General features: G+C 34.1%; 3 protein-coding genes across 13 annotated transcripts in view; 2 read left to right on the forward strand and 1 right to left on the reverse strand.

The window, feature by feature from the left end:
* The first annotated feature begins 4,607 nt into the window (after nucleotides 1-4,607).
* On the forward strand, nucleotides 4,608-58,408 carry LOC119635656. 10 transcript variants are annotated; one of them, XM_038030564.1, is made up of 11 exons: nucleotides 4,608-4,741; nucleotides 4,843-5,553; nucleotides 5,636-5,710; nucleotides 22,245-22,284; nucleotides 24,007-25,006; nucleotides 31,958-32,143; nucleotides 32,229-33,859; nucleotides 35,435-35,573; nucleotides 43,127-43,378; nucleotides 57,901-58,025; nucleotides 58,088-58,408. In XM_038030564.1, exons 5-11 carry the CDS (start codon nucleotides 24,136-24,138, stop codon nucleotides 58,220-58,222), a joined length of 3,339 nt encoding a protein of 1,112 aa, XP_037886492.1. In that variant the 5' UTR covers nucleotides 4,608-4,741; nucleotides 4,843-5,553; nucleotides 5,636-5,710; nucleotides 22,245-22,284; nucleotides 24,007-24,135; the 3' UTR covers nucleotides 58,223-58,408. The 10 variants fall into 10 exon arrangements, with proteins under 10 accessions (XP_037886492.1, XP_037886491.1, XP_037886493.1 ...); XM_038030563.1 differs by lacking the exon at nucleotides 22,245-22,284; XM_038030565.1 differs by lacking the exon at nucleotides 22,245-22,284 and having other exon boundaries at nucleotides 4,843-5,489.
* A 5,841-nt stretch (nucleotides 58,409-64,249) lies between these two features.
* Nucleotides 64,250-68,057, reverse strand: LOC119635720 (angiogenic factor with G patch and FHA domains 1). 2 transcript variants are annotated; one of them, XM_038030698.1, is made up of 11 exons: nucleotides 67,839-68,057; nucleotides 67,619-67,787; nucleotides 66,310-66,446; nucleotides 66,135-66,245; nucleotides 66,050-66,070; nucleotides 65,573-65,930; nucleotides 65,288-65,448; nucleotides 64,896-65,223; nucleotides 64,704-64,821; nucleotides 64,543-64,642; nucleotides 64,250-64,474 (listed from the first exon to the last, which is right to left on the reverse strand). In XM_038030698.1, the coding sequence occupies exons 1-11, from the start codon at nucleotides 68,031-68,033 to the stop codon at nucleotides 64,310-64,312; spliced, it is 1,863 nt and encodes a 620-aa protein (XP_037886626.1). In that variant the 5' UTR covers nucleotides 68,034-68,057; the 3' UTR covers nucleotides 64,250-64,309. The 2 variants fall into 2 exon arrangements, with proteins under 2 accessions (XP_037886626.1, XP_037886627.1); XM_038030699.1 differs by lacking the exon at nucleotides 65,573-65,930 and having other exon boundaries at nucleotides 65,983-66,070.
* Nucleotides 68,058-71,953: 3,896 nt separating this feature from the next.
* LOC119635741 (nuclear pore membrane glycoprotein 210) overlaps nucleotides 71,954-72,089 on the forward strand; it is a 48,151-nt gene continuing 48,015 nt past the window's right edge. The window contains exon 1 of the mRNA XM_038030734.1: nucleotides 71,954-72,089. This exon is cut by the window's right edge and continues 25 nt beyond it. Within this exon, the coding sequence (XP_037886662.1) occupies nucleotides 71,954-72,089 (136 nt within the window).

Consider the following 72,089-nt stretch of genomic DNA (forward strand, 5'->3'; position numbering starts at 1 on the left):
GACTTCCCATTAGCATTGGAGGTGGCAACCATATCACCATTCACATATTTGTCTTACCAACACAGCGTCGTAACATCGATTTGCTATTATACCAAGGCGCCAAAGACGAACTGGAATAACCATTGGAAGAAAGGATAAAGAATTGAAGCAAAGCAATTTTATCTTTTCTGGGAGAAGAGACGTGCAACTTCAAATGTTAGGAATGAAACTTTTTCAAAATAAGTTTTTAGTGTTAAACCGTGTTTCAAAAGATAAAATAATTACATGTTTTCCACAGAAACTGGGAATCTTACCAATTAAACTAAAGTATAAAGAAAAGTAAAGTCATTCATATAGATTGAGAAGAGCAACGGATCTAGGCCATTGCAATACTCTATAACTCACTGAACAAACAAAGCCCTGCCTTTATCGAAGTCTTTGAAAATCAAAAAAATTTACCAGCAACACACTAAAGCCTTCATTTAAGCTATTATAAATAAATCTGATTACATTTGAGAGCGCATCTTCGGAGCAGCACCTTCTTTTAAAGCGGAACCGAAAACTATTTTATGTACTTTTCCTGCGACCAAAGAGTTGGGTATGAATGAGAATAAGAAAATCAATTCTGGCCAGCTGAACAACGCTTGTTCTCCTTGGCTTAGAGGAGTGTATCTATCAATTACACGCCCTCGACCAAAATATAATGTTATAAAATTCGCTTTTCTGAGATACAGTTCGTATCATTGGATCGAGGATATTTTGGTCAAGAGAAATACACTTCAAAGTTTTTTTATTTACAATTATATACCTTGACAGTAGGATCATTTATTTACAATTATGTTCCTTAAATGTAGGATTATTCGCAATTTATTTTGGCCGTACTCTCAACGACTTTGTTCTTGCTCGACTAACTCTCCGTTCCACAAATATTCTAATTATATACAATTTTACAAGCATGTCACTGTACCCAAATTCTGGACTCTGGTGTTGTTTAGGTCCCTACTCTGTGGGGATTGTCAAACTCGCCAGGGGGCGTTGTACGCTTAAAGTGGCTTGGGCCACCGTGGGGTTAAGCCTTTCAGGCAGGAACCCACCTTAAACCCTTGCTACAAATTCTGTACCCAAATTCATTCTTTTTATACTTAGTCCCTGTTTGTTTTTCCCGCTAATCGTTTTCATCGGCCTGCAGCTGTATGACGCGCCTTCGAATGTGCATGTGTGTTTTTCCTTCTTTAGGAATTTATGATTAGAGAAAATTACTTAGCTGAGATTAACTGGATTTGGGATTTTCGTAACTACAGCATATGTAATATGTAATGTGTTCTTAGGTTAGGTTTAGGCTCCAAGCACAGCTTGAAAGCGCTAAAATCCGTTTTCAGCTTCTACATGCGTAGCAACCAGAGAAACATATTTTTTTCGATATTTCGCATATTTATTCATGAGCAATAAAATTTTCGTGAAAGATCCGTAAAATACCAAATATTAATTTTGTGCGAACGTATGCAATATCTAGAAGGACTCAGAATGGGTCAATCTGTTATCATAACGATAGAAGATGGGTCTGTCCGTCTGACATCTTTCGCTTTTGAAAATGGTTTGGATCGAACCAAATTTTCGACCACTGCCCCGCGTAATGCAAAACTCGTCATATAAAAAACGAAGTGAAGTACCGTATGGTATTTCATGGTACGCCATGGCTCGGTATAAAGTTTTTACTTGCTTGCTTCTCGTTTATAAATTTTCCTAAATTGATTCTTATGAGTTATGAGCTTTGGATAATGGTATCAAATCAATTCTGCTTAGATTACAAATAAATCGAGTTCGAGTTAGTTATAAATGTGAATCGTAACAAACGCAGCAAACAAACTTCTAGCAGATGAACACGAAATTTTATTAACCAAAGACAAGCAACCGAAAGGTACAAGTAACCACAAATTATAAGCACACCTACATAAATGTGCAAATTGGCCAATGAACACGTCTGTAACATAGCTTCGTGCATGTTTGCTTGCGCATTTACACCGAATGTAACGCACGTGTACGTTTACGTCTGCTATAAACGACAATAAAAAAAATTATTGCAAATATGTTGAATTGGTTCAAAAAAAAAAAACGCTAACACATTATTGAAACTTGGACGAAAATAATCACAAATTCAAGATTTTTATAGTAGCGATGACGTAACGTAATTTGATTTTCTTCAAAACACAAAGTGCATGATGAGAATTGAAGTAAATTTTCTAATTCTTCATCTGATTCTTGATATCGCGCCAATGATTTCAGATCAATACTGCTTGTTCATAGCAATAGTTTTAATTCGTGCAACGTCATTCAATGTAGTCCGATTAACGCAGTTGCAAGGCTTTGCCCATCTTTTAGCAGAAAGCAATCATAAGAGGTTTGTGATCTGAATAAATGCCAAATGTGCGGCCTTCCAAGATTTACTGGAAGTGCTTAAGGCCGGAATGTATTGCTTGTTGCGCGATCGTAAGTGCTCTAACGGCGTGCTGTCTCCAAGCGTTTCCCAACAATCACTAACGTATTGCTGTAAAACTGTTCCCATCCACTAAAATCTAAAACGTCAATCCTACATGATAGATTTCATCTTTTAATCGGGTAAGCTAGAAGCGAAACGTCGGTAAGTTGTTTTTAGAAATAAATGTTTCTTTAGCGCAATTTGCCCAAACAATTTTTCGTTTATCGTTTCTCTTTTGACCTTTTTTCTAGTCGTGGTGGACGGATGCTTTGAGAATTGACTTTCGATAGAAATTAATAAACCCAAGACAATGGCTTAGATCATGAACGTTTTCTCCATGTCGTAATTTTTTGTCGTTTTCACATACTCTGGATATGGTAATAAGCGAAATAGTTCACTTCACCCAAATTCGCACTTTGGAACATTTGTAGTCAAATCTTAGAACCTTAATCGGTTTTCAAGCTTGTGGTAGGAGTATCCTTAATGTGAACACAACAAACTTCGAGGTCTTTTAGGACGTCGTACATAAACCTTTGAAATCCCATTCGGCGTTACACCACACCAAAACCCATTCTTGTGACTTCGACAATTCCTATTGATGCGATAATGTTGACTCGACCATCGACAAATGGACTAAAACTGTTTTTTCGTCAATGTTTAGCTACGCAACGATACAAAGTCTGCCAAATTTTATAAACTTCCTCTGCGATTCGCTAACTAGCGTGTGGAGTAACTTACTATCGAAATTTCCAGACTGAAAACGGGCAAATTATTCGCGCGCTGCTGGTTTTGATAAAGCATGTTCACTATAGGCGCCGCGAAGTTTTGACGAACTTACGAAAGCTGGACTTCTTCTTCAGCATTATATTGTAAACAATATCAGAATTGTAGAGTTTGTGCACTTGCGCAAACTTGTGTAATAAGCGTCACAATATTTTCTTTTTATATATCTATTACCTTCCACGTACTGTGTAATATTGTTTAATATGATAATTGTTACTAAGATCAAAATCCATCTACAAAAAAAAATGTCAAAAACTTTTTTTTTTTTATTATACGCGTACATAACTAGTACCTAATTAATATCTAAATTCAACTGTTTATTAAATGGTATTATTATCAAATAAATTTTCCAAAATAAACATTCAGTTTTGCTAATTGTCTTCAATCAAAATCGTGTGAAAAGAATCGAATAAAAATAAAATTGTTTTGGGCAACATGTATCATCAACACAATGTCTTCAAAAAAATGGAAGAAAAGAAAATAAATAAAACAGGAAGTACATTTCCCGCCATCCAACCGTAACAACATTTACAAAGAAATGTTCCTAACAGTTGCAAAACCTTGCTCGACAACATGTACCCAATAACTTGCTTACGTTTTTCTTACATAAATAAGAATTTTTGTTTTTTTTGAAAACTTAGTTTGTTATTGTAATTTTGTTTACTCTGAGAGAAATTTCTTTACTTACTTTGAGTGTTGCTGGCATTGCTTTGCAAAGTCTTGTTTGCGCTCAGAGAAATTTCTTTGATTACTTGGGTGCATCGTAGTATTGCTGGTATTGTTATTGTAGTTTTGTTTACTCTGAGAGGAGATTTCTTTCCATATAACCAGTGTTTTTGTTTTATTTCTTTGGTTCAGCAAAGTAAATTTTACTCTCAGAAATTGAATTTTATTATTCTCAGCACTTTTTTAGGGCCTCGATAAGAAGTGTACACCAAAGTAAATTTTACTCTCAGAAATTGCATTTTACTATTCTCAGCATCTTTTTGGGGCCTCGTTAAGAAATATACGGCAAAGTAAATTTTACTCTCAGTCAAAAGCAAAAGAAAATGTTACTCTGAGAGGAGATAATTTTACGATTGTTTTACTTGAGTCTGAAAGAGAGAGAAAGAAATAGAGCTACTATATAAATCCAAACATTTCTATTTCAATGTGTGTGAATTTCAAGAAATCAAGAAATCAAGAAAGGCAGAGATATGGTTTTTTTAACTTTAAATTAAAGTTAAAATATAGTAGATAATGTGTAAAAAAAATTAGTTAATTAAAGCGTGAAACCACAAGAAAAATCTACCAAAAAAAAAAATAATAATAATAAATAAATAAATAAACTTTAATTAATATAATATAATAAATTTTTTTTCTTCTTAAAGTTATCGTGATTGAAACGCAAATTTAAAAAATAATTTAAATATTTTGTAAACATCGTTAAAACAGTGCGCGTCAAAAAGACTTTTTCTAATAACAACATACATTACACACAAAATAAACATGATAATTGTGGGGGTAATGACTGTCGCATTCCTAAAAATTTTATTATAATTCTATTGTTGATTTCAATTATTTATTGGTTAAAATCACGTTTTTTTTTTTTTTTTTTTTTTTAGTGTTTTGAATGGGAAGGAAGTGCGAATTTCTTAACGCGAATGCTTTTGCGAAATAATACGCGTAAATACATGTATTATAGTGAAAAAGGAAACTATTAAAAAACAGTAAATACTCTTATATATAGAATTAATTAATAAATGTTTTTTATATTATAAATAATAAAATTATGAAAAAAAAATTAAAACAGTGTTAATATTAATATATTTAATTACATTAAAAATTAGGTAAAGCAAGACAACGCGTTTCGAACAACAATTGCAATAGCGGTTAAAGTGGACAGATACATAATTCGTTGAAGCATGCAACCAAAAAAAAAAACAAAATAATAATAATAATAATAATAATAAAATAAAGAAAATAAATTAAAATAGAAAGCAAAGCGAGCGTTAAACTATGAAACACATTCATCAAAAAACAAAATACACGTCTGTCTTCCACAAACGAATAAATTCAGTTTGCATTGCTTGTTAAGCGTCATAATTAGTTTGAATTATTTGAGTTTATAAACATAGAAAGCAAGCGAATAATTAAACGCCAAGTGAATCAAATAAATTTATATGCGTTTTATGGGTGACTAGGCGATCTGTTGTAGTTGTTAACTTGTTACCAACAATGTGCATGCAAATGTTTGCATGTTTGTAAAAAGGTGTGTGTACGTTGTGTAAAAAATTTAACAATTTTTTGCTGTTCATTTAATTTTTTTCAAAAGTGTGAGTGTTTAATACTGTGGGTGTTTGTTGATTTTGATAAAAAGAAATGTCTTTTGCTTTTTATCTTTTAATTTCGATACAGAAACATAAATACCGAGCAAAGACAACTGCACCATTAACAGGCCGTCACATCATCTTTCCTAATTTGATTTATAAGGTATTTCTGTAACACGAAAAAAATTTTTTGATGTTAGGTGGTGTTCTCCTCGAATTCTCACGTGCTATGTTTGCATTTGCATTTTATTATATTTAAGATTTTGCTAAAGTTTAAATTAAAATATTTTAATTGCTTCTCTTAGCTCTTTCGGGGAGCTTATGGTTTCTTCTTTTTGTATAAGCTCGTGGAGTGCATTATTAAAGTGCAGGCATGATCCGCCTGACTAAGTTTTAAAAACTTGACAGTCCAGTAGTTAAGTTAAGGCAGTAGTTACTGCCACTTTTTCGAATTTTCCGGTAGCATCAGCACGTTTATTATACATTTGTTATTCCATTTTTCATAAACCAATTTGAATATGGTTACGGTCATCCGCGTAGTAAACCGCTTGCAATTGTTCTTATCTACACAAAAATATATTTTCAAGTTGCTCGCTTCATTTTACAATTAAATTTTTTATAACGTCAGTCAATGTTTTACACATTTACAAGCATTTCTAATAAGATTGAATTGATATTTTCAATTTTTATGCTATCGTTGGCCAGAGTACAACCGACATCAATGTATAACTCAACTATGAGAAACTATGAAAAGAAGAAAACAACAACAAGAAAATAAAAATGAACGCAAAGGATCAACAAGTAATAGAAACTCGTCACGCTACCGGATGTATTTTGTCCTATCGTTGACAAAGCTAGTCCATTCATCTAAACGATCCATAAAAATTCATTTTTTTTTTTTTTTTTTTTTGTGTATTCTGAGTTTGCATTAGTTTCACACGACACCATTTTTATTATGAAAAATATTTACGAATTGTCGACTTCCAGTCACTACTTTCCTTCTCCTTTAAAGTGTCAAAAAAAAAGTGCGTAAAAGGTCGTCTTTAGACGCTCGTCGAGCATTCATCCAATGAAACAGTTGATAATTAAAGGGAGTAAGTTTGCCAAGCTTCATTCAGGTTTTTTTTTTTCTTCTCCCAGAGTACGTCTCGTAGTACGTCCATTTTCTATGATCGACGAAAATCGATTGCTTTCAACAACGCTTCCTTCCAAATTGAACAGTAAAATAACAAGCACTTCGTATAAGCAAATGCTGTTTGTAAATAATTCGATAAAGCTGAAAACGAGCACGTTGTGCACATTTCACCCAAATCACAGATAGTGTGGTGTAAAGCTCAAACAAAGATAGCCCTTAGATTTAGAGTTGAGCTGCGATATTTATTTTTTAGTTTACATATGAAATTAAATAAAAAATCTTAAATTAAACAAAACAAAAGAAAAAAAAAAATTGTCAATAGAAAAGAACAAACAAAGAGAAGAGATCGATTAAGAATATCAGGTTAAAATGTCGGCGAGATCTACCTGCAAACACCCCGACAAAGTAACTAAAACTACCTCGCAACAATATTTTTCACATTTCCTTCTGTAACTTGCATTCGATCCCATGGCGATATTTTCGGAAACTTATGACACAGATGTTCAGTTCAGACTGCACTTTCATGCTCAATAGCAAAAATGTTTCTAAACAGTTTACTAACACATTCACAATGAACGATAAAATCCAATCCAATATGCGTTAGACGGGAATGGGAAATACATTGGAAGTCATTTGGAATTAAAATTTTCTCGTTATTTGTAGACGTATTAATAAAGAAATCGGTACAATTTTTGAACCAAAAATACTTGGGTGACAGCTTTTCAGATCTATATTGACTTGATCGAAAGTTGTAGACAAAAATGCAAAAGATATGTGAGTGTTCCCTGGTAGTGTTAAAGTATTATAAGAAATAAGAGTTCAAGAAGAGTTCAATAATGACATTATAAACATAATTTAGAATTTTGCGAAAAGTGTCAAACAGGTTGAACAGCTCGTTTACATCGTCCGAGCTTTATGAATGGCTAGTTCCTATAAAAGAACTATGATAAGTTTATTTTATATATTAAAGTTAAAGAAGTCTATAGTGAACTTTATGCACATCAGTAAGAAAGCGTTACCTTAGCTGAGCCTGCTCTGATCTCGTAAAGGTAGAGTTATAGAGTAGTGATAGTCTAAGAAAGTAACGAGATTCCTACAACCATAAAGCGAGAATTGTTTCTAAACAGACTCTACTGATTCAACATGACAACGCTAGTAAGGAGGGATGGCATTACTCATTCCATTGTTAGTTTAATCCAGAACATACATTATATAATTTTTTTTTAACGTAAACTTATGTTTAATAAGGTCTTTACCATTTTTGAAACTCAAGCTTTAAATATTATCGCGGAAATGGACACAGTCACTGCGACCAAACCAAGTTCTGAGCAAAAATGAAACTAATATCAGGTAAATCTTTGATCCGATGAATCTTTCGAACTGTGTATCATATTTATAAAGTGTCCTTGGAAAAATTTTCTTCGATATCCTCAAAATTTGTTCTATATATATATATATATATATATATATGTCACTTTTTTCTCTGAACTACATATATACATAGATATATTTGCGTGAAACAGAAAGTGTAGGAAAGTTATAAAGTTCCCATAATACTTGTGTATTTATCAGTTATGCTAAACATAGCTATGCTATATAAAATTAGAAAGCGATTCATATCTTTAAAAAGCTGGTGTTGAATGCGTTAAGAAAAACGTGAAACATACCTTTTCAAAAATATGTTTAATTTGAAAAAAATTTTTCAACAATTTCTACAGTATTTTTTGACCCGGAAAAAACCTTATAAAAAATTCTAATTTTATTAATTTCCTTAAAAAAAAATCAAATCGTTTAAAAAAAAATTCAAAAGAGAAAGATATATTTAAGAAAGTACTTCACAGGATTTTTATGAATTTTTTTTGAGAAAAATGAAGAGTTTTTGTAAGTTGTAAACCTTTCAAAAATATATTTTTCTTATTTACGAGACACTTCGTTAATGTAAAATGTTTTAAAAATCCTGAAGTGTCTTCGACCAGAATCCAGATGAGGAACCCTCAGACGATTTGTCCATTTTCGTCTTTATAGATTCTTTGAGGAAAGTCGCTCTGTCGCGGAAATTGATATGAAAAATTTAATGTTAAATACAATTTCCTACGCACACATTAAAGTACATACAACATGGTCATTATGTACGCATATAGTACGTAACAAAAAAAAAAATTAAAAAAAAAAAAAACGAGAATTTCGGGATATTCCTCTCTCATAACTCTCATAGCACTCTCGTAGCACATATGATTACTAATGTTTGATGAAAATACTTAAACCTGATGACCGATCACCTAACAGCCCGCAAATAACAAAATACTTTAAAACCTTTTACTAAGTTATTTGAGCAAAATTCACTTTTTTACTTGATTGTCGTGTAGCTCAGGCTTGAAATCAAACGACTATGTATACATTACATGCGCTGACTCTCGTGAACGGATTAGTACAAATTGTCATAGTATACATTGCCAGAGGCCATTAGTCAACTGCAAATAACATAAACATAACTAATATAAACCATGGCGAAAAAATAATAAATGAAATGCCACAAAATTTTAGAACTAAACTGTAAAGTAAATAAGAAAATATTGAAAACTTACTTAAGCGGTCAACAATTATCGCCACGTGGATATGCACATAAATATATGAAATAAACCATCGAAGTCTCTTTCAACTGTTTTCGCATCAATTATTTGACTAAAAAAAAAAATAAATAAATAGCAAATCATTTCGTTAACATTGCGATGTTAAAACAAACAGATCGGCACACGAAATACTTTTATCTCGCGCCAACTGTTAAACAAAAAAAAACAAAAACAATATTTTCGTGAGTGAGCAAAGGCATAAAGCTGTTAAAAGTTTTGATTGATCTGATGAAAGTTCTTCGGCCTTTAGCGATCACAGCTAAGTTTCAATTTGACAACAACAACAACAACAACATTTCAATAGGTTTCGAACTAAAAGAAGGCAACACGTTTTGTAATCGGGCGCTTGGGGCGTTAACATCTTCATTTTATATCGCGACTAACACATCTTCTTTATAACAAAATTTTTTCAAAAAAGGCCTGTAAATCGAATTCTGCTCAAGTCTAGCCCCTACAAAAATCATTATAAAATCTTTACCTTGTCACGAGGTCGACCTAAAGTTCCCCTGATTACAATTTTTTACAACTAATTTTATTTGTTGTTGTTCTCCTATCGGTGGTGAAATTTTTTTGAGAAAATATTTTTTCTCAAAATTCAAGTTTGTTCACCAATATACTCTCCTTCGCAAATGATACAATCGGTCGAATGCTTCTACAATTCAAATCATATTTCATACAAATCGCAAGTAATGACTTCTCTGCATTTTTGAGGTTTTTAGAATGTCAGGTGACTCTAGAGAACAACTTTCAAAATTTTTTTCTCTATATCCAGTGTAACGACATGTGAAACACGAATTGGCAGCCGAATGACAAGTTTCATCGTAAAATTGATTCATATTACTTAACTTTGCGTTCACGCATCTTAACTTAGCCATGTCGAGTGTGGTTACTATTTCGATACTTCTCTTGTCGGCTCACAATTTACCACTCCAAAGAAAAAAGAAAAGCCAGGCGACACGTCGGGCTTTGACAGCTGCCAAAATAAGACGAAAAGCGGAAACTGAGTTGGATAACTTTGCCAGATCTCTTCAGCGATTCCTCTTGCCGGCTTTTGAGGGAGCAAAGATTTGCCTGTGGTGATGCCTAGAAACGGTCTTGGCCGGCGAAGAAGAATTGGACGCTTGGACTACCTATAACTTGGCGACAAGTTTTCTGAAAGATAGCTTAGGAGTACACTGGAAGAAGCAATCTTTTCTCACACACTGTGTCTAAGAAGGAGATACTAACCAACTAGCTGGTAACTGGTTACGTAAAATATGTTGTTATAGTAATAGCGGAGAACATGGTACTGCCCGCCATATCAGATGTCATGATCCTAATATATCTTGAAAAAGGGTAGTCCGGTGTTGGCTAGCTGGGATTGTATAGTTAATCCGAAGGAAACCGTGACTATGTTGCGTAAAGTAACGATAAAGGCTTTATAGTCTAACTTTAAGCTCCACAGGGGTCAGAAGCCCACTCACTACGGCATGAGTACCTACGGGTAGAGGTAACAGCATTGGTATATTGCACATTGGTACTTGCTTGGTGTGAGTCCTTCGGAGGGTACCGTGGTGGTTCTTGTTTCTATCATTCCTAAAGCGAATAATTAGAAATAATGATAGGCCTCAACATTCCCCAGAGTGGATTTATTGAGCCATACACAATAAACATATCTGATTTCTCCAGTGTAGGTTAAGCTCCTAGCTTTTAGGGATGGTCTAACTCTCTGGAGAGCGCCGGTTATGAAAAATTTACCCGCGTGTGATCGGGCACCGTGGGATTAAACCGACAAGGTATTGTACCCGACAAGGTAAACCACCATAGACATCTGTCGGCTAATATCTACTGTAATTTTAAGAATTAACTCTCACTTTGTATCTAACATAGCCGAAGACCTATGTAGATCTGCGAAAGGACGAATGAGATCGAAATCAATCAAAAGAGAAGAACCAAAATAGCCTGACTAAAGTCATTGCAAGTCGCGAATAAATTGTAACGACTTATTTGCCGAGCGTCTGCAAATCGCTTTGAATTGCGCACTAAAAATGAATGAATTTATTTTTTTTAAAAAGTAAATTTCTTTAATGTTTCTCATAATTGACTGCTTAATTGTGCAATTTATTACCGCACTCAAATGCACTGAAAACCCACAATCTCAGAAGAACACTTTCTGCCCAGATCTCTGACAGTTCAAGCTTATGCTAAAAGGAAAAGAATCATTAGATTAAGTAAACATATGGGCTTTTTTTGTATACAAAATATGTGTATATATATGCATAAAACAAAAATTACTCACTTAGAATATACTAAAAGGCTTATCAAGTCCGCAAATTTTTAAGTAACGTAAATTCATGATTTAGTAGCAAAGATAAAATGATGAAATGGATCATCTGATCGTTACTTGTGCCAGTTTGTTTTATGAAAAATGATCATGTTCGTTTAAATTTTAAATAGAAAAATTGCACATTCGCACTAAGCGTTACAATGACGTACAATAATGCAAAATTTAATATTCACATTTGTCTAATGGATATGCATTTGAGGTTATATCTATCTATCTATCTATCTGTGCAACCAATGTAATGATGAAAGCGAGTACATTTATTCATCTACAACAATTTCGAATTCAAATTTTTTTTTTATAAAAAATCTAGTTTAAATGTAAAAAATGTAGGTGTGGTTATGTAAAAGTATCGCTATTATTTATAGCTATTTAAATTTTAACAAAAAAGAAACAAAGCTAATCAATGTAAAAACTTCATGTTGACATTTTCCGCATCAGAAATGTAAGGAGGCAAGCGAGAAAACCTTATTGCAGTTGCACCCTAAAATAATTACACAAATTTGTCGATTTGAGGCCCTCCTTGATGGCAGGGCATACTACTGATTAACTTATGACTGTTCAAGTCGACGACTGTATTATTCTTGATATATAGGGAGGTTGCAAAAATTTTGATCACTTTTTCACTTGAAAAATCAAGGGCTCTCCTTGGTACTAGGGTAGGGCATACTTATGACTAACCTAGGACTGTTCAAGTCGTTCAATGTATTCTTCTCGACATATTGAGGGGTTGTAAAAATTTTTATCATTAATCAAAATGGTTTTCATCATTTTCTACAACATTTTGGAATATTTTTCGCCACATGGCGATATGAAGTCGAGAGAGCTTATATTGGTTTGGCAACGATCCATCCATCGACCCATTTTCGCACTTCTTCAACTTTGTGGACCCGCGTGCGATTTTGCACCGAGCTGAGCAAGTGGTAATCAGGTGGCGCCATGTCCAGTGAGTACGCTAGATGTGGCAGAACTTCCCACCACTAACAATTGGGATATGATGGATCAGCATCGCCATAAGCATCTGAACGTATTTGGTTTGCTTCGGTAGCAGATTTCTTCATATAAACAATAAAAATAATGATTTTGTAAGAAGAAGAATCTTGAGCGACAAAAAAGGCTTACTCTTCTGTAGGGAGTAGGGCATGGACTTCCATATAATACCCTCTGTGTATTCCAAACTTACCGCAGTATATTTAATTTTTGCCCATAATTTTGAAAACGCTCTGAGTCAATTCAAATTTCAAAAACAACAGTTTTATATGAAATTCACTCAAAACTTTCTTTCCTCTTGACAATAAATTTCCATTGTCCACTTCATAATTATTTTTCATTTTTCATTTATTTTAAATTTTAAAAACTTGACCTTTTTATCATAGAGAAGCTTATGCATTACATGGAAGAGGGCATAGAAATAGTCCCATCCCATTCAAATTTTCTGCAATCGTTTAATGTAACGAAATACTACCGATTTCACTCATATAATGCCTTTCTCAAAACATGTCAGTGCACAAAACTTCATTGATATATCTTGGAAATTACGAACAGGCAAGCAGTTGGATAGATGGATAGACGGGCAAGTATGCTTATATCGATTTGGGAAATGGTTCTGAAACATTTCATGGAGCGACAGGCAAAACTCTTCCAACTCATTTCCGATATAGCCCACGTTCGCACAAACTTTTGCTCTTATCAAAAGTCATTGGATATATTTATGAAGTTTCCATTGCTTGAAGATCTACATATGCACATAGATAGAGACTTTTTCGCTGCTTAATAAGTGAAAAAAGCTGATAATCGAACATTCATAACGCATAGTTCAATATCTAAAATTTTCATAGGAAAATGCTTATGAAGATATGTTAAAATTTTAGAAAAGTTTTCATTTTTTAACTTATTTCGCGAATTGACTTAGTCGGATAGTTAAACACACATATACATATATACGTATAGATATGCTCACATTACGCTTACTCATATAAGCACACACAAAACAATCTTGAATTGAGATCTCTACGTCGTCGTCGTCGTCGTATCGTGTTCCGTTAGATATTGTGTGTAAGCAAACATTCCAGGAATTCTGATGCAAATATGCGTTTGTTAATAAATAAACAGTACACTAGAATGATAAATGTGATGAATGACCGCAAATGAAAAACAAAAATTGTCAAATCAAACAAAAATTTTTGCCATAGCATCTATGCAAACACACACACACACACACATACTCATAATCCGGCGATTGCAAGTGCATGCGCTTACACAGAAATAAATGCATTGCATGTTTTATCGAAAATGTAATATAAAGCTTCAGCATAAATCACTTTAACCCAACTTTCATATATACTTACCTACATATAAGCATATAAGCTATGCTAATTTTGTTGTCTTAGGATTACGTGCAAATGCTTGACTTAAATAATTTAATCGTATCGATCTCTTCAACAATTTTCCATCTATCTGTTATCTGTTATAGTTCTGCGGGTAGCAAATCAAAAAATTGGACACACCCATCGGCCTTTGATTCGCGATACTTAAAAGAAGATTACTGAAGACTAATACCCTTTGTATTTTTTTTTTTTTGCTTTGTTTTCTGTGACCAGCAGGAAGAACCGAACCGAAAGTCCAATAGTTTATTTACATCACGATAATAATTTTATGTCCTAATTACCTACGGGTTTCAAATTGAAAATATTGTGATTTTTTTCATTTGCTTTCTTAGATGATGGGTATCCATGATTCGCACAGAGGTGATATAAAATATTCTTAGTTTAGTTTATTTGTGTATGCATCACATTTTAAAATCGATGCGGTTGTTTTTAAATTCTATTTACAGGTCACTTACTTTAATTAAGTTAAACTAGTTTAAACAAATTGGATTTCTGAATTTGTTTGTTCGCAATCGAATTGCATAGATTTATTTATTTTATTTATTTATTTTATTTTTATTTTTTTATTTTTTTTTTTTGTAAAAGACATCATTGATTAAAAGCTTTAAATAGCTTTCGCATGATTTTTCAATCCAGTTGAACGTTTGTTTATTCAAAATATTGTCATTCGTTTCCGGCGGAGCATGAATTCCATTTCGGCAAAATAAATCGCTACTAGCTTGCTGGTAACGTCTCAATTTTTTAGTGTCGCCATAAAAACGAAATCGCTATACATTGCGATCGCGCGGGCTTATATGTACTTTCGTCCTTAAGTTTAGCAAGCACCTTAACTGACATCTATGTCACGTTTTTTATCTGTTATCGGGAACTATATCTCTTCCGTCGAGTTAAAACGATATCCCAGAATCGAATAAAGCTGACATCTGAGGAAAGACTTGGCTTGAATTTATGGCGGCAAAGTGTCCAAGCGCTATCAGAAGACGCGTTATCGGAATGCGTAACCAAGGTTACTTGCTACAAATGGACTTAAGACACTTTTAAACTTAATGAACATTTTCGAATTCTTTAAAAACACGAGTCAAAACATCTCTTAAAATTCAAAGATATATGTATACATATGTTTTCTCTTAAAAAATTGTTGGAATTAGTTTCTGTTTCATTCTATTTATTGCGCATGCGAAAGTGATTTAAAGTAATTGTCGTGACCAGATGTTATATATAGTATAATAAGTCCATTAGATCGTGGCATTTGAGTATTGTTACAGATTTCATTTTTTCGTGAGAGTGGTGTCAAGTCAATATTATTAAAGTTTTTTTGGCTTCCCTGAACTGAATCCTTTTGAATGTTGCTTCCTTATACATTGTTGTTTTGCAGACTATGGCCAGGCCATATGGCTCAGTTCGCTAAAATGTGATCTGACGTAGTTTTAACCAACTTGCCCTTTCTTTGTCAGCATTTTTTTGCCGTAGAAAGGAAAACTAAAATAGAAACCAGAATTATGTAATGCCGTGTGCTGATCTGTTTTCTAATAACTCATTTGCCAATTCTTCAATGAGCATCGGGAGCATTATTTAATAATAATAAAACATACAATACTACGATTTCATAAAATTCTATTCTACACTATTCTTCCCATTCAGTTGAAATTATCAAAATGAGACTTAGGTCATTTTCAAATCGTTAACCATCAAATTTTCGTCAGACGAAATCTTAATGATTTTAAATAAAGTAATTATGATTTGCTTTAAAATCAAAAAAGGACGTGGACATGTAAACATTAACATAGTTTCCTTGATTTCTTTCAAAAATAGACTTAGACCACTTTTAAAATAAACGGCTTAAATATGGATTGCATGTAAACGATAGCAATATCGTCAATTTCTAAAATATCTGAAAGGACATCAAAATCACAATTGGTGTTAAGAAAGTCATTCAATCATATTGGGCCCACTTAAGGCTTATTCACAGACGTCCGGCTTAAACATCATTTCACTCGCGATTACATTAAATAACAGTTATATGAATGTTTGATACAGGCGAGGCTTAAACAACTGAAAAATGGTATAGTAAGCGGGTATACCATGTTCTTATTACGTTATTGACGTCCCCGTAAGTGGATTAGTGGATAGAAAAGAATGTCAATAACAATTTTAATAGAAAAGTCGAATATTTTCACACAGCTACATACAGAAAGGCTTATTAATTCGCTTATTCAAAAACAATTGCGAAATTTATATCTTCCCAGACTTGATTTTCGGATAATAATCGATTTTGAGCGACTCTCGCACTTAATCCGACTGAAATCACAGAGGCGGTTCGTTGATTAGCAATTGTAGCAAAAAAATACTTATATGTACATGTAAAGAAAGATCACATGTCCGTTGCTACTATGACCTACTAACTACATATTTAATGCTATTAAAACTAATAGAAAGGATGCGAAAAGCTTCGAATCAAAAATATTTACAATTACAATTAATTAATCTTGGCAGTGGGCAGTCTGATTCAATTCTCTCCATTCATTATTTGCATCATTATAAAATTTCTTCAAATACGTTTACATGAAGTTCTTTATTAACAACTCTAATAATATATTATCCGGAAATTTTTAAATCAACAAATAAAGTCTATAATGTTTATATGTCAATGGACACTTTTACGGAGAAGCAGTTGTAACTAATGACTCTAATGCGATTAAAAGCATATGTTTAAAGTGAGTGATTAAATTAAATCGATTTAAAAGTTGCACACACAAACACAATACATATCTATCCGTAAATAACAACAAGTAAGAAACTTTTATATTCGCCTCATGATGAATTTTTGATACCCGATAATAATATTGAAATATATATTTAGTTGCGTGCATTTCGGTTGACCAATCGGAACAATTGATACTTTGGGCGATCAATGAAAATAGTATTGAATATAACTCAGAAGACTTATCGGCCCAATTTTTCTTCCAATTTGTTACTATTGCATATTCATCACTACCACTGCTCCCGCTCACAATAGCTACATGTGTTAAAAGTAAATGACAGGCTTCGCAGGCGCTATTGTACTTTTCAAACTTCATTCATAGCTAATGGCAAAGGTTACATGAGTAAGTTTACAGTGTTTACGGGTGTTGGAACAATAATCCATAGATAAATTGATAGACTTACTTGCATAAGTGAACTCAGAATTCAGCATTGATGAGATTGTTAATACTTTATGAGTCTTACCTTTGCGTTCTAGAAAGGTAAGGTAAAATTTTCAATACCTCTCACAGGTTTAGAAAAACTATAGGAAAGCTAAGCTCTAAGTTTGTCATCTTCACTCTTCGTACGCTTCCTTTAAATAATGCTTTTTTTTTTTTCAAAGTATCAAAGTGGAAATGATTAAGATAGGTCATCTAAAGTTTTACCTAAGGTTACCCTACGTTAGTCTTGCTTCGTGATATTTTAAATGGTTCTTTCACTTTTTTTTTTTTTTTTGTTTTTTCTTTTTTGATAGAATTCACGCAATGCTGATTATCAATGAATGCAATAAACGTAATAAAAAGTGGGAAGCAAATATAAAGAAAAATAGAAACAACTTTGACTACAAATGTTAATCTGCTTGTACGAATCTGCTTTCCTTGACATAGTACCCAGATTGTTAGCTAAGTTTGATCGAATTTTTTTTCCATTTATTAACACATACTGGCATTCACTTAACACCCATGATACTGTCACTGTTTGTGGCTTACATAACCTATAACAATTTTAAACTTTTAATCAACTAACAAACTCTCTCTGCCGAAGATACTCCTTCGCATTTAGTTTAATGTAGAAATAATAGGTGCTTGCATGTATTTTGATCGGCGACAACTATCGCTGAAAATGATAAAGTTATTGCGAAGTATCAATGCACATAACGCTTAAACACGATTATTTTGATCTTTCCCTCTACATGCAATAACAGTTTTCCAATCAGTATTATTGAGTTATTTAGTACAGACGCTCAAAATTTCCATTTTCGGCATTCATTGCTTTTGTTGTTTGATGTGAAGAAATCTCCTACCGAACCCCATCAAACACTTTTAGAAGCTTATGTCGATGCTACCACATCATATCCCATTTATCGGCTTTGATTGCAACTGCTTAAAAGTGATGACTTTGATGTCAATGACAAGGGACTGTCTGGAGGACCAGTTCAAAGACAATGAGTTCCAAGACGTATTGGACGAAAATCCGGCTCGAACTCTCAAAGAACTTTCGAAACGGGTTAGGATTTCAACTGTTTCTAGAGTTTTGCATGCGATGGGCAAGATTCAAAAGGAGGGAAAATGGCAACCACACGATATCAAAAATAGGTCAGGTACAACAATTCCAAACGCAAAAAGCGATGGGGTAGTCCAGAAGAACCATCCACATCGACACCGAAGCGGGCGCGAAGTTTTGCAGTGCATTTTGTGGATTCACCAAAGTGAAATCTATTCCGCGCTGCTAAAATCGAATGAAACTGTACCTGCAGATGTCTGCCGACGCTAATTCAACAAATTGAACGATGTATTGTAGCCATAAAGACAAGCAATAGTGGCTAACAGACCCATAGTCATCCTCTTGCATGGCAACGCTCAGCCACACGTTACAAAAGTAATCAAGAATAAACTATTGTAGGTCGAATCGAAAATTGTGCCTCACGCTGCGTACTCACCAGATATAGCGACTTCTGCTTACCAGATCAGATCGATGAAGTGTGGTTTCGAAAAGTAGGAAAAGTGCAAAAACGGGTGGATGGTCGTATCGCGGCCAAACCAATTCCTTTCGTTCTTTCGTTCGACACGTTATCGTCCTGTTGCCAGAAAGATGGGAACAACTTTGGAAAAATAATTTGCTTAACATATGTTGTACTAAGTTTTCTCAATAAATGCCTTTTTCAATTGCAAAAATGATCAAAATACTTGCAAGCACCTAATAAAAAGTATTTATTGCAAAACCTGTATATGCATGTGAAAGGGAGTCAAATAAATTTAATCAGAAAAAAAGTATATTGTGTTTGTTAGAGACTCAGACATTTGTCATTTATTTATATTGCTTTTTGAATTTTTATATGTTTATTTCTTCATTTTATTATATTGTCTAATTAAATTACTTTAATCGTTTAACTGCCTGTTGCTGAATAAATAATAAATAAATAAAATAAATAATTTTACATTTCACAAACCACTAATGCGAAATTTTCTAGATGAAAATTCACTGGCCTTGCAATAATAGGCGGAATTCAATTTTATCGGCACGAAATGCACTCGATCACCGCAACCGAATAATTGGTTTTGCTGCTTAATGGGAAAATTCTTCATACAACAACTGGCAGCTGTTATGCGAACAACAACTGTGATCTGATTCATTAAACCATTCATATATTACGCTTACAATACAATTTGGAAGCATCTTTAAGATAGAATGTACTCAAAAGCATATCACACCGACGGACGGACGGACAGACATGCATGAATAGATTGATTCACAATGTTATTTTGATTTCCAAGCGATTACAGGAATATTTCACAAACAAAAAAATTACACTTCATACGCATTAAAGCTCAGATAAGTTGAAAGGCGATTTCTCACGTGTGCTGAATCAAAAACAAAAAAGGACGAATTTTCGCATGATAATGAAACATATTTATAAACTGGAGTCGTTATAACCATAGCTAGCAACGGGAGATAACGGAGACGGCAATGTATTAAGAATCGTTCGCCGTCGTGAATATAAAATAAAGAAAATCGATCAAGGGCTATGCGCCCAATGCTACGTGAAGTAAGAGCATATCTGTTTTCAAAAGTAAAAACAAGTAATGACATTGTAGTCATGAGACTCCTTATTAGCGTCGGATCCAAAAAAAAATTCGAGGTACTACTACTCCTCAGACACTTTTGGCGTGGACGGACATCATACGGACAGACAGGCAGACAGGCTTAGATCAATTCAAATTATGATTTTGAAGCGATCGGTATAATGAAAGGTGGTTCCATCTTAAGCCCTTCTGCGTGTTGCGTACTAAGTGAATACATCCTGTACCGCAAGTGGTGTGGGATATATATACGACATTTTTTTGCCCGCTATTCATAAACTGCTGCAATAATTTTTATAAATCCTGTTACTCCACAAGACACATTAATTTCAATTTCAACTGTTTTAGTGAAAGATGACGACTTTCGCGCGAGTTCCCTGTTTTTTTTCGGCTAAATAAGTGGAATTCATTTTTTTTTTTATCCAAAGTCAAAAATAAGATTGGCGTCGACGATATTTGCCTTCTAGAGAAGCATTGTATGCCTTATTGTGGAACATTTCTTAAAGGCTTTCACATTTGCCTAAGAGCGCCCAAGATTTTCTCTTATATAAAGCAGCTTGTGCCACTTCCAAATTTGCACATGAAAAATCGCTGACCAAATCTAATCCGGAAGTGAAGTTCTGTGAAAACATATATTATGCAAAAAATAATGAAAAAAAAAAAAATATATATATATATATATATACATTTGGTTTGAGAAAGCTCATAAAGACTTTTTGAAAAGTCTATACAACACCATAACTATTTTTAGATAAAACGTTAGTTTGTTCGCAACACCACGACATATTCGTTAAAAACTTAGCAAAGTGCGAATGTTTTCCAGGCCTTACATGTTGTTGTGGTATACAGCGTATACCTAACTCGGTTTTCTCTATAATTTTAAATTATTTATCTTTAGAATCAATGCAATATTAACGGCATCTTAAAGGTTATACCCTTTAAAACAATTCCTGGAAATTATCATTCACCCTAAATTGATGCTATGCCTAGCATCCTAGCTGACTTTCGATGTTTGAATGCTTTATCTATATGCAAGTAGAAAGCGAAGCCGTTAGTTAGAACAACAACACACATAATGCATTAATGAAATGATATCAACCGTTGAGTAAAAAATAATAATTGTTTTTTTATAGTTTACTATAATTGTCATGATTATCATTGATTCGTTTGTAAGTAAGTGTTCATATACTATGATGAAATGACTTTCGTTGGGAATTCATATACGAGCAGCAAGAGTTTAAATTGAATCTCCCTGAGGGGAAAAGTAAATGAAATAAAATAAAAAGTATAATGATAGAACAAATGTGCGACTGTTGAAAAACAAAAAAAAAAAAAAATAAGAAAAAAAAGATACATATATCTCAAGGACGTTGCAGTTTCACAAGTTTTGTTTCACGATGACGTAACGCTTTTACTGCACAGTGTTCTGCATAAAATCATTTCTTAAAAAATACAAATTTATTATAAAAGTTTTTTGCTTTTCGCGTATTATTTAAAAGTATAAAAATCAACTTAAAGATTAATTGCAGATAAAAAGCAAAGATTTTACGCATATTTCTGCGTAATTAAATAAACATTTCAAAGCGTACTATTTTGTTGTGCCTACTGTGCAATAAAATTAACTCCAATACTTGGCATCAACAAGTGTGCTGGAGAGTAATGGTTGTGGAACAATTCGAACAACTTGAGTCACGTTTGCTGTTTTTTTTTTTTTTTATTTTATTTTTTTTTTTTTTTTTGCAACGATGAAATCCATCGAATTGGTAGGCATGAGCACACGTTTCTCACTTGAATTTGAAACAGCACTTCTAACAATTGTTGCATGCATGTCTGGTATGCTGTCTGCCTATTATCAAAGCAACATGTTGTCGTAGAATATTTAAGCAAGACAGTATACGAACTGCGTCACAAGTGCATTCACTGACATACAAAGGACAAAATGAAAATAACAAGCAGCAAGAGCAATAAAAAGATATATCAAGGAAAAAAGCATAACAAGTCTCTATATATATATATAGTGTCTCATATTTCTCTTTTACTCCTTTTTTTTATTTTAATTAGGATTTGTTTTCTATGTTATTTATTCGGCTTTGTTGTTTGCCACATACTCTTAAAATACAGGAAAGGAATATTTAGCTTCCCGGCAACAAGTTTTCTATTTTTATCTACAGGTTGTATCTAACGTTGTAGTTATTCAAAGCGAACGCGTGTGATGTTTTAAACATCGATAAATATATTTGTAAGCGCAGATGGGTTTATTTATCTATAATAAAACCTGACGTTCACCATACACCGCACACCGATATGTTTGCGGTGCATCACTCATTTGGTGTTTTTTCTTTTATTTTTTTTTTATATATATTTTTTTTTTTTTTTTTTTTTTTTTGCATTTTCCAACAGCAATTGCCTTTTGAATGTTGTCAGCACGTTGTGAAATTAAGTAAGTAAACAAACATATAATGCTATTTTCAACCATCATCATCATGGAAAAACGTGCTTGATGATATTAAAGGATTAGTTGCTTAAAAAATATTTAAAAAAACAAGGGCATTGCATTTATGAAGCATTCCTCTTAAAAGGGTTAATTAATTTATAATATATACATACATGCCTTAAATATAACAATGATTGAGTGACTATTGGGAATTGCAACACAATTGACTCGACTCAATATTCATCTCGCAGATCGATACAAAAATTAGGCGATTATTCAAAAATTATTGGATTACTCAATATATAATCATCTACCGATTTAGCACTTGCTTGTTTACAGCATAAACAAGTAGGAAAGTTATATTTGGCGGGGTCCGTATCTCGCATACCCACTACTATGCTTTTCGCATTCTACTCTCCAAGTTCTTTTATTTGATATCCATATCGTAGGTATTATGAATAAAAATTTAATCGCGGTGTCTACCATAATTATTTTCGAACTAATCCATTTTTAGGCGAATAACATATCATCATTTGAGGAATGCACAAAGTAGTGTGAAACATTCGGTCTTGTTTGCCTTGTGATAAATAAGCATAAGCATAAAAGTTAAAAAAAGTGAAAAAAAAAATTTAATTACTCGTAAGTTTGTGTGGGCATGGCCGATTGGTTCCATTTTTTAATCTAAAGAGTAGACAGTTTCGTAAAGTAATTCTACAAAAATTCAACAAAAATTCTAACTTTAATAATTTCCGAGTAAAGAGTAAAAGTCCAAAAATTTTTGTTAAGAAAAACCGAGTTGCGTTCAGTTTACGCTTCACTGCGCGTTCTTCCTCCTACCAATTTTGCCCATTGTCAATACGAACCTGTGTGCACAAATATCCAATGTTTCTACCAAAATTGAAGTCAATAGCTTCATTAGTAGAGAGAATGTTTACAACAGTCATTGCACAGACCGACAGACGACCAACCGGTATGCTTTATAGGGCCTCTGAAGCTCTCTTTTGGATGCTGCATACATTATGAAAAAAAAAAACAAAATCCTCCAGTGGTGGGTACAAAAGCAATTCATTTAAAATGAATAAATGAGCTGTGAACCTAATCAAGAAGCGTTCCTACACAAGTTATCAAATCTCTGTTCAATTGGCGAATGGCCGGCCATTCTTCATACATAAAATGTATCAGTGTGCGAAGACTCAAGCAGCCAAAGTATCTCTCCGCCTATTTCTTGTAAATTGAGTCCATGCAAGGGCATGGTGACAATGACTGACAGACGAATAATGCTCTTAGCTAAACCGTTGCATTCAAATTATCTGAAGATATCAACTTTTCTCCTTAACGTTCATTAAATGTTATTGTATGGGAAGCATAACTATTAGACCTAACTTATTGTACTCACTTTTTCTAGTATATCGTAGAGTAACATGTGTTATAAGAAAAACACTTTCAGTGTCTGCTTAATCATGTTCAATGCAAAATATCTCATACTCCTTGGAAGCATTCGGTAGACTTATATTACTTTTATTTTTTATTTCAAACTCTTTTCTACAATAAAGTATAAGATCGTTTTTCTTCGCATTTTGCTATCACGTGATGATTTCGATGAATATTGCCGTGATGAGTCGATTTTAAATCGCCTACTTCAATATCGGAACTAATCGTTTATTGTATAAGAAATGAGAGAATTTGTGTTTTCCTCTTTTGAATATTTTTTTCATTGTTCTTTTTCAGGCATTCGTCGGGCCAACATGATGCAAAACCAAAGTAAATGAATACGATGCTAAGGATTTAATAAAATATGCACTCACTTTGATTAGATCATATACGGATAGAGAGAGAGAGAGAGAGAGAGAGAGAGCAATGTGCAGTGAAATGATAAATTATTACGATTTTTCCTTTAAAAGTATTCGATGCAATACGAATATATTTACATTACTTAAATCAAATTACAAATACAAGCGGAGATGTCGTATATTGAACATTAATAGTTCACGGGAGATGAAAAACATTTATAGCAGTAATAATATTGTGGAGCAAAGCAAACGAGTCTATGACATTAAATCAAAAGTTAGCAAATTTTTAAAAATATTTATACTGATTATGAATCAATTAACATCGAATAGATGGACGACGCAACTATTAATGCAAATTAAAAAAATCATTAACATAAATTGCTGTCAAAAAACAAGTTATCATAAACGTATGCAAAGTATACAGGACTCTGATGCAGATGTCGATAATATTGATGATGTTGATGATGATGATGATGATGATGATGATGATGATGATGATGATAATGATGATGATGATGATGATGATAATGAAATAATTAATCAAAATAATTATGACAAAGTGTCAGCATTCACATCAACAACATCGAAGTGCCAAAGACAAGCGTATCGTATATCGTTATCACAAAAATATAAAGAAATTGCAACAACAATAATATCGATCACATCATTCCTCTCTTATACTACGACAAATCACTATTGGATGCCGATGATATATCATTATTTTAAATATAAAACAACATCAATTGCCACTGATATATTATACAGCACATCTTCTATAACGACAACGCATAGCTGTCAAACACACGATCTATATGTTAATCTAGCGGGCACTGTTCGCACAGGCCACTGTATTAATAGTAACATTTACAAAAATAACACCTGGTCTACGCTCTTGATGTTATTTATCGCTTTATCAATAGGAATACACGGTACAGCAGGTGAGAAAACCAGCACTGAATGTATAGAATGTACAACGTTTACGCCATCAAATCATTTGCATACTCAAGCAGACGAAATACATAGTTTTAAGATGTTAGAGTGAAGCAGTTAAGCTTAATTTCAATTAACTTGACACATAACAAAATGGTAATTATTAATGCCATAATATAGTAATCAAAAAAAAAAAAAAAAAAAAAAAAAAAAAAATCTACTTGCATCTCAATTTTCGTAAGGTATTTAAACAAAGTTGAGAACACAAAGTCAAGCCCACAAGATGTAAGTTAGCCCAGCCAAGCGTCCAACTAACGTCAACGACAATAATAACTTAGTATTCACAATAATACATAATTCAGTTAGTTAGCCATATTACTACTACTCGACAGACACTTGAATCGAATAAGTTAAGTTGCATAAAATCATAGAAATCGTTGTTAACTTAACTGCCACTTACAAAAGCAGACAAATAGACTATCAAACGGACGGACAAGAGTTTATAGTTTTCGTATATCAAGCTGATTCGATATGTGGTTGGGTACTTTGGAGGGCTTCCTTGCCCACTCTTACAAAGGGAAGCGTAAAACTAATTTACAACGCGTCCACTGTACACTTACTCAGAGTCATTCAATATTTATAAATTCCAATCTAAACGTATATATATATATATATACAAATATATGCATATATATATATATGCATATATATATATATATATACAAATATATGCAAATAAGTATCGTATATGTAAATTCTTAAGTATATTCGTTGTGCAGCTGTGCAGCGCTTTGCAAGTGTAAATAAATGTGTTGTGCAAACTACTGCAATTATTATGTAAGCCGATGTTTTGGATTGAATTTTTTTTTTTACTTTTACTTGAACGAATATTTTCCAGTTCACCCCATTTATTTTCTTATGTAAGTCACTAATTTTCCTCATATTATCGTTGAGCCTTTATACATTCTGCACATTTGTATTCAATAAGCAATAACGCTAATCGGTTGACATCACTCAGGTATTTTTGTTTTTCTTTCTTTTTTTTTCTTTCTTTCCTTTGATGCAATCAAAAATGTGTGTAGGTAGGTATTCAATAAGGAAAAAAGCGAAATCATTTTTTGAAAATAAGAAAAAGTGACGACACCGAAGTCATTTCCCTGAGACATCTTTAATTAAAAGCGTTATGCGGCAAGTAGTGAAATTTTTTCTAAATTTCAATCTAAACAAAAAAAAAAAAATCATTACATTTACATGTCAATCAATAGCTAGGGAAAAATATTAATTTTTGTGTGCATGTATCGGCGGTATTTAAACGAGAGTTTGTTCAATAGAATAAATTGCTAATCGAAAATTTCCTTCGCGCGTCGGTTTAAAGTGCTACTTTAAATACATTTGCAAAAGCTTCGAACGAGAATTGTACGACAATTTTTGTAATTACGCTGCGTGACGTTTTTAAAAATTATTTTCCGGGAAAAACGCTTTTGAAGTCATCCTTTTGACCACTTAAAGGTCCTTTTAAGGCAATGATAAAAAGAATTTACGTGCTGGGAAAGCTAGAGTAATATTACAGCTTAATCAATGCTTTATCCATTATTTCAACATATCATTTAAACACACTTTGTGGAATACGCGATTTTTTAGCCGATTATATTCATCACCTTTTTCCGCTTTATAGGGTCATAACTCGAATAAGTTAGATCTGTAATGGGTACAAAAAACCACCTAAAAAGTGCCGCTAATTGAACATAAACAAGTAAGAAAATTAGATTCGGTCGTGACCGAATCTTTTATATCTGCCATTGTTTGCCATCCCATCCCAAAAAAAAAAGAAAGAAAAACAAAAAGAGGAAGCTATGTTTTCATGCTCTGGGCGCTCATGGACGATGGCGCAACTGATTTTTTCTATTTTCAAAATAAAAGTTTTTTTCGCATAGGCGCGTGCATGTTGTAGGCGTGTCCTTGGAAGAGTTTAAGTCACTTCTAAAATCTTTTACAACTTTGTAGGCGATTTCTTCACTGGAAAGGAAGGAAAAATGTTTACCACAAATACTACAAAGCTCCGCAGACAGATAGACGAACAGACGAAGAAGGTGTCCGCCTCTTTAGTTGCATTCCAAATTTGAACTTATATATTTTATGGGGTTTTTGAAGTTTGTTTCTGCGCCTTATAAAAGTATTGAAAAAATGTAGATACTATTGGGTAGATGCGGTCAATTTTTATACGTATGCTGTCTCTCATAGAATATGTCTTCAAATTTTTATACATTTATCTGCTATGATTACATGAGTGATGAGAAAAAAAACAAAGACGTTCTCATTTTATGTGGTAATGTGGGCGTAACATTCAATCGCCTTGGCCCATTGTAAATATTAACCTGCTTTCAAGAACTTCCCATGTTTCTGACAAATTTGGTACTTGATTTTTCGGACAGGAGAATGTTTAGAACAGGCATTGTACAGACGGACAGATGGATATACTTAAATCGATTCGGAATGTGATGCTGATCTGGAATATATATATATATATATATATTTTGTGGCACCTCGGAAGCCTCCTTCACACTCTTCATCTTTCGGTGATGGGTATAAAAAATAGAAAAAATCAACGGCGTCCATCCAATATTGTAGAGCATGAACTCTTTTCGTTTTTTTAAGATCACGGCAATGGTGTGAAATGATGATTTGATCACGTACGAATATAATTTGCTTCTTGTTATTATCATTATGATTTTTTACATTCCTCACCCAACCTCAGGTGTACTACATCAGGGGGTTTTGTGATTACTACACCTAGTGCTTTTGTGATTTATTTACTCTATGGTTGTAGCAAATATATTTATTGGTGTTGTAGAGTCCGCATGTCAAGTTCGCTATAGAGAGCAATATCGCTTTTTGTGCCTTCCCCAATACTTTATGTATTTCAAAGTAATATATTTTAGGACTTTTATAACAATTTTTGGCGCTGCTTCCGTACATAACACAAACATAGGAAGTGTTGTAGCTTCTTCTACATTATACATATTCTCCATCTCGTGCACCAGCCCCAGTTACTTGGCAATCTTATTGGAATACGCTGTTTTTACGTTTTGTGTAAGCGGAATTGTAACGTCTGATAATATCAATAGTCGTCTTCTATCAATCTTTTGCAACTACGTCCGGTTCATTGGCGTTAATTGATTAGTTATGAGGTGCCAGTCCCAGCACGTGGAAGATTTCTACTTTTCTATTACCTACGCTGCTTGGTACATATAATATGGAACTTGAAGTATTCGTGTATTAGATTTTTCCTCCAATTTTTGATGCATTACTTGGCAGAACTGATTACGCCTCTTGAGCAATTCCGTGCATCCGGCAATAATAGGATGAATTGTTTTTATTTCATAAATCTGTTTCCATTTCTTGTCTCGTAACATCATGCGGATATTATTTTATCCTGTAAAGCAATAATAAATCCTTCTACAGCAAAAAACAGCTCCTTTCTGGTTAACCATTAATATGTTCTCCGTACGTCCCCAACTTTTATAACATCTGTTTGTGGGTTAATTATTAGCTTCGTGTCTCATGACTGTCGCTCCCCAAATTTAGTGGCGTGTAATTATTATCCGTTGTCACAAATGCCATAAGGTATCATCTGTGCGTTATGTGAACTGTGCGAAAAGTGAACAAAGCAGACCTCAAATGCAGACATCTTATCTGCCTAAACATGTTAACTCTAAAATAAATATCATGTATAGCAATTAGGAATCCTATTGTTTTCAGAGATAAGTAACCGTTGCGAAGCTTCATTGTCAATACGGTTTTGATTCAACAGGTAAGGGTGTTTGTCACGGTCTCCTGTGCGTCTAGTCACGAATTCAGGGCTAACGGGACTAAGCTAACCACCTAATCCTACTAAGCTGCCCTAATATAGTTGATGAATGACGGCGGTGTGCTTTACGATTTTACGGTCAGCTGTATCGTTACGTTATGTGTGTTATTTATTCCTAAGATATAGATTGTTGACAAAGAAAACCGGTTTAGGGATTCACATATATGTGCACGTTCGCGTGGCTAATATAAGAATTTAAAATCTCTCTGCTTGGTAACAAGAAATTGTGGTTTTCTGCCGAGTAAAAAGTGTGAACGAAGCTATGCTTATGACAAGAACGTATGTATGTATGTGTGCCTGACAAAAGAAAATAATATACCTCTGCTTAGTAACAAGAGATTATAGTTCTATGCCTAGTAACAAGAATGACGAAGTTATGCCTACAGCGAGAAGGAAGATATTAACAGAGACAAATAAATAATAAGATGGTCCAACACTTTGCTCAAAATTTAAACTAGGAGATTATTACGGACATTTTGTGTTTCTGTTATCACTAACAGTAGTAACGCTGTTAGCTAGCAGCAATTTGACTGCTAATTAGCAGCAATTTGTTCTTTGTGTGGGTAAAGATTCAGTTAATAGTTTCGTGATGTGATATCGCATTCCTTTAAACACATACACAATGCAGCGTTTTAAATGAATATGCGCTATGGTCATAAAAACAAATATACCAGATCACTACGCGAAAGTCCTTAGCACTAATATGAAGTGGACACAATATCAAATGATTGAGGAGAACCATAGCATTGCCAAATTAAACAATAAGGAAGTAAGTCGATTAATAAGCATGACTAACTGAACAGTTTATGCGAAGTCACAGAAGTGAACATAGAGTATGAGGCAAAGTGTAAGAAAAAACAAAGAGGTAAAAAAAAAGACGAATGCGTGGATGAGCCAAGAAATAGTCAATGCTTGTATACAAGACATATTGTCCGCATAATAAGCAAAGGGAAACCCAATATAAAAAGTTTAGAAACAACGTCAACAAACAACTAGATGTAGCAAAGAGCAGGTACTATAGAAACAAAGTGTACGAGAACTGACATAACGCCAGCGGAACGTGGAGAATCATGAGCGAGATTATCGAAAAGCTGAGAAGCACAATTGATGAACCAATCACGGGAAACTTCAAAACTGAAAATAAGAAAATTTGCCAATGAGTGCTCACAAAGCTTTAAGAGACCAAAGTTCTTAAAAGCACCTATTATTTGGTCAATATACGAAAACTGAATTCTAACTTTATATAAGTATATGAATACCGTCACTACCTGAAATGGTTTTAGAAGAAATAGTAAACACATAAGTAAGTGTGTTGGTTACTATACAAGTAAAGATGAACTAATAGGTGAAAATCAATATGGAAAACAAAAAGGAAAAACATCAACAGCTGGCGCATCAAATAAATGATAAATTCAGTAAGGAAATGGACTGTCTCGCGCTCTTCAGAGACTTCACTAAAACTTTTGATACTATTCCACACAAAAAATTGTTAGATACATCGAAAAAAGCAGGAATCAAAGGAGACTTCCCTACAATGGTTTAAAAACTAACTAATAATCACAACATATAACGTTCGAATAGAAAGAAGAAGATTAAAAGAAGAATGAAATAAGGTTAAATTCTACTCTATTTATAATCTATGCAAATGATATGATAGCGACGCTAAACAATTGTCAAACATTTGTGTGTGTCGATAATATAGCAATAATTGTCGCCCAGAAAAACTTGAAAGAGTTGGAAAGTCCAAAAGAATCTAGACAGTTTCAGGGAGGTGACTAGTAATAAATGCATTCAATAAAAAAAAAAAGCCCGTTATGCTAAACTCTACAGGGATATCGCTTTCATCATTAGTCGAGTTATTTGATCCCATGCTGCTGCGGGAAAGCTTACTGAGGAGGTACACTTACCTTTAGATATGTTCCTGCTTTTATATATGCCGATGCCAAACTGCATTTTTACATCCTTCATAAAAGTTTATGCTACGACTTCTTCAATGCATTATAGAGATATGATTTTGTCATCCATGTAGAAAGAGTGCGACATTTTATTGGAATCGGTTTTTATCAATTCGCATAGACTATGTTGGAGGAGTAGTGAGAGAAGATTTAATACTCTACAGAATCTGGAATGACTTAGGGAGCTGGCTTAGTATATGCCACAAAGTATTTTTATTGTTGTTGCCAGCTCGTATGTAATGAGTGATTTCCCAAAATTTCCTTTAATGCAATTTATTATTTTTGGGTCGATTTTATATATTCTTAGTGGGAGTGTGGGAATGCTACCAGTTATTAAGTGGTCCTTGTAACTTTTCGTGCATTGCCGACAAGCTTTTTGTTCCTGTCCGAGTATGTTGTTGCGTGAATATTTTGTACCGTATGCTTAAGTATATTATTGGTCTGAATTGCGAGGACAATATCGAAGTTGTTTCCAGTTGTGAAGTTTGCATATAGCTTTTCCGAAGATTTCTTAGGTGATCTCGCCGGTGAACATTGCAGCTTTTGTTGCGTTGTTTCCCGTATAGCATCAATCCACATTGGATTACGAATGTGAGTTACTGCTGCACACCATGTTGCTTTCCAAAACTCTTTCTACTTCGTATATATTGATATTCTTGCCTTGGTCTATCGTATTAACTGGGCGTTTTGCCATTGTGCTGTAGAAGCGTTCTTCGCCTATTTGAAAGCTTCTTTTTTGTATTGATCTATGGTAGCTTTTCATTTTGCTTTGCAATCTTTGCGTATATTTTCTTAGTATTCGTCGTATGGTTCTATTGTGTGGTGACTCAAATTGTATGCGAAGCCTATGTTAATGTCGAATTTCTTTCTAACTTGTTTAATTCTTTTATGGCTTTATAAGAACGCGTTAATTCATATATCTATATATTTCATATATTTTTTTACTACCTCTGCTATTTTTGACACCTGTTGCATAACGAAGGATGAAAATTTATTTGTGTTATCGTATTTAACTTTATACTTATTTCGCATGTTATTAAGACACAATTTCACAGTATTTATGCAAAAACCAATGTAAAATTATTCATGGATGGAGTGTGACAGTGTGTAATGCATACATATATATATACTTTTAGCGGGAGCTTGTTGGCAGACAGTGCTTGACAACGGTAAATGCAATGAGATCTTTTCGTTAAATATCAACAAAAGTGAATGCTGCAGCGCCAATCAAGAATTCTCATTTACTGACGGTGAGATTAACAGTGTTGAATATTTTTTTGCAACAGCGATTGGAGGCGGCATGGAATGCGCACCGTGCTTAGGTATTTAAGCCTCTTGATTGATAAACAGTTCTATACGCTGAACTTTTTAATATTCAATTTTTTATATTCTTTTACTTCTATGCAGAGAGTTGTAGAAATTTTAAATGTGGGCCGAATAAGAAATGCGTGAAACGTAAGGGTCGACCAAAGTGTATATGTGCACCGGAGTGCGGAGCCAATAAACGAAAACGAAAGCAACGAGAGCACACAAAAAATGCGCAACGTCAGCATCATCGTGAACAGTCACAGTCACAGTCACAGTCACACGTAAGACAGCAAGGAAAACATTATAAAAAGTACGCGACCGTCGATGAGTCCAAGGACGCTAGCCGGAGTGGAGGCGGTGGTGGTGGTGGTGGTGGTGCTGCTGCTGCTGCTGCACCGTGGAAGATGATGCAAATGCAGTTGGGAAAAACCCAACGCGATACACGTAGTTTAAGTAGCGAAAATACAAATAGTAATTTAAGAGTAGATGATTCAGATGTTGGTACGACAGTTGTCGTTAGCAACGAAAACCAAAGAAAATCGCAGCATATAAATCAACCGTCTAGCGAATCGCAAAAAATACATGCTCACACCCACCTATTGACCACAACAACAATTAAGCAGCCGATAAATGCAAGGTCGAAGAACTTGGAATTTCCGTTAAATGCAAAAAAGAGCCGATTAGTAATTGCCAATGTCCAGCTGGAGGCGGAAAAGCCTACCACGCGACGCTTACAAATTCTAAGCAACGTTAGATTAGTTCAGCAACCGCTAAATAGACGACGTAACAGCAACAAAACGAAATATGAGGGCATTGATCCCGATTATGCAGATGATGATGATTATCAAGGCGAATATTTGAATCAGCAACCAAATACCAACAACAGCAGCAGCAGCAGCAGCAGCAACAGCTATAAGGAGAAAAACAACAAAAGGCGAAACGACAAAAGCAAACATGGTAACGATGGTAACGATTATGCAAGAAAATCGTCGTCAAACCAGTCTGTGTCTAGACATAAGCTAAAAGCTAACATTCATAAAAACAGTAATAATAGAATTCATGTTAACAACAATGGCCGAACTGGACAATTTCATCTGATTGGACGGCACATTGAGGATGATCAACATCGCTTTATAGCTAGAAAACATAAACAACACCATAAGCAACACTCTAATCTCACGAAGCAACAAAATAAGCACACCTCCCGTAATGAAGACAACGAAAGTAAAACAAATTTTCAAACTGCTCTTAATCCTTCAAACACTTGCAGAACGTTAAAAGCAACAATATTATCATCAACAGACATATCAACGTCCTCGTCATCGTCATCGTCATCGTCATCGTCATCAAGGAAAACGACAACATTACCTGCTTTGTCATCTGCATTAGCATCAGCAACGCCCGCGAACATCACTGCATCAACTAATGTTGCTATTGGCGATAATATCTTCATCAATCACGGAAGTGAAATTGGTACGTCATCAATATTATTGCCGTCGTCAATAGCTACAACCAGCACATCTAGACTATCTGCTTCGCAATCTACTTCGATAAATTTGTCTACAGAAGCTACTTACAAAACTAAAGGTATCTCTATTTATAACAATGACGATGGCAAAATTATTGACGACACGGTACCGTTTGATGCAAACAGTCATTCTCGTCAACAACAACTCAATGATCATCAGCTTAGCCAACACGATATATCCAAACAACGACACCGTCTTACAGTAAGTAAAATATTTCAAATAACAAACATCTGCACCTTATAGCGACTGCATGTATCTTTTATGCCTGGGTTTTCCTACTTGTTTTTTTCTTTTTTTTTTTTTTTTGTCTCAATTACCGTACGCATATAGTTGCGACAAGCTTAAATTCTGTTGTTAAAAGAAGAAGAATTTAACTTTTTCTTTATGCTACCAGCTGAGTTACAAAATTGATTTCCTCTCCTTTTCATGTAAACTTTTCCGCTTGCAAAGACATCGCCAAATTTTTGTACAATTATTTCTTAAACTAAAGTCATATTGCCTCCTAAACGCTTTACGACGATAAGGTGAAGGTAGATATAGATATAAAAACGTTGAACTTTTAAAGTGATCGAAAATTAAGTAACGAGTCTTCGTGTGAACAAAAAACAAAAAAAAGTAAGAAAGTTATATTCGGTGGGAGCCGAACATTGCGTACCCACTACTATCTTTTTCGCATTCTACTCTTAACGTTCTTTTATGGGTATATGGGTATCAACATATCGCTCGTATTATTAAGAAAAATTTTATTGCGGTGTCTATCATGTTCATTATAGAATTAACCCATTTTTAAGCAGATAACTCTGTGGACACTCTTCATTTAAGGAGTGTACAAAATACTTTGAAACATTCAATCCTGATTGCCTTACGATAAATGAGCATGAAACCTCAAAAAAGTGGAAAAAACATAATTCAATTACTTGTAACTTTGTGTGGGCGTGGGGGATACTTTCCATTTTTACACGTAAAGAGTAGAGTGTTTCGTAAAGTAAATGTGGAAAATTTCGGGGTTCTAACTTCAATAATCTCCGAGTAACGAGCAAAAACCCACAAATTTTTATTAAAAAAAATAGAGTTGCGTTCAGTTTTCGCTCCACTGCATGCTTCCGCTCCGACCGATTTGAACCATTTTCAATACCAACCTGCGCGCGGAGGAACTTGCAACGTGTCTGCCAAATTTGAAATCGATATTTGCATTTTTGGGGCCAAGAGAGTGCCAACAACACACACCACACAGTTAGATTGACGGACGTACATGGCTAAATCAACTCAGAATTGTACGCTGACTAACAACATATATAATTTGTAGGGTGTCTGACACTTTATTTTGGGTGTTACATATATTTTCGAAAGAAACAAAGTGCTCAGTATACCCCCATCTTACCATATTTAAATTGTTCTGTTTCTCGTTACGGCTTTATTTAATACGTAGTCTTAATTAAAGTTTCCTTCATCCGTTATATACTTTTATTCGGATGTAGAAAATTATGACTGGTCTAATCTATAATTGATTTACATCTGTAGTTCAGCCTAAAAATTTACAAAGACAATCGAGGTATAATAACCCTGGGTTGCTATATGCATAATAGCAAGTGTCGATCTAACATCTGGATTAAAAATAAACATTTACTAGATTTTATTAAAACACCAGTCAATCGGTCATCAATGCACAAGATATATAGTCCGATGTCAAACTAACCAAAAATTTTATCTAAAACGAATCTAACTAACTTTTTACTTGTTTCTTCTAATTATCTATGTTATGTTGGAATGGATCAGACAACTGAGCATGTGCGACCTTCACATCCTGTATGCGGAACAGATGGACGCACCTACAATACCGAATGTCAGCTGAAGAAACGTGCATGCCGTACAAATAATGAGAATTTAAAAATAGCGTATCGTGGTCACTGTAAAAGTAAGTTCACAAAAATAACAAATCCAAATGCTCCAACTTATAGGTTTCCATTGGAATACTTTTTCCAATTTTTCTACTCGTATCAGCGTATTTTTTATATGATTTCTAAAATAAATTGCAAATAAAAGAGTTAGTTGATCCTTTATGATAGCGATGAATTGATGGCAAGCTCTTTCATATTAATACTGGGGAAGTGCTCGCAACTTTGTTGCTTATCTTTTACACCAATAACTTTGAAATATGATTATAAAAAGTTTTCGCTGTCAGCAATGCAAACATTGCTTAGTTTTAATGGACTGTAAAAGCTTAAATCATTAATTACAGACTAGTGGACAGTGTGCTGGGATAAATGGAATGCACGCTGTCATATAAAACCGTATTTGGCGTATTACGGTGACATTAAAATGTAATAGTTAAAAAGTTTAAAATATTTAGATAATTTAAGAGTAAAGACACCTTCTCCCCTTTGAAATTGACAAAAGCATTTTTGTGCAACTGAAAGATATTTTGCAAATATAATCCATAAGTTTCCTATGAAGTAATGGAATGGAAAGATTGCAAACAGACCATTTGCCGAGATGAGCCTTCATATTGGTGCAATGGAAAAAGTTCGTGTCGTTTTTCTTAGTAGATGGCTTCAAAATCGCTAGACTTATCAGGCCATACTGTGGAACGTAAGATAGTTGACAGTTCATAGATAATTAAACTACAAATGTTAGCTGAATCAATCGAAAGTAATTGCAGCCGAACTTTGGAAAAAATATATATATTGAATAATAACACTTCGCAATATCACTGCGGAACTAAACATCGATCAAAAACCTGTTTTAATCATTTGTGTAAACTTTCATGCATGAAAAAGCCCAGATGTCACATGAAAGAGCAGCGAAAAATTTAATAAGCCCAGTTTCCCTTTGCACCGCTATTGAAAACCAAGCAAGATCGACATTGATAACTGTGGCAAAAACGCAACTGATGCCTCAAAAGTTCAATTGACATTGACTGCAGGCAATGCTGTTGATAGCTAATATGATTAAATCCGGCACTTGACGTAAAGCGTCCAAGCGTAGGCTTGCATCATGGCGACGTTAAATCGCAAAAATGTTGAAAGGGAGAGTTTGACTGGAAAATTTTGATACCCTGTGCTTAGTTTCAAGGACAAAGACGCCCAGGCGTCACATGAAATAGCAGCGAAAGATTTAATGAGCCCAGCTTCTCTTTTCACCGCTATTGAAGCCAAGCCAGATCGGGGCTGATAACTGTTGCAAAAGCCCGACTGATGCCTCAAAAGTTGAGTTGACATTGACTGCAGACAATGTCGATAGGTAATGTAATTAAAGCCGGCATTTGACGTAAAGTTTCCGGAGTTGAACAACGAAAAAGGTGTAGGCTTCCATCGTAGCGACGTTAAATCGCAAAAATCTTTAAAGGGGAAGTTGGGGTGGAAAATTTTGATACCCCTTGCTTATCCCGCCGATTATCATTTGCCTCAATTTCTGCAGAATTCTCTTAGCGACATAAAGGCCTACAAATCGGTCGATATTGTCTTTCCTTTCGCTTAAAAACCATATTGCTTTTAGTAGAAAAATGGGAAAAGTTTATCGATCGAAGTGACATATATTTGCTTTAGCACAATTTATTTACAAAAGGACAACAAAGTGTTACAAAAAACTTTTGAATATATGAAACTTTATTCATTAATGTAATGTATATTCTGTGGCTAAAAAAGTACAAAATTTCGATTGGCAAGGAAATGCAAAAAATTATATCATCAAAGAAGAACAACCACAATCTGCGCAACATTATTTTTAGAAAAGACGAAAACATAAGAAACGCAGAACGCGTTTGCGATAAAAAGCAGGCATAGCTAATTAAGAGAAATAAATTCAAAGTGGAGAAGTTAACGGCGCTAAGTCTATTGTGTCTGTTACAACTTCAGACTCCTTGCTACCAGGTGCCAAATGCCAAGTACAATGAAACCTTACAATAATGGGTCAGGTTGGAAAGTCTCCGCAATTTTGAGATTCTTTCTGTAGCCTGCTCTTTTAAATGATTCCAAACTGTGATGTGGCTGATGTTTAATGCCCTCCGCTATTTCCTGATGGTTACAACATTTGATCGACTCTTTCAAAGACTGTGCATTGCATCTTTAATATCGAAATTTCCGAAACGCAATCGCTCGCAAACAATTGCTGGATCCTTCGTTCACTCATCACATTCTCACCTCACAAATTTTTTTTTGGCAGTGTTTTCACCTCTTTTATAGTGAAAAAGCATCACATCGTGTAATTCTTCAGATATCTTACAGATTTTCAAATCAATATAACTTTTTACATGAGAGCAGAGAATTAGAAAACTCTCTGCACAAAAAATGTAACCCAATATGTCACTTTTTAAGCATATGTTCGTTCGAGGCAACTAAGTGACATACTAACCATGAAGTTGACCGATCCCCGTTCAACATTGGATGCGGTAAACGTACCCTTTAGTTACGATTGACATATATCCACAATCATAGTTAATGCTGGATGGGTAAAGATGGTGCACTTATTTCTCGAACGTATTTCTAGCTGATATGATGCGCGTGAGTACACGATATTCCTCTCTCCCTACTCCTTCTTTCCTGGCCAATTTCGTCATTATAGTTCTCTAGGAAGAATCCCCCCAAGTGGCTCCTATGAGGGAAAAAAAAAACGAAATTATCTGATGAAAAAGGTGGCTTCAAGGACGGAATTTAGTTTGCGTAAATTTTTCTCAAAAACTGTTGTATAGAAATCTGACCATTTCTAAGACCATGAACAACTTAAATCAATTGCTTAATGTTTTCCAGGCAGTAAAAAAAAAATTCATAGACACATTCTAGATGCTATTTAGAGAACAATTAACCGTATACCAAGTAGAACATCTAAGGACTTGTGCATTTTGTAGATTCTTTATATGTCAGTCCAAGTTTTTGCAAAAAAATTAATGGACATCTCTTTCTTTCTTTCTTTCTCTCTCTCTCTCTCTCTCTCTCTCTCCCTATAAATCATATGGAATCAAATCAATTATAATGGATCTTTATAAAAAATTCAATAATTTAGATTTGAACAACTCGCGTGTACCTCTCATCAACTAAAAATTATTACATTATTTATTAAAAGCATGATAAATAAAATAAAAATATGTTACGGAAGCTTCAATTAAATTTCTTCTAATAAAAATATCAATAATTTATCGAGATTTAAATTGAAATCTAAAAAATTTTTTTTTATTTAAATTATATAAATAGATTTTTATGAGAAAAATTGCAGCTGACGATATATAAATGCATATGGATAATATTTACAAAATATACACATATATATATATATATATATATATATTTATACATACATATGTACAGGCCGAGAGTATGCACTTCTACAAACAAGTTATAAATTACTGCACACGATCAAAGTATATATTGGATTGGATGGAATGTGTTCTTAACTCTTAGACGCAGGCGGCCAATTGACTTATGTGCGCATTCTTTGGCAAACGAATGTTGCCAATTTTAAGATGGGCAGTAACCATGAAAATTATTTAATGATACAGGAAGCAAATGCATTTCGTAGTTTTCCATGCGATCGTAATGCAATCAAAATCTATTCAAAACTATTAATTTTGAATTACGGAAAATCATCGAACATTGCAACGATTGTTTTTAATGGAAACTTGTTGGAATCAAGGATAGTTAGCAGCAAGAATACTACTCTCTACTCTAACAATCGCAAATATACATATATATATATATATATATATATACATCAGTTAACATAAGATTGCTCACTAATGCACAAATGACGCGTGCTGTAAATGTTGTTATTGCACTCGTTGTCAGAGTTGCTAATGGTTAACACAAATGCAATATCCAGCGAAAGAAAACTAGCCAAAGTATTACAATCGAATGATTCTAATAAAATTGAAATTGCGGAGCTAAGGCATTTTAGAAATCCTTCAACAACATTCCTCGAAATTAATAATTACAACAACTTCTAACTAGTTCATATATATACTATATATATAAATATATATGTATTTATGTACATAAACTTGTCAATGCAATTAAGAAATAAGCTTTGGCAGCTCTTGTCATAGCGTTAGGATTCATAAACGTTTTCCAGGTTTTTGTCGCATGACTGTATGCCGATCTGAGATAGAGTGGGCCAGCACGCCAGCACTCCGTTGCCATGTAATATGATAACACTTGTGTGATAAAAATTACTTGCAATCTTGTTTGTGTCATAGCTGGCGCCGAGGCGTTTCACGTCGATGCAATTTCCAATGATAAATTTGACAGTTTATTGCTGGTAATTTTTTTCAATATGATCACTGAACATATTGAAAAAAATACTTTTATAAACTTACATGTTCGCACAAATACATATACATATATATATATATATATGTATATATATGTAACAGCAGAGAATATCTTATAAATGGAATTTTTAAATATATGTAAAAGCAAACTACTTTACCTCTGCATGCAGATGATTGCAGGACAAGGGTACGCAAGCAGTAGTTAGTGCATTAATTTAATATAAATTTTCCGTTAAATTTTGACATTTTCTTACGATTATTTAATTTACTTATATAATTACGCAAAGTCTCTCACCTAATCTCCCTCTGGGATTTTTCGAGGCTTAGAAATATAATGCTTCTGAAATTTTTGAAGACCTTTTACTACCTGATTTAAGTTCTTATCACTGAAGGACGGACGCATATTCATTTTGTCAAAGTCATAATTTTCTTTCCAATAAGTAGATCTACATATATATATATATATATAAAAAAGTCTTGATCAGTCTACCCTTCCACCCATCCGTCTGTTACAATGTTAGCGATAAGCATTTTCCCGGTAGCAAAGACATCTGCTTCGAATCAGCAAAAACTTGTAGGCAGGTTGGCATTAAAACTGGCCCAGATAGATTCAAGGGCAAGATTACAATGCGATATACAACGAGAAGGCCTCTGCTTCTGGGCTTTTTGCACTTTGCTCACAAGCTACAATAAATATTACGCGAAAAAATTCCCAGTGTATCCAATGTGTGATCCTACTGTGCTTGCATAAAAAATGGGAAAAAATCGTCCGCTTCAATTTTATAATCAAAATTTTATTTTTGTGGGTAATTTGCTCGGTATTGTAGGAAAAGGCCTTTAAAAGGACTTTTACTCCATTATTTTTTTCTATCTATTCTAGTCTTCCACACACAATCGGTAGATGGTAAGGTGAACTTCAGAAGTACACAATTTTGCAGAAAAAGTACACGATTAATCGTAAATGTGTCTTGGAATGAATTGCAATTCATTCATCAAGACGAGCATCTACGTCATTTCTCCAGAGAAACCTTATTACAAAAAAAAAAAAACAAGTCGAAATTTTCGTTTTTCGGGGCTACTTCCATTTTCTAATGGAAACAAGACCTGACCAACTTTTAATTTTGTCCTCTTAATCGGTTGTGACGTATATGTGCAAAGTTCCGAATTCCGTTATTAGTTTTTGTGATCGACCCGGTGTTGAAGGCCATCTTCTTCCATTGTCAGGTTAAGTAAAATCTGATTGTTTTTACAACAGATCGTACCACGATGGGAGCCCATGGGAGCAAGGAAAACGTTAATGTTTATGTTTTTATAATAGTTTGAATTCATTTGTTTATCCAACAAGAAAAAATTAAGTAAATCGATAGATAAATAGACAACTAACTATCTATCCCAACCAATATCAACTAATCGTATTTTTGAATATATTATATTTCCAATTTGATAACAACTCTATAAAACAATAAAACAGTACTTCCTGCAGTTCACGTGCAATGGCAAGTGCTATAATATAATAATTCCCACATGATTGAATGCAAATTAGAATATGTCTCGACAAGTATGATTCGTATAAAGATTGAATTTTAATGTCTGTAATATGTACTGTAGCACTGTGAACCAGATGATATAATGACTTTGGTAAGCGTTACTTTCGACACCAAGACTAACTCTAACTTAATAAATACTCGTTTTTTTTGTTTTTTAGTGTTAATTGTTAATTTAAAGCAAGTAATTAAAGTAGTAAGTATCTAAATTAATTTAAAGTAAGATTCTCAACAACAAATTTTTGGAAATGTTGAATGAAACAATCAAAAAATTTAACTTCAAAGTGCAAACGTGAATCACGGACACGCCGTGGCCCGATTAAGGTTAATACGGAATTCAAATATTGGCGAGAAAGAAAATCATTTCGTGGACACAGTAGAATATAAGCTGCAATCGACGACAACGTGAATGGTTAGAGATTAGCATCATCGGTTAGGTGGCGAAATAATCTTAAAATGGAAATATTCTTCTGATTATCATTACTGCGGTAATGCGAACTTGAATAAAGTCGAATTTGTTAATTATTAGATGCTTGCAAAAATTTTGATCAGCGACTTTTACCGATAAGGAAATGGGTGATGCCAGTGTACATAACGATTGAATTCGATGGTTTTGACGCTAGGCATAAAGCGCTCAAAATTCTTCTCCTTCTAAATTTATTACATTTGTTGTTTATTTGAGCATATCTGCCGCCAAAGTTAACCAAATACGTTCAGAGGTTGATGCTTTTTGGTTTCAACGGTTTAAAAGTGGCGACAAAAATAGCCTGAAAATGCCATTGTTTGTCCTCTTTTTACAAGATTTGTCAAGGAAACATTGTTGCAACCTGAATGGGAAGCTCTGCCGCAAGCGACGTACTCATCAGACTTGGCGCCTCCTGATTACCACTTGTACAGAACCGTGCAGCATGGCTTGCCTGTCACGCTGGTCCACAAAGTTGAAGAAGTGCGAAAATGGGTCGGTAGGTGAATCGCTGCCAAACCCATATAAGTTCTTTCGACACGATATCCGCCATCGTGCCAAAAATATTGTCAACTGTTGCAGAAAATAATGAAAACTATTTTAATGAATATTCATTGCACAAATTCTCTACAATAAATGCCTCTTTCAAGTGATCAAAATTTCCGCAAACACCTCATAATTATTTCTGCACTTAATTTTCTAGACAATATGTGACAGCTGACAAGTTACCACTGTGTGTGACTTGACGAAGTGAATATAGAGTTGGCTTGAGGTTCGACCAAGCTTTACCCAAGCTCGGTACGTTTCAGAGATTCAAAGATAGTCGTTCTTAAATATTCCTCCGAACTTTCTCTGATTTTTTCGCTAAGTATGACGTCGATGACTATTGATCTACCACTAATTAATTAAATTTAAAGTTTTATTGAAAATTAGCGCTTATTGTGGTATTTTTTTTTGCACAAATGTATTCTATTAAGAGTTAAAGGGGTAAAGACTATTTCGCAATATGAGTAAACCATTGAAATTTATTTAAGTGTATTACGGTTTCAAGAGTGCCATAAGGAGTATTAAATTTAATAACCTGAGTCTAAGTAGTTCAAGGCGGACTAATTACTATATTAATGTGCTATGTAAAATTTGATTTGTCAGGAATTTATGTAATCAGGAAAACTTTTCTCTTATCTCTTTCTGCTCTATTGCAGCAACATGTAACGGTGTGAAATGCCTGAACGGTTTAACATGTGTCGAGGATCAGTATACAATTCCGCATTGCATTGTATGCAAAATCGAATGTGCGCAGGACGATGATCTCGATAGCAATGGCATTGATGTAGACGCTACTCAAGCTGTATGTGGCATGGATGGTAAAACGTATAAGAGTACTTGCGATATAAATCGCATGGTTTGTAAAGTTGGTCGAAGCATTGGTGTTGCATACCCGGGACCATGTCGTGGTAAGTATAACATGTCTAATGATGGTTACAGTAACTCAAAGTCGTCGCTTTTTACATCATGTTACTAGTGCGCAACGCGAAAGCTGTTGTTGCTTTTCGTGTTTGTTGTTATTATTATTATTGTTGTTGTTGTTGTTGTTGTTCAAACAAATCATCATGCTTTGCACAATAATTTCCTTTTGCGCACGCCCATAATTACATTCGCGTACCACCGCACAAGACAATAATGATAGCAATAGGCTGTAGCTGCCAGTAGCAATAAAAGCTCCAGCTAACATGAGATGCATATGTGTCAAGCATTCAGTTTACATTAGTTGAAAAACAATAATCATGTTTTTTTCCTATTTTTTTTTTTTTTTTATTTTTTTTGCATTCATCGATAATTGCATTAATTTTCATGTTTAGTAAACGAATGAGTGGATCGCTGACCGGCTTCCTTACACAACGTATAATTTTCGTTTGCTGTCACTTGAAGTTTTCTATTTCTTTTATCTATTTTCTGCACACAACATATACATGCAGAGTTTAAACATATCACATATAATCATATAAACAAAAAAAAAAAAAAAAAAAAAAATGCATATATGCAAGAAGACTGGACTTGAAGAAATATCAGAAAACTTATTAATTGGTTCTGAGCTGATCAGATATTTTAAGATTCATATGCAAGAAGGCATATGGAATACGTTATCGAAACCGAAATCAGATTAATTCATTCCATCTGATTGCCTATGGGTTTTTCAGATAGTTTTAAAACTTCAAAGCCAATGTTTACCTCAAAAAAAAAAAACTTCACTGAATAGGGTTTCCCTTAAGCGATGGAGCGTTGAAATGGTGTAAAACTCTTTTATAAAGCCTATTGGCATCTTGTTGTTATTTTGCCTTTCATAATACGCTCAGTTGTATCAATTGTTGTGACGTTCACTGTATACAATGTCAGCGCAATATACAGATCAAGAGCTTCACGCCTTGAGTAGTTGATGTTAATCGTTTCCATGGCGTGGATTAACGATGATTCGTTGCAAAAAACCTTTCTCATCTTTCTTTCAGATGGCACCGAATTTACTTAAACTTTGCGAAATTTTCGTAAGTCCAATATCTCTTCTTCAAAATGTTTCTTGAGACGCTAACATGCTTCGTCTTGTCGATTGACAAATAAATCTCATTAAATATAGTTTTAAGTTAAAATGACTTTACTTTAATACAAAATAATAATTAAAGCTTCACTATTGAATTTTACTTGTTAGCCAACAATCTATTCTCTTCCCATGGGTACACACGGTAAGGAGATCATATATATTTTGATATAAAGTCTAAAGGTATGGAGCAAAATAGGAAAGTCGTAGTATTCTCAAACGTCATATATATAGTGTGTATTTCAAATATATTACGCGTTTTCTCAAGTCTTCTTGACTATTTCATGCGTAATTCCAATACAAGTTCACAAGTATGCTCGATAAATTTCTGCGTACATCTATATATACCTTACCTATATCTTATTAATTTTAGCATTTATTAACTTATGCTTACTTAGGTTTTTGTGTTTATTTTATTGAAAATATAGCACAAAATTATATTAAAACCTACTCAGTCGAGTTGCATCGATGCGCCAATGCCTAAGAAGATAATATATATGCTTAGGTTATACGATACGTAACCACAGTTTTGCATATGATTGACTTGGGTGCACGCTTGACTTTGCATATTTGTCGTTGAATTAAATTTCACAAAAAGAGGTAGCAAATGGAAAAGAGACAGAGATAGATAATATGTATAGAGTATTGTCATGTATGTGTCATCAATGACTGCTGCCATCGTGGTTCAGATTAAATTTCTTTCATAACAACGACAATGCGCACAGTAGCAACCAGCAGTAGCAATAATATGACAAACAACACATACAGCAACAGCGACAACAGCGACAACAATATAATAGCAACAAGCATAACTATAATAGCCGCAGAAATAAAATTGATTGCTATATGGCATCTGTTTGCTCAATGAGACGCATTCAGTTCGTTACAACCAACCAACCAGCCAACCAACAAACTAACGCAAACAATCAAGCTAACCAAGTTACAATATATGTACATATGAACATAGATGAACATAATCATAAAATGCTATACATATTTACATACATACATACATACATGCATACATACATATACATACACTAAAGCTAACATACATTCAAACGTGCTATAGACATTCTCAGCCATCGTGCAATCAAGCAACGTATTGTTTGGTCAATGGATGCATCACTTCAATTTGATGCTGAATCTGATTGAGATTGAGATTCAGAATTAGATTGAATTTCTAACTGAATATCGATGTTTATATATATGTTTATATGTGTGTGCTTGCAAGTATGCATATCGGTCACAATGCATACACATTCACATATATGTATATATATATATATATATATATTATCATCATCATATATATATATATATATATATATATATATATATTATCATCTTACCACGAGTTACCACGAGTTGTTATTGCTATTGTTAATATTGAATAAATCATGATTGCAATGTGGTCGAAAAATAGAAATGTCTTTCTCAAGTTTCCAATTAATTGCATCCAGCAGAATTGCACACGTATAATGTACGAGCATGCATAGGAACGCATTTCCCATAATAAACTCAACTAACTAAAACTCGCTGGATGATCATTAATTCAATTAAAATCATACCTTTCAGTCACTAAGAAAAATTTTAATTCACCTTTTCTTTCTTTTCTAAATAACACTTATTCAGTCATTTATTATCACCAGTAATTATTGATTATTACTTCACTGCCGTTCGTGTGAATGTGTATTGAAGAAAAAACTTTAAACATAAACAACTACATTCAATTTAAATCTCAGGACTCGAAAGTACTTCTGCGAACTTCTGTTGATTTAAAAATTAAAAAAGAACGCAAGTAAGAAAATTACATTCGGTCGTGACCGATACTTTTATGCCCATCACCGTGATTCTAAAAACAAAAAAAAAAGGAAAAGAACTGAACTTTCATACTCTATAATATTGGGTTTTTCTATTTTCACAACAAAAGTGCAAATTCATGAGCAATAAGCAAAAAACATGGAGTGGAAAACTGTTCACAGTTTTTGTTACATGGGCGTGTGGGTGTTGTAGGCAAGTTCTTTGAACAGTTATTGCCACTTGCAAATTCTTTTGCAAGCTTATAGACGATGTCCTCATCTTTGCGAACGGGAGAATATTTACCACAGCTACGACTGCTCAGACGGACAGATGGACAGACGAACAGATAAAGGCACGGACATGCGTAGGTACATTACGAATTTGAATTTATATACTTTATGGAGTTTTTGAAGCTTGCTTTTGTGTGTTACAGAACAGAGCAGGCATGGCCCAGTTTTTCCAATTTTGTAGAGGTACTACTATAAGATAAGTGCAAGAACGTCCAATGCTTCTATTAAATCCGAAGTCGGCAGATTCATTTTTACGGCTAACAGAATATCTACAACAAACATTACACAGACAGACGGACGGACGGACGGACGGACGGACGGACAATCAGACACATTTAAATCGATTCAGAATTTAATGCTGATCAAGAATATATGCGCTTCGTGAGGTCTCCGAAACTAGCTTCTAGACACTACAGAACGAATATATCGCTCAGCCTATGGGAATCGGGTATAAACCCCGATTTATTCATCTCTAGCCCTAAAAGTTCCAAACGCAGAGTTTACGAATTTCTTATTCAAGTTTCAAACCTAATAATATATAAACTATTTAAGGAAAAAAGACGAGCGTCTAGTGCTTGCTTTTCAGTAAATTTTACCCGCAAGTCCTCATTAAAGCGAAACATGACTTTCAGGTTTAAAATATCTGCAACAGAAAAGGTTGCATCTATCCACGTGTTTCTTCGTTCATTAAACCCGTTTCGCCGTAAAACCTATAAAGTTCTCTTGTGATATTATCGCTGCTTGATATTTGGTTTCCTGCCATTGCCCTCGAATTCACTTACCCACGTTCGTAACGCTTTAGTTTTGATTAAAATGCACGTTTTACCTTTAATTACAACAACATTATCAATTACAACAAACGTATCACTAAACGTACAATTTGTAACGGGCTCTGCCTTTGAACAAGAACATACTAGCAGCAGATCAAAAAACCGAGTAAGTATTCCGTTGAATTTTTTTCAGTTGCTTTTTGCTTTCACCGAAAGTTGAGGGATATATTCATTTGATCAAGACGTTTGCAACGCCCAGAAAAAACCTTCAGAGATCCCACGAAATATATATATTCATGGTCAGCATCAAATTGTGAATTGATTTAAGCATGTCCGGTTATCCGTCTGTCCCTCTGTCCGTCTATGCAATGTCTGTTGTAAACATTCTACTGGCCGTAAGAATGGAGCTATCAACTTCAAATTTAACAAACATATTGGAAGTCCTCGCACGCAGATAGGTATTGAAAATGACCCAAATTAGTCGAAGGACCCGCCCACACGTAAAGTGAGAAAGCCTCTGTTTCCTAAAAGTAATTAAAAGTTGGGTTTTTAATCCTTACTCATGAACTATAGCAGATAAAAATACAACAATTTTAATGCGAATTCAATAGGTGATGCTATACCTGCTATCTGAACCAAAATGACAAGGCCTAACCAATATTATAGTGTATAATGTAACAAGCTTCAAAAACTCCATAAAGTATATAAAAGCTTGGCCAGTTTCAAGTTCGCAGTGCACCCGGGACATGTCAGTCTGTTCGTCTGTCCATCGGTCCGCCTGCTTAACGAAAATGAAGATATCGCCTAAAAATTTCCGAAAAATTTCAACCGATTTTGAGAAATAAAAAATGGATCAACTATAGTTTTTGATAAAAAATAATTTTTCGATCATTATTATTATTTCTTAAACATACTTTTAATTTCAAATTTAATTTTTTTTTTTGTGTTATAAAACCTTGAAGTTACGTCACTTGATCATTTAAACGTAAATTTAAAAAGAACTTTCAAGTGTAATAAAACTGTACGTCTTCTGAAGGTCTTAAGATCAAGCCTTACTTTGTTTCGATATAATGCGGAACACATCGCCGTGACTTGTATTACTATCAAGCTTAAGTTATTTTATTCTGCATTAAATCTTAGTTTAAATAAGTAAATAAAAAAGTATCGTGTAACAAGCTTTCGATTCGATGCGGTACGAATGAACCGTGTTATACGAGAGGCGTCTATATGCACTTCATGTATTCTCGGAGCCGTACTTCCGTAACATTTTGTTACCTACTCTGTAACACAAGTTAATAAAATAGATTTTATTTTAGAGGGAAAAAGTCAAAGCATAAACACAATGCATAGTTAATGCATTCTCTTGCTCTAATGATGACTGCAAACAAATAAAGGAGCTACGTTTTCCTTGAAAAGAATCGAGACACCACCATAGACAATATAAAATATTGAAAAATTATTTTTGGTAATTCTGTACAGTCCAATGGAATAATTGCTTTACTTTAAGACAGAGCTTTCAGACTCCGAAAATGTTTTACCCGCAATCTACCATATGCGACGATTTTTCTTTCATAAGATTTTTGGCAAAATTTCTAGCAAAATATGGTTCATTTTTAATCAATGCCGACGGACATTACCAACCGCATAACAACAATTTTACGTCAATCAAGAAAAAGAATTCCTTGTGCTTATTGTGCTAAGTGCAGCCAATGAAATAATGAAAATAATATTATCCCATACAATTATAAGTAAATAAAATTTTGGTATAAGAGGGAAATGAAAAATACGCATTATTTATTCATTCATTCATTTTTGTCCGTTTCCATTGACTATAGCAATTCCTCACAACTACAGTGTTGCGAATGATTACATGTTTTAGTACAAGTTCCGTCAATAGTAGAACAGCAACCGTCAACTAATCTGATAAACGATTGGACCGCAACGATAGTAATTGTTCTCTGTCGCTGTTTGCAGCCTTTTATTAATTTGCGACTGATATTAACGCTAACATATGACTCGACAGCTACTTTTTTATAATTGGCCATCATTGTCGACCGACGCATATACAAGTATGCAAAGAATTATATTTTTGCGTAGGCTTTGCTAAACTCCCAGAAGGTAACAACTATGAAATAACCTCACATTGATCTTATGTAAGGTATTAGTTGAAACTAAATGCACAAAAGCTTGCAAACCGAATACGTGCACAGACGCAATTGTTTTTTTTTTTTTTTTTTTTTTTTTCAAAGGACATCTAGGCGTTTTCGTGAACATGGTAAAACATAAATTCGTAATTGCACATATACACAAACCGACAGGAAAGACCCAGTTCACGGCTTCCTTTCTTTCGAGAGAACATTCAAATATTTAAGCTATTTACGATTTATTACATATATATGTACTGTAATGTTTCGATATGCGCATGAAATGCTCGCTAAACGTTCACTCAATATTCTAGGTTAAATTTTGTGTTTTTTTTTATGTGGTCAGTCTATTACGAAACAACTGAGTCAAGGACAATGCAGAAATAGAAGCGTAATACTAGCGATGTATTGCATAGATTGTGTCATTCTTGAAGGAGATGACATTGATGAATTGGGTCAAATATTCCAAGGAAAAAAATTTTGTTTTTCTTTAGCCAAGCATGGCTCAAATATTATTCTCTGCCTTAGCGATTAATGTAGTGGACTGCGAAAGCAGCATTGCATCTTTGTCAAGCGATCTTTTTTAAAAGGCAAATGTATTTATTTTATTATGCTTACGATGCATCGCAAGCTCAGCTAATGCCACGTACATAGGTACACATATTTGTTTGTATATCCCTTTCAAATGTAATGATAAATTTATAGAATTTTGGATGGTAATGACAATCAGGTTTTATTAGGCTTGGCATCTACAGACATCTACAATTGTTTGAATAGTCGACTGCTCGTCGGCCGTTTCCATTCAAAATAAATAAAGGCTGTATCCACGATGTAAACCACGAAATTTTTACAAAAATCTTCAAAGGGATGGCAACGAAATGAAAATGCTTTTGGTTGGCCATTGGACCATTGGCCAATTTTTTCATTATATTGAAGGTGTCACAAACTCGATTACACATTTAGTATATTTTCAATTCGAGTGCGAAGCATAAAAATTACCTTTTCATGATATTTGAGCGTACTTCATATTTCAAGTTGCCCAACAGGTTCGCAAATATAGTTTAGTAGATGCAATATACTTTTCACACTAAGTGGTCCAAGTTAAATATATCTTTTCCACTCACAAACTCATGTATTTCCATTTATTTTATGGGCATATATATATATACGACAAAAGTTATTTACTCCTTAAAGTTTTAAGTTTTCAATTTAATGATCGCCGGAAGCTTTAGTAATACAGCCGCACGCTACCCGTCTTACACACATAACATAGCATTCTCTGATTCGCAATTTATGATTTGGTCGCGGAAACAGCTTAGACTTGCTTTTCGTTTTTAGTTTTATTCTCGTTTTTGTTCTCTTTTTTTTTTTTTATTCTTTTAACAAACTCCCTGAACGCAATAGGACAGCAATTCGTCGCAGCAGTCAGCATTAAGTATATGTGCATGCGTGTGTTATAAAACACATTACCATTAAATGTATACTTTTCTTTTGATTTGCAGATAACTATCGATAGCATAGAAACTGTTGCCCACTGCAGCAGGCATAAAACGTAATCACAACATTTAATGAAATAAAACAGTAGCAAGTTAATAGCAATTAAATAACTGCTTTACAGCGCTTAATTTTCGCGTGCTTGCAATACATTCGGTGAGGTTATAAAGAGCCCGTTTATTGCTTTCGTAAAATGAAATGGCATCATAATCACACTGCTGTTAATTTTTTTTTGTCTTTTGCTTTTCTTCAGTGCAGAAAATACAGAAAAAATAAAATATATATAATCGAATAGACACACATATACATATGACTTCAGGCTAAGTCCATGTGTGGGGAAGTCTTGAAAATATAATAATCTTTTAATATAATTGTTAGCGTCGCGCCAGAATCGCACGAATCTTTGAAGAGATCGTCGGTCGTATCGGTTGTCATGTTGACATTGATGATGATGATGATGATGATGATGCATTAACATGAAAGAGTGCCAGGATATAAAAGTAAAAAGTCACCGGCAGCATTATACTGTTATAAGGAAGTATGAAAGAGAGCCCTATACTATTGGTAAGGATAGGGTGAAGTTAGTTAATACTTTATCTTCAAATCCACTTGGTCGCTACAATTGTCCTTAGGTTTTACTCTTTTCCTCTCCGCAGACATTGCTCAGAATCCTTCCAATTTACAGCATACTCTTAGCAAAAAAATATGCAAACATTTGAAAGTCCAAGACTCGTGTATGAGTTTAAATTCATTTTTCTTAATTTTCATTCATAATCTTTTCATTGTGCTCACTCGATATATTTTGAACGTTAGTTAATTCAAAAAACAATTTCGAAACGACTTTTCTTCAAATATTCTTTATTTATATTTCAATATATTGTTGCGAAATTCGCTTTTCTCGATACGGTTCATATCACTAGATCGTGGATATTCTTTTTAAGAGAAATACGCTTACACTTCAAATTTCTTTATTTACAATCAATTTTTTTTAAGGGTAGGACTATTTACATTTTACTTTGCCAATACTCTCAACTCTAATATTCTTTTTCGTCTCAACTTACTCTGCCTTCCGCAAATAGTCTATTTGCACTTGAGTTTTCCCTCTCTAGGCAATTTATTATTTGAAAAAATCAATTAGTTGAAATGAATTAGATTTGGGATCTCCGTAACAATATTATTGACCGCGTTAACATAAGAAGGAATTCTTACCGCAAAGCGAAGTGAATAACGGAGATTATTTATTAGAAATGGTGAATTGTTGCTAAGCAAAATTTTGAGAGCAAGATTATATACCGCTGGCTTCATTCAATAGTTCCTTGTAAAGGCATTTTAAGCCCAAGGATCATGCCGGGATAACCGATACTTTTCGTTTGCTGATGGTAAAGATATTTTTGCGAAATTTCCTTTAAACAAGGGCTTCTTAAATATTTCTCATGGATCAATCCAATTCGGCGTAGTTAACATGAAATCCTAAAATTTATGCACACGACACAGGAATGTTGAACAAAATTCTAACGTCGTACAGTCGTTTATCACATCTTGGTGAGGATCCTTGCATTGCCATTGGACTTCACGCGAAAATCATTCGTCTAATCTTTTCAAAAGAGAGCCGAAAGAGACCTTATAGTCTCATTGGTACGACATATCTACTTTAATTTTAATTAATCTTAATAAACAGATGATGAAATTATAACTTTTTAACGATTAATTATTGATTAGTAAACCTAAATTTAATCTGGAATGTTACTCCAGACAATTACTTAGATTTGATTTTATTCTCTGAACTAACTGAAAACTCTTCTATAAATTTGTCGCGATCTAAAAGAGAAATTAATTCGTTTGCAGCGTTTATATCTTTAATATCTGATGCTCGTGAAATTTGGAATTTTTTATTTTTCTTGATTGAAACAACTCTAGCTAAGCAAGATGCCTTTATTATTTAATTAATACATGGCCATGTGCCTTTATGTCTTATGTCTTTTTTTTGCAGATTTTCAAAATTTATTTTATTTTGAATAATACATAAATAAAATATAATCGTACGATATTGAATACGTTACCTAAATTTGATACTGTTTACTGGCACTCGTTTGTGGTGCATTGCTGAATTAATTGTTGAATATATAACAGAATTTTCTTTTGACCTTTTTTAATTAGCTGTTGCTACTGTCTAGTATTATTGCTACTACAATCTTATTAGCGAAACGACATTGCTTGAGCATAAACCTTCCTTTTCATTCGCTTGTCCTGCTTGTATCATACGTTCTAAAATTGAAATCACTCAGGTTAGTCCATAATGAAGTTTGTGACTTGATAAACTGATTTAATGACCTCATTAAGTCTGGAGAGGAGGATTGTGATTGCGGTGTTTCGCTAGGGCTTTTTTGAGCCGGTCTGCTTCTGGAAGACTATTTTTATCTTCGCAACGCTACCTCCAAGTGGCCCGTTTTGATCGCCTCAGCTTAGGGTTATGGGTGGTGAGGACTTCCTTGTGCTTAGCCCAATCACCGGAGTTTCTAGAAAAATTTCCTGGCATTTGGGATCTCTGTAGTTTTGGCAGGACACCGCAACTAGCCACAATATCGAACCGAAGGTATTGATGGTCGGATAATGTGTTCTCTCTGGTCACATGCCACCACAAGATAAAGGAACGTAGCTAGGAACCGATTAGAGTAAGGTCTAACACCTTCTACCATAATTTCTAACTCGATCTAGAATAATCTTACTCTCCTTCTAAGAAGCATTCAAGAAGGCACTCACCTTCAGGATTTTCATTTGAACTGCCACACACAGTGTTATGGACGTTTAAAATGTAAAGCCATTGTTAATGGTTGGTGATCGATAAAAATTGAATTGTCTAACTTCTTTAGAAATATTGTGACCGAGGAAATCAATACTTGTTAATCCAAAAGCACACTTATTAATTCCTACTTATATCATTAATATGCGGCACGGCACACCGATCAGGAACAGTAGCACAATTCAGTCGTCTAAAATCCCCACAAGGTTCGCACTCGTCTGGATCCCTTTTGGGAATCACACACAGTGGAGACGTAAATTTTGAATTCAGCAGCTGTAGCGACAAGAGACTTCTTATCTACTAAGCGGTTATGTCTAACACCAATTAATAGACCGCGCTTTCTGGGGATATCAGTTCCAATGATAGGCCCGGAAATGTCGGCAATCAAAAATACGAACGACACCTCACGGCGAGGATTCAAATTAATATTGAACAAATTCTTGCTAACTCAAGTAATAATTTGTTTAAGGTGTCAGGTGATAAGTCTTGGGATCTGAGTAGATTTTGAACAGTTACGTTGTTAGCGTTTCGCGAGGTTGACGCAACAGCATTAGCTTCTGAAGAATTAGATAACTCCCAAATACAATAAGCTTCAGTTCTTTAATATCCTTGGCATTCGAACCTGTAAGCGCGGCGCTCAAATATTTAGCAAGAAAACAAAACAAGGACAAACAAGAGGGAAATTTAGCTGGTCTCCTGTTACTTTTTTCGTTGTTTGAGCTCGATTGTTGCAATTTTGGCTTTTCTTCTTGCGCTCTGTGCGTTTTTTTTTTGAATTTTTTTTGTCTGTTGAGAGATAGCATGCAATGTGGTATTAAGTCTGATGATTATTGATCTGATTTGCTGTTGACTATTTGCTTTAACTGGGTGACTGGTTGACCGACTGTTGCTTACAATCTTGAGAACAACGTTGAAACATTGCTTGTCCTTGTTTTTCTTTGCTTTTCTTTAACGATTATTTTTATATTTTTAATTAGTTCCGAGTTCTGTTAAACTTAACGTTTAATGCTGACGTTAAAGTCCTTTCAGGACTTGAATACTGGAGAGGTTATTATTATTATTGTTGTAACTTCTGCTTCTGCCGTTCTATTCATATCTACTTTTAATAATTTCAATATTATTTCTTAAGTTCGCTATTGGTTATGTCGTCTTCTTCAAATGATGTTCATTGATGGGAACTCAACAAATTTTGTAAAATCTGAAGAGAACAAGTTCTCAATGGCGTTAAAACACACAATCACATATTTTGTTTTTCCTTCTCTTATTGTACAATCTGCAATCGTTTATGTTTGGAAATTGCGAGACACACACTTTTGAAAACTTCGATAAAAGTTTCGTTTCGATATATTGCATAGTGCTGATAAAATGCCTTTTTTTGTCCTGGAGAGATATGCAACAAGCGATAAATTTCTAAATAGCGTTACGTAAGTTATCTCAATTCTTTTTCTGTTTTTTTTTTAATATCTTGTTAACGGCACTTGCTGTTTTTCATGTTAAAAGGATCACTGACAGGCAGAATCGCCACGTTACAGGGGTAAAATTATAAATTCAAAAGTTTGTAAGGAATACTCCCATATTTATCCTCACATATTTATGAAGTGCCCTACAGACACTGAATCGAAGTCATAGCCGGCGACATTTCTTTTATTCTTCAGCACAGCTGCGCAAGATTCTTCCTCTGATGTTAGGACCTTGTGTTCCTTCTGGCTTCCTTCTGGAGCTCCTTCCATTATTCAAGATTTGACCCCTTGTTCTGGCGCTCCAGAAGTTTTAGAATTTCCGTCGGCTCCACGGTTTCTTTTTCCGGAAAATATCCAAGAGCTACGTGAGGTCAAGGTAACTCTTCCTCAAACACCACTTTAAGAGTGGTGGCGTCTCGCGACTTTAACGTTGGCATCGCCTTCTTCAGTCACCCTAATGTCTTTTTCCCCTTGCAGGTAGTTACGGGCCAACTTGGGCAAAAAGTGCCGCCGGCAAATTGAGGTTGAGTTGCCTTGACTTGAGCGCGCTTTGTATTGCCCTCAGTTGGCCATCTTTCCAAGATGTCTTGGGATAGTCGACTGGAACAATTCTTACCCTAGTCAGCTGTGTCAGTTCTTTATAGAAGGAAACACACTCACGTTGTGCCATTCGTCGCCACCGGATTGGTGCATGTGACAAACTGAACTGAGAGTTTTCTCTAGTTTGCCTCTTTAGATGTGTCTTGTTCTGCTACGGGAACACTGGCACTTCGGGAAGGGTGCAGCACCCACGTTGCGCTTAGAGCTCTGAGTGGACATTATGCTCTTGCAAAGTCTTAAAGCAGGTGTATTCCTCTTCATTCACTCTGCCCTTCGGGTACATCCCACCTATCGTCCCGTGGACATCTTCCCACTTGAAGAGAGACGGAAAGTGGCCCAGACGTCGTCATCAACGACATAACTAACTTTTTGAGTATCTTTGCCAGTTCGCTTTGATATCGCTCATTAAACAATCGATTCGAAAGAATTATTATACTTTATTTTGAATACATATATCCGCCGATAACACACAGAAAAAATGCTTGTGAAGAAGCAAAATAGTACAATATTTTCATAAACGTAAATGCTCGATATTTCCGTTATTCACGCACGCGCTCTTGAAGATAATCAAGCAAAATAAATAAAAATAAGCGACCAATTCTTCAAGATGGTTTCCCTCTTTTAACGGTTACGACTATGCTCCTCTCTGATAACGTATAAAATTTATGTACAGGTGATGCATATTTATAGCATAGAAAAAACGCAGCACTCGTAATAATTAAAACGATATAAACGCCTTTCCAACATATAAAACAACGTAAAGAAATCGTAAGTTCGTCTTAGAAAGAAACGAAAATATCTCTAATATTTACGTTTTATATAAAATACATTTACACTGCATATTTATAGGAGCTCATTAAATAGAGCCAAGTCATCATTACGCTTTATTACAATTCTGATTCTTGCAAATTGAAGCAAAGACCCCACATGTGAGAAGACTGAAACAATCGATCAATCAAAAACAGAAAGAAGTTATGCTCGGTTGTGGAGTTGGGGTCGGTTATATCCTCAGATAGAAGAGATTTATATAAAACAAAAATATATACAATACGTAAAAACCCGGATTTATTTTAGATTTTTGCTTAAAAGTTTGCGTTCTATGGAAGTTTTATTAACTAAAGTAAACAGAGGTTTGTCTATCTTCTTGCGCGGCTATTGTGTTCAGAGCTTTCCAACTTTTAAAGAAAAAATATTATCTTATTATACACATACATTACATATAGTTTTATATTATCATATATAAATATAAAAAAGAAAGCAACTAAAAACATGACATCACTTTGCCCAACACCAAAATTCATTTATTTTTGCGATCAAATGCCAAAGTAGGCATACTTTTCATGGAAGTCCTTATATGGAAGTGGGACCAAAGTGTGAACTAACGTGATTCAAATCTACTAAATTAAATTCTCCTATCGAAAATTTATCATTCTTCACCTGCTTTTGTTGTAAAGCGTTAAAAATTACAATTTGACAACATATAAGAACTTTTATATGGGGTTGTGTCTAAATAGCTGTACGTAATAACATCAATTTAATTTGCGGACTGACTATTATTCACATTCCTCTCGAGGAAGTTTGACACATATAACTTTTTTCATACGAAGATGTCTTCAAGATTAGTCCCTATATGGCGAGAAGTAGAGCATGTGGTCCGATTGAGTCGATTTAGAAATTATGATTAGTCCTCGGGTCACAAAAGGCGGTATACTAAATATTTCTTCAATCTCAAATGATAAAGGCCAGACAAACGGATGGACAAACAGACAGCCAAACAGACAAGTTTGAATCGGTTTACAAAATGATTCTGAATCCATCGGTCCTACCTTAAGTGGGATAGAAAAACTCAACCTATATTTTAAATGCGTATTAGAAACAACTCCAAGCAATGCATACAAAGAGTCGTACCCGTATCAAGGCGTCTTCAAAATTGCTTTAATGTTAAAAAATGTGCAACAAATTTGTGCTTTTAACGAATCATTTTATAGTCGGAATTTCTTCTTTTTTTTTTAAACATTTTTATAGACGATCAGGTTACTTGTGACGATGTTAGCTGCGGTCCAAAGCAGGTATGCCTTAAGGATTTGCTAACGCATAAACCTAGATGTTCATCTTGCCGCTACAAGTGCTCGCGCAAACGCCATTCAACAGTAAGTTTAACCTTGTCTGGTCAATTCAAGTGATAACTATTATATAACATTTAACATTTTAGACACATTATCGTTTCGAAGAGAGCAAAATTTGCGGAGTCAATAATCGAACTTATAATTCTTGGTGCGAAATGCGTAAAGACTCTTGCGCAACTGGATTCTACATCGATCTTAAGCATGCCGGTGAATGTCTTTAAGTTCAAGTCGTCTTCGCAAAACTTAATAAATATTGTACAAGATAAATAAGCGTACGATGGTGATGTGATGCGTCTGTATTAAGCATTAAATAATAAAAAAATTAATTCAAATGAGTACGAGAACATGAAGTTGTTTACAATAATCGAAATAAAGAAATTGAAGAGATTGAAGAGATAAAAAAAAAAGTAATAAGGTCGTCTTAAGTTGATAATCACAATAACAGTCATTTTTCTGCTTGTAGTCCATGTTCGAAGAAAAATAAAATTTAGAGGGATTGTCAAAAAAAATTTTAATGTATTTTGCTCAAATCGTTGCCGATGATTGCTTACCAGTTTTTCCAGAATATCTCATTTTCTTTTCTTCTTTTTTTTTTGTCCACAAAAAAAGCCTAAGAGTTTACTGATGCGACCGCTGCATGGTTATGGGATCAAAAGCGAATCGGAAGGAGGAAAGAAATTATAAGTGTTCGATCTTGAAGATCTTGATATTAATTAGGGATTCGGATAGAGAACCACACAGGGTAGTTTTATTGTCCAAGCATTGTCCAAAGTTTCTTATTTTTGTATTTTATTTATTTATTCTTAAATTTTATTGACTGCCATGTACATTAAGCTACTCATACTAATGCACTCGTTTTCTAGTTCTCATTTTTATGTGTGTGCATGTATGTTTCGTTTTTGGCGGGATATATTGTTGTTGTTTTTTTTAAACATTGTGGACTTTGTCACGTCGTTTTCGTTCAAATTGGCTTAGTCCATCTCTGACATTTATTCACTTAATTTTATTTTCAATAAAGTTAAAAAAGAAACAAAAGCAAACGATCTGGCAATTTAAGTTGTTAGTTGGGCACTCAACCATTTTTGGCAATTTTTTTATTTATTATAAGCAACTCTGTGCTTTGCCTTTCAACAGGGAATTTAGCGAGGGCGTTGTTCAATTTGATAATAAAAAATTATGCCGGTCTAGGCTAACTTGTAAAATAAAATAAATTAAGAAATTTTATAATGGCGAATTTTCTCTATTGCGCTTGCATGTATTGTGCCGCTTTGAGAATAAACGTATATTCGTTCTCAATCATGCAACAGGTCTTTATTATAAATAAACATTAGTTACTAAATATCACAAAGTTTTCCTTTGTTTTGCCGACGGCTTTTGCTAATTTTTCTTAGATAATTTGGTCCGTTAGATAATTTGGTCCGCTGGATAATGTTGTTTTGCCGACGGCTTTTGCTAATTTTTCTTAGATAATTTGGTCCGTTAGATAATTTGGTCCGTTAGATAATTTCACAGAGTTGAATCTTAAGTTCGGCATTTAAGATTGGCGTTAACATTTAAGTTGTTAGTTGGGCACTCAACCATTTATAAGCGACTCTTCTCTCTGTGCTTTATTAGCTTGTTGCAAGAGCCTTTTTAGTTCATTGGAAATTTTGTCTCTTTTGTCACTTGATTGAATGCTCAAGTTGCCTCTATGTTCCTAGTTAATAGATTTATTTCCGAAAGTTTTTTCATTAACCAAAGCCGATAATTCGCCAGCACTATAACCAATCAGAAGTTTCAGATCGAAATCAAACTTGTACGTAAAACGTTGGCCGGGCACTTAAGATACGATATTACTATTGTAATAGTATCGTATGGATCTCGTTTCATAATTCATAGTAGGTTTATTTTTTTTCTCGCCCCAAAGGCGAGCTACACGTTCCGGATCAGTAAGCTTAAATTCACCATCATTACCTACCCACTTAATTATGTCCACATGTTCGCGTTCAGTAAGTATCTCAAGGAGGAATTGCCATAAGTTTACTTGGCCGTTGTTTGCTTGTTTTTTGATGAAGCTAAACGCTCCTTACTGACGGTTGCTGCTGTTCATGTGGATAACCTTTTTCAAACATAGAAGTGTGCCTAAAGAATTTTCAAATTCAACTGGTACGAACTTAATTCAGCTGTTAATCTGAAAAAGACTTTGTAGAATCGAAAGGCAGTTTACGTTACGATCTTAATATTTTGTTTACTAGCTTGTATCTAAAGGAATACCAAATTTTGTAGCGTGGATTTTATTTTGTCGAAAATATTGAAAGTGCTTAGAGAAGTGGTTTACCTGAATGCTCGTCTTGCTTCTTTTACTTACTAAGATGCTGGTAAGCCGAGCAAACATTTATTTTAATATTTTCATGAATCTTAAATGATAATAAAATATAATATTATTTTTTATATTAATTATCGAAACAGTAAATATATTAATTTCCTTTCTGCGACAACCTTACGCTGGTCACATCCTTAAGTTGGTCACAATCTTTTGTGGTAAGAAAGGATCGATACTTAGATTATATCTTACACATACACATACACATTAAATAAATTTAACCAGAGAATAAATTCTTTTCTTTTAAAGCGCACTTGAGATTTGAAGCCACTCGGGCGGATAACTTGTAAAATTAAATAAGTTTAGTTGGCGTATTTTCCACAACACTATACATACATCTAGAGGAGATGATAGAAGAGCAAAAGCGACCAAACCAAGTCACAATCAGGAGACCATTAAAAAGAATAACAATTTCTTCTATATATATTTTTATATATATTAATAAAGCTATTTTAAGTATATAATAAATATATTATATAAATAAAGCTATTTATATTTAAATAATTATAAATCATATAAAATGTAACAAATATCAATTTATTTATATACTTATTTCATTTAATTATAACATAAATTACAAACTAGAAGTTATTTGATTCGTAAATGTACACACACACGCTCACATTCCTCTTTACGTAAATAAATTTGCGATATTTGCTAAATTTGGAGTTTACAGTAAGTATATTGTAACATAATTATAGATTTTTGAATAACATTCATGTTTTCTCTGCCTTGACAGAATTAGCAAGCAGGGCAGATAGTGTTCAGCTAATTGATTATCAGCCCACATTGAGGAAAGTAGGGAAAAGCATAACGTCCAATGATTTTAAAAATAGTTTCGACACATCTGATGACGATGACCTGTAAAATATATTTACTTGATCATAAAGTAGAGCGAAGCTCCATTCACTTAATATATTCTTTGCTTCTTGGTTTTTCAACTTACATACATACGTATAAATCTCTAATTTTCACAAAATAATGAGATATAAAGACCAAAAAAACCTTTAACTGAAATTTGTTATATAGCGCGAGAGTTCTGGTATAAGTATAGATATATCCTGCAATGAAAGGACTTAAGGCTTAAAATTTAGAAGAAATACCTCCAAATCATTTTCGAGACTACTATCATCAGCACTATCTAAATCACTAGTCTCAATACTATTCTCCCAATCAGATAATTTCTCCTCTTCATCTACTTGGTAATTGTAGAAGTCCTGTATTATTGCACCAAAATGTATAGATATACCCTGTAACGAAAGGAAAAGAAGACATATTGCAATTTACTCATTTTCATTTATATATGGCGTTCATCATTTCGCTTCCGCAACAATATCAATATGTGTCGACAAAATATTAAATTAATAGTTTTCAGCATCATTGGCGTTTTTCGGATCTACTGCAGCAAAACAAATTTTCGCAGAGCAGCAAGAAGAAGACCTGTACATACAAACTTAGTCGTTGTTCGTTTGAATCCATATTTAAAAAATATATTAACTGGGAAAATAGTCTTATTTTTATTTATTAATTAATGTTATTAATTAAAAAATAAAAAATGAATATTAAGACCAAAAGTAATTTAATTATCTTGATTGTTAACTGTTCCTTTGATGGGTCAGACAATGTTGCCGGCAAATGACCGAGGTAGGCATCATTATCGATGCAGTAATTTATGATCATGCGCCAATGAGCATCCAAAAAGCGTGTGTCGGGGTTGCCGTATATCATAAGCAGACAACGAGGCCGAGAAATTGCGAGTCTGGTTGATCTTTCGTTTCGTATGAATCCTAATCCATGGTGCATATCGTCACGTATATGCCCCTTGCTTGATCTCACTCCTGAGATTAATATTATATCGCGTTCTTAAAAACAACCAAGCGAAATTAACATTAGTATTAATTGCAACATTAGTGTAATTTTAAGAAAGTCATACCTGTGCTTGGAATTCCTCCACAATGCCAATTTTAGGCATTGCTACGTCGGCATCAACAAAAAGATTTCGCAAATATTTAACCTGTTTCATGTACGGACTTATGATGCCAACAGATTCAGCTTTAATGTTATGACGATACAATTTGGCTGTCATTAGAAAGACCTTGAAAAAAAAAATAAATTTTATAAAATACTAGATAGAAGGGATTGTACTTTTAAACTAAAGAGAACTTACTTTCTTCGCTTCGTAGGGATTATACCACGACGGCGAGTCTTTTTCCTGTTTGCAAAACAAAAGTTTTCAACAATCCTTGAAAAAGAAAAAAAACTAGGATTTCTATTAAATACTCAAAATGCGCGACATTATTGGCGAGCATTGAAGCTAAACAACGAATCATAAACGCTTACTCTCTAAAGTGCCCATATTTTAAACAAACACATACTGAATTATTGAGAAGTGTAAACAAACATATACGCTGACTCTCACATGTTTGGAATTTTTATGCAAATTATTGAGAACATAAACGCTTTTTCTCTAAAGAGCATATACATGTACGAGCACTTAAATTATGACGTAAACCAATATATTTTTTTAGTCTAAGAATTTATTTCATTAGTCTAAAATTAAAATAATAATAATAATAATAATATTATATGGGCCGTTAATAATACCTCTAATCGTATCAAAAATTATTAAATTGGCGAAATGAAATTTTGAAACTCATTGTATGATACGCTTTAATACAATTTTTTTTCCGAGTGCTTTCATAAAAAAAAATTCCAACGAGCAGTTAATTTAATTTTGAAGAACAAAATCTGCTAAGTAATTATTATTATATTTTTATATCAATGACGAAAAGTTTTTTTCTATTCCACGAACTGAGGTGATATACGGACGCAGACTAACTTTTTCAATTATTTTCAATTGTCCACAAATGCGGATGGGCTTTTTGAATTACTCTCAGATGTTACCAAATTCGAATTTTGAATTATTATATTGTATGCCTTGCTTATCTTCGTTTGAAAGAAAACCAGGAAAGTGTGGTCAATGAACGCGAAAATCGATTAAGTAAGCGATTTTCAAATATTAGTTGCGATCAAAACAAAAGTTACACAAACCGCCTCGTTTTCTATCATTTCCTCCATCAGCAGTTTTTTGACTATAGCGCTCCATTGCTTAAGCTTTGAACCCTAAAAGAGAAATTAAATCATTACTCAGCTCTAAAAAGTGTTTGTGTATATATATGTATATATAATTAAAATTATATATATATATTAAATTTAAAAAAAACAAAAATTTACTTTTGTGTAGATAAAAAAGAATGTTAAGAAAAACTTTTGGTAACACTTATGGAAAACTCCTAACATAAATCTTTACTACTACTTTTTAAATTTTCAAAAATTAATTTTTAATATTTCTGAATACGGTCTATAAAAAGGTGTTAAGGCTGTCTGCATGTAGAATTTCGAAAAAACATAAAAACATGTATGTACATATGTATACATAGCCAAGCTATCTTAATAAGTCCTTCCTTCTTTTAAATTTCTTCATTATAACGGCATTATTACGGCAACCCCGGCCTACTCTTTTTGGACCGTCGTTGGCGCGCGACCATAAAATACTACGTCGATAACGATGCCTACCTTGGTCGAGATTTGCCGGAATTGTCTGTAACTTTTATGTAGTATGTGTATATAGGTGTGTTCGCTAACAACGCCTGCCAAAGAGGATATAGGACCTGAATTATGCAAAAGAACTTTACGTAAATTATTATAGATTGTATGTAGTGCTTGCAAAAAATTTCCACATACAACAGCTCAAGTTTGGCCCCTTTGTCAGCATTATAATTACTTGGACTTATACTGAAATAATCCATTTATGTAAACTTTACGTAAATTAGATTTCATTATCAACAATCATAGCGTTAAAGAAAACAAAATTAATTAGGATGAGGGATCGAATAATTTTTTATTATATTAGTGGTAACAAACATGCCATTTTAGTAGAATTAATTTAACTACTTTTATCATTAATGTCGAATATGTCAGCATTTTGATAACGTTGCTGAGTCTTCTTCATCATTTCCAATTTCTTCTTCTCGGATGAGCTTAACTTTGTGGCCGCAATAGAATCTTGACAACCGAAACCTTTAGTGCCGGTATTACATTCGACATTGATCTAAAATTAAAACGCACTCACTCTCATTGCGAAGTACGAAACGAAATACGTATAAAAGTATAACATACGGGCTCAAGAAGACCTGTGGTAGTCTTGCCTAATGCTTCTCCTTTACTCCAGCCAAGTTTCGAAAGAATTTTGAATCCTTTATTGTCACTAGGGATTTCGCTACAATAATCAAATATAGTTTAGCACTGCTTTTGAAATTCTCAAGGAAAAGAACCCTTACGTGTCCACAGAGGCTGTTTGAGTTTTCTCTTTATCCGTGCTACTGCCAACATGTAAACGTCTCGTAGCAGCTCTGTCATTATAGTTGTTGGAAGTTTGTTGTTTGGCATCAACAAATTCTAAAAACATATAATAAAGGTAATGGTACGTACGTCTTTCCAATAAAATAATTGCCGTTTATCGCGTCACTTACTTTCATTCTCTAAGCCATACTTTTTCTGTAATTTCTTTAGTTGTTCTTTATGCGAGAGAACGACAGCAGAACCGGTAGATGTTTCACGTGATGAATCGATTAACAAACCAGGTTCGCATAATCCACAAGTACTGTTACCTTCGTGCACGTGACACAACAGTTTAGTTTGACCAATTTGCAAAACGCTCCCGTGAACTATATTATGACAGTCACTTTCCGATTTAGATACAGACATACGTTGGCCATTTAACAGAGTTCCATTGCGCGAACCCAAGTCGACGCATTTATAAACCGATTTTTTTGTGTCGTATATAAATTTCAGGTGATACTTAATTAAAAAAAAAAAAACAAGAAAGATTATAAAAACTCAGAAGAGATTTCAATTAACTCACTTTAGAAACGTTGACATCAGGTATAATAACATCGTGATTACCTTCTCGTCCTAAACTGCCGCCTTTATAAGTAATAATACTTAAGCTACCCACCTTTAAGTCTTCAAGATTAGTCTCCTGGACAATTATACGTAAAGAAGGAGGATATTTTTTGGCAATATCTACAAAATAAAATAAAATTACATTGTTAAAGTTTCTTAAAGTTGAAATGTAAGATTGCCATGGTCAGTTTACACGCAAGAACACGAATTTCTTTTCATTACAGTGAAATGTCAAAAATCATACCTTGAAAACGACCACCGCTCTTAAAAACCGGTACCTTTTGCTTGTCTTCCTCTGAGTTAGTATCGCTGTTATCGTTGACGCCGCTACTGCTCGATGTTGATAATTCGCCGTCTTCAATATCCGCTTTAACTTTTTTATCGCTCTCCATGTCACTACCAGAAAGTGAACGTTTACGAGAATGCTTACGTTTTTTAGATTTTTCACTTCCTTTATGCTCTGTGGTCGTCCTGCCTTTCCTCTGTTTATGCTGTTCTTTATCTCTTTTTTCTTGCTCTTTTTCCTCGCGTAATATTTTAAGCTTCTGTTGGTCAGTTACCACACCAAACTCGTCAAATATTACCTCGTCATCGTCCTGCAACTGTAGAAAAGAAATCCGCGTTTTCATCGAACATTCTGGCCTTTATTCTTACCTAATGCATTTTTACGTATTCGACTTATATAAAGTTTTGAAAAACGATTTAAAAGTAAATTATTTACGTAATTGTCACTGGTGATATCCTACAAAAACAGATCAGTTAGTTATTACATTATTCGACATTGTAACCTGAAGCTTAACCTTAACCTTTGTTTTAGTAGGTTGAACCTGGACTTGCGAATGAAATTCATAAGAGTTTTTCTCATCATTGAAACGGTAATAGCATCCTGTGTTACCATCATAATACAATCCGTACTCCTATGGAATATCAGTTATTTAAATCAATTCCGTCAATCAATTTAATGGCTATCGTATGAATTACCGCATTGTAATAATACCCAGAGTTTTGATCATAATATAATCCTGATGTTGGCTCGTAAACAAAGTTGCTGATATTTTGAGCGTTTTGGGCTGCTTGGCGCATCTCGTCCACAAAAGTAAAGGCATCATTAGCTGAAACTATTAAATATTATAGACTTTAGTTAGCTATCCTTAAATCCGCTTTGCTATCGAACGAAACCATAAAGAAAATCAAGCTGGTTGAAGATATAGAATTTTTATAAGCAGTTCGAAAAGTTTCTAGAGATTTTTCTTTCGAGTCAATCTCAATCTATGTGCGGATAAAGCAGAATATGTTGAAGGTTTGGTTAAATCATGATCGAAAATTTAGCTATGGGTTTGGCTCTCGCAAATTTTTAGGCATACATAGAATTTTCTGGAGAAATAATAAATCTATTCAACTATTCATCGCCTCTTGGTCGTTGGCTTAGATATATAACATAAGGTTCTAAATCTTTAGTAAAACTTAGCTTTTAAGTCTCTGTGTTTTATAAAATGCATCTGAAGAATTAATATTTTGGCGCATCTCTGTAAGCAATAAGCAAGTTCAGGAAATAAATTTCCTGCGAGAATCGTCTAATGCAGAGTCGTCAACACTTTACCTCAGTACATGCAGTTGTTCTGAAGGGAGAACTGTAATAGTGCTCATAAATAGACGCTTACAATAGAATTTCTGCCGATATAAAAACGAGTAAAACGTTACAGCGCAAAGCTGACATCTAATAGGCTTCTGCTGATAAAACTTCGCATTTGTTTTCTTGATAAAATAACGAAAATTGTAATCTGGACGATTACACATTATTCTTGAGCTTTTTGGTTAGACAATACAAAAAAATCTCCCTAACTGGCGCAGTAAATCTTCTTGGTAAGTTGCTATTACAGCTGTGCTTCATGAAGAACTACTTTTCATAGGAATCGTTATAAGGAAGGAGTTTCAAATGATTCCAAATTACTCACATTAGTTTAATAGACCGAATTTTTGAATATTTCAAATTTTTTCATATAACTTATCTACATAGAGAATGATTGTAAAGGTGGTCGAAACCATTTTTAACATGATTTTTCTTTGCGCCCAAAGATGTCAACGGAACAAAACTCCTCAAAGTATTTAAAAAATTTGCGAATCGTAGATTGAAGACAGAAACTTTTGGTGGAAAATAAGGCAAACAGGCTGGCTGACAACTTTATATGCCTCGATATGCAAAAATAAAAGGCGAATCTATATGAAAAAAATTTTCCTCAAAAACTTAGTACGCTATGTACCATAAGGGTATGAAGAACAAACAACTTACTTTCATTCGGATCACTTGTTTCGTTTTCGTTTAAATGCTTATTTTGATCTTCGTCTTTTTTGCTTTGTTCCTGTGTAGTCACTTCTTCGAGTAAACGGCTTTGATCTGTTGATTTTATTTGATTTTGTATGATTTTGGGCGAATTTTGAAAACCGTCAACCTGCTTTTGCTAAAGAACAAAACTGAAGAATGCCTTGCAATTTTCTAAATTGCAACTTACCAATTTTTTCGTCTTGGCTTTGTATTTTTTTAATTTTCTTTCATTCCGGTTTAGCAGATTGTGCAGACGTTCTATATATTGAAATAATTTGTCTTCTTCCAACTGCCTCAATTCCCTGATGGTTTTTTGTAGAAATCGTTTAGATTTCAATGATTTTTCACATTTTTCACTATTTTCAGTTTCACTGCTAGACATTGTTTCGAACAACCACACAAAATCCAATTATCTTGAATTACGTTCATGATAAATTCATATTCCACAAATATGATTACCAAAGCTCTTTAATTATTACGGTTAAGAAAACGGAGGAATTGATATTAAGAGAGACTTTTGCATTAGCATTGAGTATAAATCAAGCAAATTTACCACAATCTCTCTTTTAGAGTTGCATTTGTAAAATAGCGGCGGCGAAGGAAAATTATGAAAATTATGAACGACTATTAGAAAATGAATTATTAATTCAAGTATTTAAAAAAATTTTAAAAAAATACAATGTGTGGCTAAAATTACATTTGTGAAGTATGAAGAGAAAGAAAAAAAAATTTGGTGATAGTAAGTACAATTTTTCTCTTAAAAGTCGACCTAAATTAATTACACGCAAGTATTCTTTCTTTCAAAGTAGAGTTTCGCAAATGTGTTTTCAAGCTAAATTGATTTGTATGCTTACGTCTCCTTTTAATGTAGAAATTTGAATACTCATAAATTTTTAAAGCCATAATTTTGTGTATAGATGTTTTTGTGCTTTTCTATACACACAATCTTAATATCGTGCTTCTTCGTCTTCTGTTATTCAGCAAATTAACAACCAAAAATTCGCTGGGATGTGTAAATATTAGTTTGGGGAAAAAGAAATCCATTATTTTTATATGAACTTCAGGACTTTATTTAACATGCTTCGGATTGTCCGATTTGGGTCAAATATGCACCATTTTGTTGTATGATTTGTTGCCATTTTAAAGGTAACTTCAAAATGCCTCTCTCATAGAAGTCTTGGTCTCTATTTGCAAAAAACTCTAGTAGTCGATTTTCACAATCCTCCCTAGATTCCAATTTTTTATCATTAAAGAAATTTTGCAATGCAAGAAAAAGATGATAATCGCTTGGTGCCAAGTCCGGACTGTATGGCGGATGCATTAAAACTTCCCAACCAAGCTCCCGAAGTTTCTGGCGAGTCACTGTAGATGTGTGTGGCCTAGCGTTGTCCTGGGGGAACACGACACCTCTCCTGTTGGCCAATTCTGGCCGTTTCTGGTCAATCGCTATCTTCAAACGGTCCAGTTGTTGACAGTAGAGATCAGAATTAACCATTTGGCCATATAGAAGCAACTCATAATAAAAAATCCCCTTCCAGTCCCACCAAATGCATAGCAAAACCTTCCTGGCCGTTTGAGGTGCTTCACCGCTCTTTGACCACGATCGTTTTCGCACAGGGTTATAGTATGTGATCCATTTCTCATCTCCAGTCACCATCCGTTTAAGAAATGGGTCTATCTCATTCCGTTTGGCCAAGGCTTCGCAGATGGAAATGTTTTTTTCTGTTAATTGGTGTGGCACCCAAACATCGAGCTTCTTTTTGAATCCAGCTTTGTGTAAACGGTTTAAAACTGTTTTATGGTCGATTTTTAGCTCCTGGGCGATGTTACTACTGCTAACATGCCGGTCAACTTCGATCATTTCTCCGATTTTATCGACATTTTCGACGACCGGCCTACCTGTGCGAGGTGCATCTTTAACATCAAAAATTCCTGAACGGAATCTACGAAACCAAAATTGCACATAATTGGCTGTTACAGTATCGGAACCAGAAACACCATTCACAATTTTAGCCGCCTGACTTGCATTTTCGCCTTTGTCAAAGAAAAACTGTAAAATGTACCGAATTTTCTCTTTGTTCACTTCCATTTTTAACACGCTGTAACTCACAACTGAATGCACCAAACAAAAAACAGGAAAAGAATTTTTTTTACTGCGAAATGGACAATATGTAAATGTACAGTAACGGAAATTGTTTGATCGATACTTTTCGAGAAATCTATCAGTGCAGCAATCTACCGAAAAAATAATGGATTTCTTTTTCCCCAAACTAATATATGTAAGCTTGCCGCTACTCTCACAAAAGCAAGCATAGATCCCGCAAAATCATACGATTTTGCCTATGCTTGCAAAAGCAAAAGGAAAAAAAAGGAGTACCGCAAAATCATACGATTTTGCCTGTACTTGTAAACAAGGAAATCAGAGAAGAGTAAAATAAACATATCCCGCAAGATCATACGATTTATTAGCGGTACCACAAAATCGCAAGATTTGTCTAACGGCATGCCGTTATCCCGCTCCTTGCGGTTGACACAGACCGACAGACACCCTACCCAAGGTTTGTTCGCGGCCGTTACAAGTAGTTGAGAGCGTCCAAGGAAACTGGAGGCTCTCGCCCACATGTACGAATTATATCTTAATTGAAGCCGAATATAGGCGGCGTATTATTTTTTGCTCTTCTTTAAAAAACTTATGGCATCAACTGCATTTTTCGTCACTTCGATCAAATGTTCTATCCAACGAACACCGCTTTGTATTCCCGTTCTTATCAAGGATTGACAATTTTTATATATGCTGCCAATAGAAACGGGTCGTTCATCAACTTCCCTGTCGTTAGCGTTGAGCTTTAGTGGTGTTAAAGTTTATTCTATTAGTCTTCCTCGTTCGGAGATGTTTTCGAGATCTATATTAGATGTGTCTCTCATTGTGCACCGCTTTTTATGTATCTCATTGTTGCACTGTCTCTTGCTAAAGTAAATTAAGTGACACGAGATGCTGTTCCCTGCAAACGAGTAGATGGGGGTTTCTGGTACGCAAAGTAGGTTGTTCATGAACATCAGAAAGAGAAAAGGAGAAACAACAGAGCCCTGCGGTGCATGTGCACTTAAAGCGCATTCGTTTGAAGAATGACTCTCGATTACAAGTCTTACCGAATGTTATCTAAAAAACTCGACATGAACCGAGCGAAAATGCAATAAGCTTTACACAAAAGCGTCATGCCAAGGCCTGGCGAAAGCCTTAGAAATATCAATCCTTCTTTCACCAAAGTGACAAGTAGCTCAGCGCCACTTCTCAGTAAGATAGGCCATTAACATACCTATGGATCGATTTTCTCCAGGGTTTTAGCTATAGCGAAACAAATTCCAACTGGACGATAGTTGACAAGATTTGGAGCGATAGACGTTGAAACCACCAGCAACAGCGATTGAGCTGTCGGGGCAATTATGTAGAATGGAAGGTATTGTGTTGGATAGGGGTTGAAAACCTTGTCCGAGTTTTGACTTCTTTAAGTAAACGCGAAATGCGACGTGTGTGTCCATATACTGGATTTTATCCACAGGGGTGTAAATTCGGGATGCTGTGCTATATTGTTCCAGGTACGGGAATACTACGTCATTGCGAATATATATCCCCAAGCCTCTGTGTGATACGGAACTTTGAATAATTTGGTAACTAGGTTATGTAGGACCATACCGTAGAGGCCTTTTCGTCTACCAAGGGTCTTTTCTAGCAGGCCTCCGTATCCGTAAAGGAACGTTGGCCTTAAAATTCGTCTCGTAACAAAGATTTACGCGTAGAAATGAACATGAATATATTATCGCCTACTTTTTATAGACATTATAAAATATTGTGTGTATAAAACTCATGAAGAAAATATTACACACTTGGGCGCTTATGAAAATTTTGTTAAGATAATTCAGAAAATTAAAATTATAACAATAGATGTTTACGTTTTTTTTCTATCATTTTCAATTTCTTATTTGGAACGATTAGATTGACAGCGGAACAGAGCCTCTCATTGCGAACACTCTGCCACATCAGTCTACCTATGCTTAAATTTTTTCACCAATCGCTCTCAACTTCGTTTCTGGATTATGGATCTAACATTAACTTAACTGGTCCAATCCATCTCTAAACAAACAAAAAAAAAAGAAAAAAAAAAAGGAACGACTAGAAACGAAAGAGTTTGTCTCTGTGAAATTCGCTGTCGTGCATATTCGGATCGAATAGATTTAAACACATTTTAATTGTATTGATATCACTGTTTCTGTTAAACGTGCTTTTGTGTATTTTTTAAGACTATGGAAAAGACTGTAAAATTTGTGTTATTTTTTGTTATTTTTATTGCATCGCGATTCACAGAAGCGACTAAATTAAACTATCCAAGAGTTCTCTTGCCTATATTCAGAGAAATATCTGTCAATTTTACCTTGGAAG

This window comes from Glossina fuscipes, unplaced genomic scaffold (genome assembly GCF_014805625.2).
Source record: "Glossina fuscipes isolate IAEA_lab_2018 unplaced genomic scaffold, Yale_Gfus_2 27, whole genome shotgun sequence".
Classification (NCBI taxonomy): Eukaryota; Metazoa; Arthropoda; class Insecta; order Diptera; family Glossinidae; genus Glossina; species Glossina fuscipes.

What these genes read in the sequence shown, in the direction of transcription:
- LOC119635720 (XM_038030698.1), bottom strand. Translation starts at nt 68,033, where the DNA reads ATGTCTAGCAGTGAAACTGAAAATAGTGAAAAATGTGAAAAATCATTG. An exon ending in AAGCCAAGACGAAAAAATTG is followed by an intron (nt 67,788 to 67,838) that starts GTAAGTTGCAAT and finishes TTTGTTCTTTAG; the next exon opens with CAAAAGCAGGTTGACGGTTT. An exon ending in CTGGGTATTATTACAATGCG is followed by an intron (nt 66,246 to 66,309) that starts GTAATTCATACG and finishes GATATTCCATAG; the next exon opens with GAGTACGGATTGTATTATGA.
- LOC119635656 (XM_038030564.1), top strand. Translation starts at nt 24,136, where the DNA reads ATGTGCAGTGAAATGATAAATTATTACGATTTTTCCTTTAAAAGTATT. An exon ending in AGGAATACACGGTACAGCAG is followed by an intron (nt 25,007 to 31,957) that starts GTGAGAAAACCA and finishes ATATACTTTTAG; the next exon opens with CGGGAGCTTGTTGGCAGACA. An exon ending in CGCGCAAACGCCATTCAACA is followed by an intron (nt 58,026 to 58,087) that starts GTAAGTTTAACC and finishes TTAACATTTTAG; the next exon opens with ACACATTATCGTTTCGAAGA.